This window comes from Anomaloglossus baeobatrachus, chromosome 4 (genome assembly GCF_048569485.1).
Source record: "Anomaloglossus baeobatrachus isolate aAnoBae1 chromosome 4, aAnoBae1.hap1, whole genome shotgun sequence".
NCBI lineage: Eukaryota > Metazoa > Chordata > Amphibia > Anura > Aromobatidae > Anomaloglossus > Anomaloglossus baeobatrachus.
This window is the reverse complement of record NC_134356.1, coordinates 95,706,983-95,773,055: the sequence shown is the minus strand read 5'-3', so window position 1 is coordinate 95,773,055 and position 66,073 is coordinate 95,706,983. Positions and strand designations below refer to the sequence as shown.

The following is a 66,073-nucleotide window of genomic DNA, read 5'->3' as shown; positions in this document are numbered from 1 at the left end:
CCTCCAGCATCAACTTTCCTCCAGTAATGTCAGCATGGTATTCACATGACATTAGCTATCGTGCAAACAGTGCATAAAAAGTGGTGGCTTTTGCTGTGACGCTTTGCTCAGCTTCCTCAGATGAAACTCGGACGTCCAATGGAAGTGGCTTAATAATAACAACAACTAAGCATGAGGCAACAATGCTAGATCGGCCACAGTGAGTATACAGAGAGCGTGTGTGTTTTTGTTTTTGTTTTTTTTTAATTTTACACAGGACTACACTATTTAAGAAAGAATGTCCAAATAGTAGAAAAACTAAACCAGTTATTAAATATGTGGTTATTAAACCTCCAGACAGTATGGTGAAGGGCTCAAATATTTTTCTAGATATCCACATGTTCGAATGACTGCTATTATATAAAGAAAACCTTTATAAACCCTACTGAGTCAGTTCCAGCAGGCAGCCGAGCAGTGCTGCAGTGGGAAGTAGCGCAGCACACCCAATATGCCTTGACTAAATGCCAAGTCAATGTCAGCAGGACAGGCTGTCAGATCTCAGGCCGTTTTTTATTTTCCAAGCCAAAATCGAAAGTGTTTTAAAGAGAGTGAGAGGAAAAAACACTCCAAAACCATATGACACACTTAAATTCCTAGACAATGTTATCTCTAGTTATTGTCATAGTACCCAAAATAACAGTTTCACTTAAGTAAAGGGAAGGGGGGGAACAAAAAACTGAAGGATGTAACTAGTGAACATTGAAATGTGAATATTACTTTCCAGAAAAACTGAAAACCTTTTTTGGAAAAAAAAAATGGCATTACTTTGCAAAGAAAAAAATAAAAATGGACAAAATTACTTGAGCCCAGTTACCACACCAAGGTGTAACTCAACTGGGTCCTAATCTAATTTTATGCCTCTCTGACCAAACTGACCTCTTATATGGGCTAGAAAAGAACCTGCAAAAGAAAAATTAAAACACCTTAAGTAATTGGTAGTGCATGAAGGACATGACTCCATAATACAAAAATAGTAGAATATCTGGCACTTCTACTATTTAGTTATAGTCATAGAGCATATAGGACAGGGAATCCTCAAATCCTAGCTCAGGAGCTATATGTCACTCATGGTACTACGATGTGTAACTCCTGGCTGTCTGCCAGCTTGGTGCATTAGCAACACTATAAAGAACTGGTCTCCACTTGCAAGAAGCCCCACATAAGAGCAGATCCGGGTGCACATTAAGGGCTCATACGCACGTTGCGTAATAGCATGCATTGTGCTGTTCCTAATTGTTTTAGTTAAAACTGTTATGTAATGTTTTTCATGCTTGTCTCTGCTGCCATATACTGGTCAGACCTTTCGGCTCCTCCGTTTCTTTTGTCCAGCCCATGGGAGTGTCTGCTGACCCTCTTGCCTCACTTCCTGGCATAGTCAGTTCCAGCCAGAGTTTTTGTGAGAATCACATCCCTTATTAGAGCTGCTAGAAGCAAAGTCTTCTGAGCTTAGTGACTCCAGAAACAAGCATCACAAGAGAACCACAATGCCAGGTACTTGGACTACTGTACTCTGCATGTCCTAACCTTTGGAGAAAATAAACCACCATTGTTTCATCTCAGCATGTGCATGTTTAACTCTGGAGGGCTCTGGTCCTGTCTGCCTCACCTATAGGAAAAACGAAGGTAAGATTCTCACAACATCTCACAACTACACGCCTTCAAATCGCCTTTAAGTGGGGACAGAACTGTCAGAAGACTGCTTAACAGCCCAAATCAAAACTTCCTTGAGAACTCAATCAGTGAGAAGACTGCTTAACAGCTCAATACCCCGGCTACAGATCCCTAAGAACCCTGTAACTTCCCTTGTAATCTGCCTAGCAACAAGCCTTGTGCACTAGTCTGCCTGCAACAGTGCATGCCTGGACAAGCCGAAGGGGAAGTTCTCCCATGTGCCACGTCCTGTGTCACCTCTGCTTGCATTGTAAAAGGGACAATTTATGCACCTGCTGTTTCCCTCTTGCTATACCCCTTCTATAGACTTGCAGTACATTATACCTGATCACTGCACATTGCTGGACTGCGAACCCCAAGTTTTGCCTAAAGACACCTTGGGAATTTCATCAGGGAGTCCTTGCAGAGCTGCACAACAATTTTCAGACCCATATTCAAAAGTCAAGTTTCTTAAAGAGACATTACACCTTAACTCAAAATGGCCGAAAAAGATCTCGAACAGTTCCCCACTGCTGAAACAGAGCAAATACAATCTGACACTGTCCATTATGAAGCCCAGGAGGCAGATCCCGCGCTTTCAGCAGACCAAGTTGTCCGACCGAAGCGCTCTTCCAAACCCACGATAAAGGCCACTGAAAACTATCACACTATGAAAGATGAGCTATGTGAACACCTGGAAGAACAGTGGGAACGAGTCACCTATTACATGTCAAGACTTGAATACTCATCAGGTGATGCCACATGCTTACAAGCCGCTCTGGAACGGCTGAACACAGTTCATGAAAGATACAAGAGACTGTCAACAAGGTACATTACCTTTCTAAAAGACTCTAAAATTGATGAAGCTCTTTCAGACCGGAGCAATGCAGAATCAGTGGACAGGAAAAGAGACGCCGAGGTGCAAGTCGCCATAGACAAGGCCGAACACCGTATCTCTCACCAGCAAGAAACCAGATCACACCGATCAACCTCATCTAGACGTTCCTCTCGGTCATCCGGGTCATCATCCTCAAGAAGCTCAGCCCTGAGCGACAGGATACTAGAGGCCCGCATAAGAGCAGAGGAATCCAAGGTGAGACGTTCCTTCACACAAAGAGAAGTAGAAGCAGAAGCCCTTGCAAGAGCAGAAGTCGCTAAAGCAGAAGCCAAAAAGGTAGAAGCAGAAGCCCTTGCAAGAGCAGAAGCCGCTAAAGCAGAAGCCCTTGCAAAAGCAGAAGCCGCTGAAGCAAAAGCCAAAAGGGCAGAAGCGGAGGTTCGAATAAAGATTCTTCGGTCACAGATGGAAGAGGAAGTTGCACTAGCTAAAGTGAGACTACTTGAGCAAGCATTGATCCAAGGTCCTGATCCAGCTCACTCGCCACCACTGGAAGCAGACAATCCAGTTGATCGCACAAGAGACTATGTACTGAATCAGTTACCTGTAGCAACCCTGGTTTGCAGTACCGTCTAAGCAGACAACACCGAAACCTCCAACTTACCTCTACCTCTTAGTGCCAGTACCACCTAAAGTACCCGAGCAAATAAATAACAGTCACCAAGAGGTGCCTTCTCAAACAGTCACCACAGCAAGATGGCAACCAAGTGTTTCCTGACCTACTTCCACAGCTCAACAGGGCTGTGGAGTCGGAGTCGGAGTCGTGGAGTCGGAGTCGGAGTCGGAGCTCATTTTGGTGGAGTCGGAGTCGGAGTCGGTATAAAATGCACCGACTCCGACTCCTAAAATATATAATAAATTGGGGACAGGAGTGCAATGCAGAATGTGCTGAATATTTTACTAAATAATATTTAGTATAATGCTTATATTTAAGTGAAAAATTTATTGTAGTACAATGTGAACATCAGACATTTACGGTAATTGTTTTTATGATACAATAATCAAGATAATTGGATAGAACATAAATATATTTATTGGAATACAACTTTAGAACACAAAAAACTAATACATTGTAAATATGTAATATATATATATATATATATATATATATATATATATATATATATATAGTATATAGTATCTATAGTATAGTTTATATACACACACAAGATATATATGTAATCTACTGTATATTACATAGTGTATTACATATTTACAATTTATTACAGTTTGTGTTCTAAAGTTGTATTCCAATAAATATATTTTATGTTCTATCCAAATATCTTGATTATTGTATCATAAAAATTATTAAATGTCTGATGTTCACATACACATATTCATGTACTACAATAAATTTTTCACCTAACTATAAGCAATATATGTAGGAGTCGGAGTCGGAGCCGGAGTCGGAGTCGGAGCCGGAGTCGGAGTCGGTGCAAGAGAATTTGAGGAGTCGGAGTCGGAGTCGGAGGTTTGGCTTACCGACTCCACAGCCCTGCAGCTCAAGCAGCGGTCATCAGAATCTATAGAGGCTAAGCCACAGCTCAACCCTGCAGCAACTTCATTCTACCCGGGAACATCTCATCCATTCACGCTAGGCAGCCCATACGCCCCAGGGGCATCACGAGTCATCGTGGCAACAAGTGGTGAAAAATCAGATATGTCTGAGTTTGCCAGGTTCATGTTGAGCAGAGAGCTAATCAACACTAGTCTCACGAAATTCGACGATCGTGCAGAGAGCTACAGGGCCTGGAAAGCAACTTTCAAGGCAGCCATCACCAATTTCAACTTAACTGCAGAACAGGAGCTCGACCTCCTGATCAAGTGGTTGCGCCCAGGCTCTACAAACCGTATCAAGAGCCTCAGAACCGTCTATGTGGGACAAGCAGAAGGAGGTCTCGCTGCTGCATGGCAAAGACTGGAACGCACCTTTGGCAGCGCATAAGCAATAGAGAAAGCCCTATTCAAGAGACTGCAGGACATCCCAAAGATCAACCTTAAAGAAGTCCAGAAGCTTCAAGACCTAAGTGATCTGCTCATGGAGCTGGAGCTCGCCAAAAGAGATCCTCGTCTGTCTGGGCTGTGCTACCTGGATACAGCCCATGGAGTGAACCCAATCGTGGTGAAGCTGCCATACAGTCTGCAGGAGAAATGGGCAACGTCAGTCTCAAGGTACAAAAGAGTGCATGATGTCACCTTTCCCCCATTTATTCACTTCTGCAAGTTCATCGACGAGCAGGCCCAGATGAGGAACGACCCCAGCCTCGACTTCCTAGAGTTCAACACTTCGGCAGCTGCAACAACATCATCATCAAGGTATGAAGGTGCCATACACAAACGCAGAGACATTAAGAACACTGTGAGTGTAAAGGTCCAGTCACACTAAACAACTTACCAGCGATCCCAACAACGATAGGGATCGCTGGTAAGTTGCTAGGAGGTTGCTGGTGAGATGTCACACTGCGACGCTCCAGCGATCCCACCAGCAACCTGACCTGGCAGGGATCGCTGGAGCGTCGCTACACGAGTTGCTGGTGAGCTCACCAGCAACCAGTGACCAGCCCCCAGAGCCGCGTGGAAGATGCTGCGCTTGGTAACTAAGGTAAATATCGGGTAACCAACCCGATATTTACCTTGGTTACCAGCTCACGCAGCTACACGTGCAGAGAGCAGGGAGCAGCGCACACTGAGCGCTGGCTCCCTGCTCTCCTAGTACAGCACACATCGGGTTAATTACCCGATGTGTGCTGCAGCTACACGTGCACAGAGCAGGGAGCAGCGCACACTGAGCGCTGGCTCCTTGCTCTCCTAGTTACAGCACACATCGGGTTAATTAACTTAGCGCTGGCTCCTTGCTCTCCTAGCTACAGCACACATGGGGTTAATTACCCGATGTGTGCTGCAGCTAAATGTGCACAGAGCAGGGAGCAGCGCACACTGAGCGCTGGCTCCTTGCTCTCCTAGTTACAGCACACATCGGGTTAATTAACCCGATGTGTCCTGCAGCTACATGTGCACAGAGCAGGAGCCGGCACTGACAGTGAGAGCGGCGGAGGCTGGTATCAAAGGTAAATATCGGGTAACCAGGGAAAGTTCTTCCCTTGGTTACCCGATGTTTACATTGGTTACCAGCCTCCGCAGAAGCCGGCTCCTGCTGCCTGCACATTTAGTTGTTGCTGTCTCGCTGTCACACACAGCGATCTGTGCTTCACAGCGGGACAGCAACAACTAAAAAATGGCCCAGGACATTCAGCAACAACCAACGACCTCACAGCAGGGGCCAGGTTGTTGCTGGATGTCACACACAGCAACATCGCTAGCAACGTCACAAAAGTTGTTCGTTAGCAGCGATGTTGCTAGCGATGTTGCTTAGTGTGACGGGGCCTTTAGGAAGACTGAGCTACCATCACCTGCAGCACCCACAGATAAACAATACATCTCATCACGAGATAAGTCTTTCAATCAAGAATGTCCCATCCATAAAAAACGCATTCACTGAACAAGTAAGTGCAGAGGGTTTAGATCCAACACCCTACAGGAGCGCAAGAAAGTCCTCAAAGAGCTTGGGATCTGTTTCAAATGCTGCGCATCACTTGAGCACATGGCAAAGGACTGTAAATCCATCGTCAAGTGTCTGGAGTGTCATAGTGAAAAACACGTTTCAGCCATGCACCCAACCCAGCTAGCTAGAGACACGCTGCAGTCACCACCACTCCCACTCCAAGTCATGGCGGGGAGTCCAAGAATCAGACTGACACCACCACAGCCGTCTCCTGCTCATGCTCAGAGGTATGTGGAGAGGGCCAAACGCAGAAATGTTGTGCCCGAATATGCCTCATCAAGGTTTATCCCGGGGGACATCCAGAAAAGGCAATGAAGGTGTATGCCATCATAGACGACCAAAGCAACCGGTCCCTGGCAGGAACCAAATTCTTTGAAGCCTTTGGAATTAATGGACCATCAGAACCCTACACCTTGAACACCTGCTCGGGTCGTATAGAGACTAGCGGCAGAAGAGCCCAGAGATTCATTGCTTCTATCAATGGGAAGACTGAAATACCTCTACCAACGCTCGTTGAATCAGGGCTGTGGAGTCGGTAAGCCAAACCTTCGACTCCGACTCCGACTCCTCAAATTCTCTTGCACCGACTCCGACTCCGGCTCCGACTCCGACTCCGGCTCCGACTCCGACTCCTACATATATTGCTTATAGTTAGGTGAAAAATTTATTGTAGTACATGAATATGTGTATGTGAACATCAGACATTTAATAATTTTTATGATACAATAATCAAGATATTTGGATAGAACATAAAATATATTTATTGGAATACAACTTTAGAACACAAAAAACTGTAATAAATTGTAAATATGTAATACACTATGTAATATACAGTAGATTACATATATATCTTGTGTGTGTATATACACTGTGTATATATATATATATATATATATATATATATATATATATATATTTTACATATTTACAATTTATTAGTTTTTTGTGTTCTAAAGTTGTATTCCAATAAATATTTTATGTTCTATCCAAATATCTTGATTATTGTATCATAAAAACAATTAAATGTCTGATGTTCACATTGTACTACAATAAATTTTTCACTTAAATATAAGCATTATACTAAATGTTATTATTTAGTAAAATATTCAGCACATTCTGCATTGCACTCCTGTCCCCAATTTATTATATATTTTAGGAGTCGGAGTCGGTGCATTTTATACCGACTCCGACTCCACCAAAATGAGCTCCGACTCCGACTCCACGACTCCGACTCCACAGCCCTGCGTTGAATGTGACCAAATACCCAGCCACAGGAATGAAATTCCTACCCCAGAAGCTGCATTTCATCAACCACACCTAAGACACCTCACTAGTGTTATCCCACCTCTGGACAATAACGCAGAGATTCTACTCCTGCTCGGCAGAGACAATCTAAGGGTACACAAGGTGCGACAGCAGTGTAATGGGCCTGACTATGCACCATACGCCCAGAGACTGGACTTGGGATGGGTAGTCATAGGAAATGTGTGCGTTGATCGATCAGAAATTGATTCCTTCAAGACTTACGTGCATGGAGATGGGTGCACAACCTGCCTAAAGCCATGTCCTTATCACTATGGAGTGAAAGAGAAGTCTCCAGACACAATACAGCTACCTGACATCGCTTCTTCTCTGCATATCGACAACTTGGGAAGATCAGTCTTTCTCACAACCAAGGACGCCGATAAAGTAGCCTTGTCAGTAGAGGACAGAGAATTCATCGGAATAATGGACTGAGTTTTCTAAAGACAAAACCAACCATTGGGTCTCTCCATTACCCTTCCGATCTACCAGGGTAAGACTCCCAAACACCCGAGCTCAAGCTCACACCAGATTTAACTCTCTTCAGCGTTCTATGAACAGCAAACCTGAAATGAGAGAACATATTGTTGCCTTTATGGACAAAATATTCCACAACAACCACGCGGAACCTGCTCCATTCTTGAAGAACAAAGAGTGTTGGTATGTGCCTTCATTCGGTGTATACCACCCACGAAAACCAAATCAAATCAGGGTTGTCTTCGACTCCAGCGCCAAACATGAAGGCGTATCCCTTAACGATGTTCTCCTCACAGGTCCTAACCTAACAAACAACTTGGTAGGAGTATTGCTGAGGTTCAGAAAAGAGCTTGTCGCCATCACTGCCGATATTGAACAGATGTTCCACTGTTTACTAGTCAGAGAGGACCACCGGAACTTCCTCAGATTTCTGTGGTACAAGGACAATGACACCAATAAAGAGATGGTGGAATATCGTATGAGGGTCCACGTATTTGGAAACAGCCCTTCACCCGCAGTTGCAACCTATGGGTTCCGGAGAACCGCATTAGAGGGAGAGTCTGAGTATGGAACAGACGCCAGAGACTTTGTTGAGAAAGACTTTTATGTAGATGATGGGCTGAAATCACTACCCACCGAGGAAGAAGCCATTGATTTGCTCAAAAGGACTCAAGGCATGCTGTCCCAGGCAAAACTCAGGTTACACAAAATTGCTTCAAATAGCCTGACCGTAATGAGAACCTTTGAGTCGGGCGATCACGCCCCTTGGGGCTAGACAGTCCACCCTTGCAGAGGAGCCTGGGCATCAGATGGGATCTTGCAGCCGACTCCTTCGGATTTCAAGTAAGTTGCTCAGACAAGCCATTCACAAAACGTGGTGTCCTCTCTATAGTGAACAGCTTATTCGACCCGCTGGGATTTGTGGCGCCTATCACTATACAAGGCAAATCCTTGCTGAGACAGTTCTCTGAAACCGTCAAGGACTGGGATACCCCACTCCTTTGCGACAAACTGCAAAAATGGGAAGCTTGGAAACAGTCGTTGTGTGGGTTGAACAACATTCACATCCCAAGATGTTATATCAAAATCTCCCTCACCTCTAGCATAAAGAAGGAACTCCACATCTTCTCAGACGCCTCCACAGAAGCTATAGCAGCAGCTGCATACCTGAAAGTGACAGACCCCAATGGACAAAACTACGTTGGATTTGTATTCGGTAAGGTGAAGCTAGCCCCGAAGCCCGACCATACCATTCCCAGACTGGAACTCTGTAGCACCATTTTGGCAGTGGAAATTGCCGACTACATACGACAAGAACTGTGTGTTGAAATAGATGAGGTCCAATACTACACTGACAGTAAGGTCGTTTTAGGTTACATCTACAAATCAATCAAGACGATTTTATGTGTACGTCAGTAACTGCATTGAAAGGATCAGAAGATCCTCCAAACCAAAACAATGGCGTTATGTACAATCTGAACTGAATCCAGCAGATAACGCAAGTAGACCCATGTCTATAAGTCCTTCGCTAACTCTTCTTGGCTTACGGTTCCAGAGTTCCTGCTGAGACAGTCAGAAGAAGGTGTCCAGGAAGCCTTCAGCATCCTAGATCCAGACAACGATCCAGATGTCCGAGCTGAAGTCAATACCCTGGCCACCAGTCCAGAAAAAAACTTCCAACCTCGGTTGCCAACGTTTTGAACGTTTCTCTAGCTGGATGAGGCTCATCAGGACTGTCGCTAGGTTAGTGCACATCACCAGATGCTATCATATGGACCTTAAAAACAAAGACTCATCGCTGGCATGTCTGCCACAAACCCCTTTCTGCTGAGGACACCTCCCATAGCGAGTCCCTCATAATACACCACCTCTAATAGAGTGAATTCACCATAGAATGGAAGTGTTTACACAACAAACAGCAGATTCCATTAAGAAGCCCTCTCACCAATTTAAACCCAGTTATCGACAGTTTCGGCTGAGGGTATGTGCGCACGTTGCTTTTTACCTGCTTTTTTGCTGCTTTTTCTTCTGCGCTGTTTAATGCCAAAATGGATGTGTTCTTCTATTCAAGCAAAGTCTATGTGAATTTGGGTTTCTTGTTCATACTATGTTGTTCAAAATGCTGCCTTTTTGTGGCAGAACTTTGGTCAAAAACTCAGCTTTGCAGTGCAAAATCCAAATGGCAAAAACAATTGACATGTTGCTTCTTTGAAAAGCTGAGTTTTTGACCAAAGTTCTGCCACAAAAAGGCAGCATTTTGAACAACATAGTGTGAACAAGAAACCCAAATTCCCATAGACTTTGCTTGAATAGAAGAACACATCCATTTTGGCATTAAACAGCGCAGAAGAAAAAGCAGCAAAAAAGCAGGTAAAAAGCAAAGTGCGCACATACCCTTACTGAGAGTTGGTGGTCGTTTGAACCAGGGTCATCTTGGAGTTGCAGAACAAAATCCTCTCATCATTTCCAACAAGCACCATGTTACAGTCTTGCTGATGCGACACTACCATGAAAAGACTGAACACCAAGGCAGGCAAATTACAGTGGGCGCTTTACGGTCTGCAGGCCTCTGGATTATTGGGATGAAGAGACGTGTAGCACAAGTACTACACGATTGTGTGCACTGTCGTAAAGCGAGAGGAAAACAACAGTACCAACAAATGGCTGACTTGCCTACAGACTTTCTACAGAGCCACCTTTCACCTACGTGGGCCTAGACGTTTTCGGACCATGGATGGTGTCCACACGCAGAACTCGCGGCGGCCAAGCAAACAGTAAGCGGTGGGCTGTGTTATTCACCTGCATGAGTGTTCGAGCCGTTCACATTGAGGTGTTAGAGTCCATGGATACCTCCTGCCTAATCAACGCCTTGAGAAGGTTCCTTGCCATCAGAGGACCAGTGAAACAGCTGAGGTCTGACCGTGGAAGCAACTTCATCGGTGCATGTAGAGAACTGAACATCGACACCAAGCCTATCCAAGATCAGCTGGCAGAGAAAGGTTGCACCTGGATCTTCAATCCCCCTCACAGTTCTCACATGGGAGGCTCCTGGGAGAGGGTGATCGGGATTTCACGCAACATCTTGAACTCCATGCTAATGGACGTCAATTCCTCAAGACTCACACATGTGACTCTAGTCACTCTTATCTGAAGTCTCAGCCATTATCAATTCAAGACCCCTTGTGCCGATGACCATGGATCCAGAAACACCACCCATATTAACTCCTACTATTCTTATTACCCAAAAAACTGACAACGCGGTAATGCCCAGCAGAGAGTTCACCCACGCGAACACTTATCAAAAACACTGGAAACAGGTTGAATACTTGGCTGGCTACTTCTGGAACCGATGGAGGAAGGAATACCTCACCATTCTTCAAGGAAGAAAGAAGTGGCGACACCCCAAGCCAAACCTCAAAGAAGGAGACCTTATCTTAATGAAAGACCAGACCACAGAAAGAACTGACTGGCCTATGGGACTGATTACTAGGATACTGCCTAGCCAGGACGGCAATGTTCGGAAGGTGGAGCTAAAGGTCATCAGGAAAGGTGAGACGAAGACCTTTGCAAGGCCAATCTACGAACTTGTTCTGCTGTTGCCCATAGAGAGCGACCCAACGGGGAGAACGCTACCGGACCTGAACTTTGAGCCATCCTTTTTGTTTTGGACTCAATTGAGTTTGTTTTGCATTTAACGTTCCTTTCAGGTTGTATTATGGACTCAATAGTGAAATCCCCAAAGTGAATTTCAGACGGGAAGTGTGCTGTTCCTAATTGTTTTAGTTAAAACTGTTATTTAATGTTTTTCATGCTTGTCTCTGCTGCCAGCTACTGGTCAGACCTTTCGGCTCCTCTGTTTCTTTTGTCCAGCCCATGGGAGTGTTTGCTGACCCTCTTGCCTCACTTCCTGACATATTCAGTTCCAGCCAGAGTTTTTGTGAGAATCACATCCCTTATTAGAGCTGCTAGAAGCAAAGTCTTCTGAGCTTAGTGACTCCAGAAACAAGCATCACAGGTACTTGGACTACTGTACTCTGCATGTCCTAACCTTTGGAGAAAATAAACAACCATTGTTTCATCTCAGCATGTGCATGTTTAACTCTGGAGCGCTCTGGTCCTGTCTGCCTCACCTGTAGGAAAAACGAAGGTAAGATTCTCACAACTACGCACCTCCAAATCGCCTTTAAGTGGGGACAGAACATGCATTTACACTGCGTTTAGCACTGCAGCGTAAATGCATACGTCCCAGGCACAATGTAGATTGTGCATACAATTTATTTTTTGAACGCAGCAATTTGGATGTTAAAATTTTGACCCAAATCCATTCAAAAATGCAGCATGTCAATTTATTTGTGCGCTTTCGATGCAGCTCCCCCTGTCTATGAGAGAGACAGTATCCATAGCGCATGAAATTGGCATGTAATCTCCTGAAACACTGCATCCATTACGCAGTGTTTCTGCAGTGATTTGAAGCGCACATGTGCTGACAAATCGCTGCAGAAATTTCAGCATTTACATGCAAACAAGCCTTTACTGGTCTAAGGGTTACAGAGGTAAATTAAGTGTGCTAAACTGGAGAAAGGAGAAGAGCCAACTCCAGTAGATGCTTCAGACTGGATGTGAGTGTGGTGGAAGGAGCTGAGAATACTGAAGGAGGTAATGTGGGAACTTCTGGATGCAAATATACTGCCTTGCTGTGATTTCTTTGGGCCAAATGTAACTAATTACCGTATTTTTTGGATTATAAGACACACTTTTCCACCCAAAAGTTTGGGAGGATAATGAGGTGTGCGTCTTAAAATCCAAATGTAGCTTACCAGGTGGTGATTGAGAGGGGTCACAGGAGGCAGGGATTATGTGCAGGGGGGCAGCACAGCTACTGTGGTCGGCGGCAGCCAGTGGGGTACAAGCCACTAACAATGTCAGTGTTAAGGACTTCACATAATGGCGCCCACCGTCCACAGATTGAGCTCTTGGCACAAGAGTTCCATCTACGCATGCGCTGCCTCTGGGCACCATTTGTTTGAAACATATCTTAATAAACCGTGCCAGCCAGAGCACAGTGGTAAGACACCAGATGTTTTTTTTTTTTTATAAAGACCATTTTTTTTTTCTTCTGAATTTGTGGCAAGTCTTATAATCCGGTGCATCTTATAAAACAAAATACGGTGGACCAGTAATAGGAGCTTTAGGTGTCACTACTGTTGAGGGAAGAGGCAGGAGCTGGATGTCACTATTCAGTGAGCCCTGGATGTGGCTTGTGATCCTCACTCAAAAGAGATAAGATTGGGGGTAGTTGAGTTGTTTTAGCAAGAATAAATTAAATAAAGAAATAGAAAAAAAAAAATGGAGGCAGTAAAACCAGAGTTTAAAGTAAGACATTGACACCATCCTTTATATCTGATTTATTAGGAAAGTTTAAACCTGCTCTTTAATACAGATTAGAAAGTATAATGAACACTGAACACAACACAACATATGCATATATAGAAGCTAGAGGGGGGAAGGTTGCACAGATCTGTTAGGATGAGGTGTGAAGCTTTATCAGCATCTAATATTTTCAGCTCAAAACAGGGGTAAATTAAAAGGAGGTACTCTAAGAAATCTAATAAAAATAACGTACATTTAAATATTACAAATTTTACTAAAAAAATACCTTTGTTGAGCAAAAAAAGTCATCTTTAGTTAGTGGACTATGTCAGCATCCAGCAGTCTCCCAGCAGTCCTACGTCTTAGGATGGGCTGCGTAAAGAGGTCTAGTGGAGACTGACTTGGGTGGGGGCAGCTTCCCTTCAGGCATCGTGAACACACATTCCTCTGTTCACCGAGCCCAACAGAACCGGCGGAAGACAGTTTGTATAGTTTATTCCAATAGTGCCACGCCGTCCTGCCCTCCGTTAGCTACAAAGGATATATGCTGCACTCTGCTCACCAAACAGACTATGAGGGAGTAGAAGAGTGCGTGGGAGCGGCCATGTTTCAAATCCAGATAGCAAAAAGGTAATTTTTAGTTTGTGCGCTAAATAAAAGAGGTATTTAGCAAAGTTTGTAATATTTAAACATACATTATCACCACATTTCTCAGAGTACCCCTTTAAGTAACTGAATACATCACTTAAGCCTTTCTAGCCAAGCTCTCTGGTTAGAGGTTTCACAATCTTCCAACACAGTGCAGAAATATTTTGTCCTGAAATTGCAGTCTATGGGAAACACTAGGATATACCAGCATAGGAGAACCTGTGATTAAAGGGTATTCCCATGTCTTGTCACCAATATCATTAAAGGCCTGACATCTGGTATCCTCACTGATCCAGAGAATGAAGAGGCATCTAGTGCTGCACTCCCAAACATTTTCCTCCATAGTGGCACCCCATCAACCTGAATCTGCTAGAACAGGTCATGATTTGACTGGATCTGTGCTGCGGAGCTCTGAACAGCCAGGTGTGCTGCGGAGCTCTGAACAGCCAGGTGTGCTGCGGAGCTCTGAACAGCCAGGTGTGCTGCGGAGCTCTGAACAGCCAGGTGTGCTGCGGAGCTCTGAACAGCCAGGTGTGCTGCGGAGCCACAGCACTGCACCCTCAACATGAGAATACCCCTTTTCCAGGGTTAGTTTCCACTCTGTAAAGTCAGTCCAAACTGTTATTCTTCCAAAAGCACCAGCAAAAAGTTAAATAAATAAACTGACAATTGATGTGAATGCCAATGTGTATTCTAAGCAGATTTACTAATATATAAAAAAAAAAAAAAAAAAAAAAAAAAAAAAAAAGGAAAACAGCAGCACTTGCAAACTCCATATACATCTGGTGATATGTGATCTACTGAAGATCCACGGTTGTGTGTTTCCTGCTGTGTGTCGTCATGCAGCTTTGATCTGCTCTAACGCTTACTCCATGGACAGTTATAGCGGCATAGTCCGCAATCACATGGCGAGGAGATGACTTGGCCGGAAAGCAATAGGAACGGCATCTTCTGCCTTCACAGCACACAGATCAGATATTCATTATAGTTTATAGGAAGTCACAATGAATACAATGGTAAAAACACAGTTTGAGGAGAGGAATTGAAACTCAAATAAAAAAAAAAAAAAAAAAAAAAAAAATTTTTTTGATATATTTATATAGGACACAACATGCAGCAAAACGCCCTGCTGCTAAGATGAGAAGCTGCTGAATTGTCTATTATAAACAGAGCAGTGCAACTATTTGGAACGATTCTTACAGTGTTATAGTGAGGAGAGGCGCAGCAGATCATTTCTCTTCACACCACTGGTTCTCTTTGCGTACCTGCAACATAGAAGAGAGAATGGCATTCAATGTTCACTGGAGGCAGTTACAGAGGCTAGCATTTACTCTAAGGGACCCTCTTCCAATCACAATAATTTACCATGGTACTAAGGAAGCTGCAGTACCATTTACAGCCACTACACAACGCATGGCACCGTGCTCGATTCTGCATACCATGCCCCTTACTTGTGATTGATGGAGGTGCTGGGACTCTTTCCTAAAACTAATGTCCAAATGAAGCCTTTTATCAGCAATACATCAGTATATGCCATAGTCCTTAGACAAAAGGAGCCCCAGCACCAGTATTTGATGCTCCTATGGCCAGCTTTCACTTGCGTGTTCTATCCTTGTTTTCCACAGGTACAACACAACTGTTATGGTGCATGGAGCTATTTGCATGAGCACTACAGCCTTCACGTCTGTCTAAGTCAGAAGAACAGTGTTTGTTCCACTTTTACATCACTGTAATGCTGCAGCCAATCAGCAACTTGATCAACTGCAGTGGTCACATGACATGTCACAGGACTGCCAGGGGACACAAGACTGAAAGAAGAGTGGTGCTGGGCAGGGAAGTATATATTTTTACTCTGTGTAGAAGCAGGTGGACATTAGTAAAGGGATAGGACAACTCTTAGTACAATGGATATGGAAAGTATTCAGACCTTTACATTTGTCACTGTTTCATTGCTGCCATTTGGTAAAAATCAAGATTTTTTTATTTTTATTTACACTGCACCCCATCTTGACAAAATTTTGCACATTTATTAACCCCTTCACGACCAGTCAAATTTTTCGCTTTCCGGGGGGGGGGGGGTTTCGCCATTCTTCCGAGACACGCAACTTATTTTTTTCAGTAAAAAAAAAAAAATTCGAAATGCGTAAAAAAATTGCGTAAAAATTGCAAAAAAAGTGCAACAGCACTATGGTTGAGATATTTTATTTACCGTGTTCACTATATGGTAAAACTGATGTGGGGGTGTGATGCCTCAGGTCGGTGCGAGTTCGTAGACACAAAACATGTATAAGTTTACTTTCATCTAAGGGGTTAAAAAAAAAAATCTGAAGTTAGTCCAAAAAAAAGTGGCGCACGTTTTACGCCATATTTGTGACCCGTAGCGTTCTCATTTTTCGGGATCTATGGCTCAGTTACTTATTTTTTGCGTCCAGAGCTGACGTTTGTTAACGAAACAATTTTTTGCGCAGATGCTACGTTTTGATCACCTGTTACTGCATTTAGCACAAAATTTGTGGCGACCAAAAAACAGTTTTGGTATTTGGATTTTCTCATAGTCTGGGAGTCCTTCAAGTCAATGTGTGGTGTGTGTTTTTTTTTTGCAAATTCTATGCGGGCTCTCATGTGTCTTGCACTGAGGAGAGGCTTTTGTCAGGCCACTCTGCACATAAAGGCCCGACTGGTGGAGGGCTGCAGTGATAGTTGACTTTGTGGACCTTTCTGTCATCACCCTACTGCATCTCTGGAGCTCAGCCACAGTGATCTTGGGGTTCTTCTTTACCTCTCACAAGGCTCTTCTCCCATGATTGCTCAGTTTGCCTGGACTGCCAGGTCTAGGAAGAGTTCTGGTGGTCCCAAATTAGGGGATTATGGAGGCCACTGTGCTCTTGGGAACCTTGAGTACTGCAGAAATTCTTTTATCACCTTGGCCAGATCTGTCTTGCCACCATTCTGTCTGAGCTCCTTGGGCAGTTCCTTTGACTGCATGATTCTCATTTGGTCTGACATGCACTGTGAGGTCTTATATAGAGAGGAGTGTGCCTTTCCAAATCAAGTCCTATCTTTTTAATTAAACACAGCTGGACTCCAATTAAGGAGTAGAACCATCTCAAGGAGGATCACAAGGAAATGGACAGCATGTGGCTTAAATATGAGTGTCTGTGCAAACGGTCGGAATACTTATGACTGCGATATTTCAGTTTTTCTTGTTTAATCCCTTAACGACCATGGGCAATAATCTTGCATCCTAGCGGTCAGTGTTAACTGCCCGTGGTCTGCTGCCGGCAGCTTGCAGTGATCGGCGCACATCTCAGCTGATTTATACAGCCTAGATGTGTGCCTGCCAAGCATGGGCAGAATCGTTATCTGCCCGTGCCGTTGTGACAGCGCCATTATGGCATCGGCGGTAAAAATTTACTCACTGGCCGATACTGGAAATCACGTGATGTGATCACGTGACTTCCGGTGGTTGTCATGGTAGCACAGGGTCATGTGATGAATCCTGTGGCACACAACTCATTCTTTTTCACCTGGCCCAGAGCTGGGTTAGACGGTAAATCAGTAGCGATTCAGATTACTGATCCATATAGCCCCATAGGGGACATGGTAAAATAAAAAAAATTAAAAAAAAATATATATTTATTTTATTTAATTTATTTTTATGATATTTCCGCGTTCAGGAATGTCCGATCTATCAAAATATAAAATCAATCTGATTGGTAAACGCCGTAGCGGCAAAAAAATAAGATTCTCTGGTCTGATGAGACAGATAGAATTATCACCAAAAAGTTCTAAGTGGTATATGTAGAGAAAACCAGGCACTACTCATCACCTGCCCAATACAATCCAGACAAACAGTGAAACATGGTGGTGGCATCATGCTATGGGGGATTTTTCAGCTGCAGTAATTGGATGAGTGGTTGCAATTGAAAAGAAAAGAAAAAAAAAATGAATGCTGCCAAGTGCAGAGATAACCTCTTCCAGAGTGCTCTGGACCTCAGACTTGGCCAATGGTTCACCTTCCAACAAGACAATGACCCTAAGCACACAGCTAAAATGACAAAAAGGAGTGACTTCGGAACAATTCTGTGACCATTCTTGACTGGCCCAGCCCAAGCCCTGACCTAAACCCAATTGAGCATCTCTGGAGAGACATAAAAATAGCTTTCCACCATCCAACCTGACGGAATTGGAGAGGATCTACGAGGAAGAATGGCAGAGGATGCCCAAATCCAGGTGTGAAAAACTTGTTGCATCATTTCCAAGACGACTCATGGCTGTACTAGCTCAAAAGGGTGCTTCTACTCAATACTGAGCAAAGGGTCTGAATACTTATGACAATGTGATATTTCAGCTTTTCTTGTAGAAATTTTTGCAAATTTATGAAACAATTCTAGTTTTTTTTTCTGTCAAGATGGGGTGCAGAGTGTACATTAATGAGAAAATAAAATACCTTTTGAATTTACCAAATGGCTGCAATAAAACAGTGAAAGATTTAGGGGTCTGAATACTTTCAGTATCCACTGTATGTAGAAGAACAGAAGTTATTTTTTTTTTATTTCTTAGGAGAAAAACTAAGACAAAAACAGATGAAGTGGACCAAAACATGAACGAAAAACTGAATTACATGTCTGGGGTACAGGACACCATAACAGATTATAAACTAGCGCATCTATGGCGTGCACCCAGTGCCCATTTTGGCAGAAATTGGACACAAGTGGAAGAAACTGGTGTGGAAATGTGTAAAGTTGCTAAAATTTGCCAGAATGCCGAAAAGTTTAAGCCTTTTAAAAGCTTTTACACCAGAAATTTGGCATGAAAGCTTTGCGTAATCAGCCCCTAAGTATTTACATGTTAGTTTTTCTGGTTCTGTGAAAAAAGGCTGAATCAGATCTTTAGTCACCGGCATCAGATTTCTAGCCATCATCTCTCAGCATTTTTTAAATAAGTTACCTGTGCCTCTTCCTCTTCAGTAAAGTCGTTTTTAATATTAAATGTCTTCCGAATTTCTTCTGGCGTTTTGCCTTTAATCATGTTTGCCACGGTTTTGCAGGTTACATCAAGAAGTCCTTTAATATCCAAATAGTTGGCAGCCTGGATAAAAATATAACTCAGAATAAGTTACATGGCAAAATAATTACAAAATTTCTCTACACGACACCTACAAAGGACAAGTTTAGAGAACCCATTTTAATCTACCTAATCTTGGAATTTGAGTAAATACGGGAATTTTCAGTTCTTGCCCAAGAAGATTCTCATTCTGGAGAAACAATCTTCTAAAATTTGCTTAAATTACCTATGGTAAGTGGGTTTCAACAGGGAACACTTATCAACGTGGGACTCTAACAAGCAGAAGTCAGGCAAAGATTGCTCACCAGGATAAGTTCAAATAGAGTTCCTTGGTCTACTTTAAGAAATTCCTGGTCCCATACGGGAATATCATCTGTCCTCTTCTCCTTATTCTCATCATCCTCTGGTGGGGGAGGGTCATCTTTGTGGTGGGTGCACCACTGGATCACCTAGAAAAACAGTAGAAAATGAAGAGGAAGCATAAATTGCTGTGCTGACCAAGAAACCACCCAGCTCCCTCTTACAAAAGAGAAGACAGTTTCCTACAGACATTGAACATCATCAAAAACTAGTGAAGTGCTATGTAGATAAATGGGTCATCGGTGGTGGAGCAGGGTCACACGAGGCAGGGGAGGTGGTGGAGCAGGTCAATGCTATGACCGGCGTCCCAGATGCTGTGAGGTTGGCAACTTTCAAAAAGTGTTGGGAGGTCTGGGCATCAAAGAAATGGCACCCGGAGTCAGCGCATGCACAGATTGAGCTATCAGCTCAATGACAAGCCGAGATCTCATCTGCGCACGCGCCACCTATGAGCGCTATTATCCTCAAGTCCGCTGCTGCTGGGAGAACAATTGGCCGGAGGCAGTGGAAGGGCCGATTAGTTCTTGCACCGAGGGCTCCACCTGCGCATGTGCCGCATCCAAGCGCCATTATTTGAAGCCCGCACTGCTGACATTTTCAGGATGGACCTGCCTCACCGTTCATAGCAGAGCAGCCCACCCTGAAGGCTCCAACACAGCACCTGCCTCCTACGACCCCTCTCCACCACCTTCCAGTTAGGTGCATTCGCATTATAAGACGCACGCCTCATTTTCCTCCCAAGTCTTCGGGAGGAAAATTGCGTCTTATAAATCTGAAAAATACGATATACATATATTTGGCATCATATTGATCTGGAGAATCATACTGCTAGGTCAGTTATATGGTAAAATGAATGAAAAAGGAAAAAAAAAATAAAAAAACGCAAAAACACAATTGTAGAATTTCACTTTTTTTGCTATTCTGTAACATTTGGAATTTTTTTCCCCCGACTTTCCACTCTACATCATATGATGTTATTCAAACAAGCAACTGATCCTGCAAAAACAAGCACTAATACGGATGTATCAATGGAAAAATAAAATAAAGTTATAGAAAGACGACACATTTACCTTCTTGAGAATTGCTGCATTAACATTAGGAAGTGGCACAGGATCATCATCCCCTTCATCATCCATGCCCAGATCTGAAGAAACAGTGGAAAGATCAAGATAAGAGAATGCAGATCACTGACAGCACTAATCACATGAATACAGTTTGAGTTTCTCTTCTGCAATATTTTGGGAAAATTTTTTATACCAGTATAGTATTTTATAAACCAATAGATAGATTATTTTTTACTACTAGTACAGACTTATGTGGTAATAGAAAACATCAGATGCTTTATAGTGTACAGTGCTACAGGCATCAGCGTTTTCTCCCATGCAGTCACTGATATCCATATGAAATGGTTGCAGATACACCAGGTGAAAACCAGTAATGGTATGACGGGCGATGAGCTCACCTTCCAGCATGGTCTTGATGGTAACGGATTGCTTTGCAATTTCTACATCTACTTCGAAGATCTCGCCATCGGAGCTCTGCAATTTTATAGAAGGCATCTGTGGAAGAAGAGGCACAAGTTATGGATTCCTGCACATCAAAGCAATTACTACTCACTGCTTCCGGAATGGATCCATTATTTGCTAAGGCTTTAATCAGCTTTTTAGACGCTCTAGTACATGTCAAACTCAAAGCCCTCATTTTAAAAACATTAAAAATGTAATAAACTGTATATTAATCAAGAACTGTAGATGAATTACACAATAACTATACACAAGTGTACTAGCAACTTGTTTTCTGTTCTTAGTTATTTTCATGATCAATGGATACGGATAGTTGGAGACTTGGCGTTTCAGGTTATTTACCAATATGTTAAAGGGGACATGTCAGCACTTTTTCTACCACAGACAAGTGGAGTCTAAGAAAAAAAAAATAATCACTGTAAAGATTATTAAATTCATACCAAAAGTGATTTTTATTTATTGATTTTTTTTTTTTAAAGAAATCCCTTGAAGAATTTTTATCAGCTGCTGAAAAACCGTATTTGGACGCAGCTCAAAAACGCTACAAGTAGAGTTTTTGAAAACAGTTAAAAAACTGCAAGTCGCTTGATCCTCACTATAACGCACGCATACGCATGTTGACGCGAGTGCAGTGAAAATGTATTGAAATGAAAACGCATTTGCACTGGATTAGTTTTTGCATTAAAAACGTTCATGACGCATGTTAAAAAAAAAACGTAGTGTGAAAGCAGCCTTACTATTACGGAAATCAAAGTGACACCACAGTCCTAAGTGGCACAATGTGGACGACTAAGAGTAAATGACCACGATCAAGACCCGCTGCGTTCTGGACGCAGCGGGTCATCACCTGCGGGTCAGTGAGTCTCTTCCACAGGAGACCACAGCTGCCCGGGCCCACGATCAGGGTTCAGGGCGCTGTGGTCTCTCTACGGAGGACGTCTGCGACTCCGCAGCAAAGAATTAGCATGCTTGTGGCTTGGAAAGCCTCACTACAGCTCAGTTTTCGCTGCGGGCTGTACACGCACAGTCAGCATGGGTTCTCTATAAATCCCATGTACTGTGCTTGCACTGTTCAAAGCAGCGTTTTGGACACCTTAACTTGTTAAGGGAACAGACCCTTTCACGTTTTAGATAAAACCCAATAGGAAAAGTGGTCAAAAAAAAACACAAAAAACTAAACTGTTCAGAGTCAAATCTTTTTACAGAGGGGAACACGATTAAGTGAACGTGTTTTCTGTAAGTGAGGTAAACAAACGGAAAGCCATGCAAAGCTGTAATGAGAGTGATGGGCGGGGCGGGGGTAAAGGTGATTTTAGATCTACACATCAGAAGATGACGTACATTGCCGCCCACACAGGACACCAGGCCGAGAGTCTGGAGCTCAGAGTGGTACACCCAGTGCCCAAATACACCAACATATGGGTAATAAGGTGAGCCCTGCATCAGAAGATGACATGGTGCCCCGCACTGCTAGTCTAGGACTACCAGGTAACTGCTCTATTCAGTGCTGGATCTCTATCTTCGCTGTATTATTGTAATTTTATAATAGAAAAGTTCATGCTTTATTAAACTGGCATCTTTGACCCATTGAAGCTGGAATATTCACTAGGAAAATCTAGGTCAGAATGAAAGATCTTTTTTGGCAGTTTTCCTGTCTAGTAATAAAATGACTTAAGTCTCCAGCGCTAGTCTTCTAAAATGTCAACTTTGATATTAGTCTTAACGCCAGTTATAGAAAGTATACCGGCTTCATCAGGTGTAACCGCCATTTAATATATGTATTTTATACTGCAGAATCAAGTGACCGGAATTAATCTGAATTCTAATAGAGGATTACAAGACATGGCTTGTCTCCAATGATCTGAATGTGTGATCCAGGGTTTCTCCAAGAACGTGACACTACAACTCCCAGCATGTCATGACAGCTGCAGGAACAGGAGACTAGCTTGAAAGGACTTGAGGCTTTTGCATGATGCAAGTCTCAGCGCCCATAAGAAATGTGAACACTCATCCACTCACCTCTGCGCAGCATGGCTGGCACAGATGCCCACACGGTGACACTGACAACATTTAGGGCTTCGTTACTCGTAGAGACGTTCCAGCGATCCCGACAACGATACGACCTGGTCAGGATCGCTGGTACGTTGCTACATGGTCGCTAGTAAGCTATCAAACAGGTAGATCTAATTAGCGACGCAGCAACGATACAGTAATCCTTATCACGACCTCGGCGGTCGTTGGGACCCTGTCACACAGCAGCTATTCTGACTCAGACCTCGATAGAGGCATAATTTTTCCACCCAGGCGTGCCAACAAGGTCGCTCGTTGTCGCTATGGCGTCAAACACAGCGATACATGCTGCCCAGCCGCACACCAACGATCAAAAAATTAACCAGGACATTCAGGTACGATCAGTGATATCGCAGCGGGGGCCGGTCACTGTGTCACACGTAGCGAGGTCGCTGTTGCGTCACAAAACCTGACGTTTCAGCGATCTCACTAATGACATCTCTATGTATGACAGAGCCTTTAGACTCTAAATTCTTAACAAGAAGCTTATTTTCTAGCCTATCCCTGCAAAACATTCATTAACCCCTGGAAGCACCCTAACGTAACATGACAGGTGCACAAGTAGGAAGGCTGCAGGGCCAGGCCCGCCTCTAACAAGAGGAAAGCCAGCGCCACCTGATGCTGTGTAACCATTTAGATGCAGATGTCAATCACTGACTGTGGCAGTCAATGGGCTGATTGGCCACACACGCAGTAACCAGCGCCCCTCCCCCTTCACTGAAGAAAGTCAATCACTACAAACTGGTATTCTATAGTGTTTGTGGTATAGTATACAAGTAGTCAGATGACAGCAGGATCAAGCCCCCTGAAATAACTAAAAATGAACCATAAATATATAAAAAAAAAAGTAACCATCCTCCTCCCATTAAGAATTAAAGCAAATTAAAAAGCGAAGATAAAAATTACTCACATCCCTATAGGTCAGATAAAAACCACCGCACAACACAGATGCGCTTGTACTGCCCCATTAACGGGGGGGGGGGGGGGGGGGGGAATGGGCACTCCATAAAAATTATTTTTTTATTTGTAACACATTCTGTATATTGTTTGTGTCACTAACCACACGGTAAACAAACATGAGAACAAACACACACCCCCAAAAAAAAAAAAAATGGGACTTAGAGTGGAAAAAAAAACCAAAAAAAAAAACTTATATACACAATATATTATACACATTATATACACACTAATATATATGTATGTATATAAGGTGTATGTGTAGAATATATTTAGTGTGTATGAGATTATATGTATATTAATCTCATATGCACTGACATACACACTAATATATATGTGTGTGTCTATATAAGGTGTATGTAGAATATATTAGTGTGTGATTATATTATATAAAAAAAACTCACACTAATGCATATTATACACGTACACCTTACATACACACACATACATATATATTAGTGTGTATATAAGGTGTATGTGTATAATGTTAGTGTGCATATAAGATTATTAATATACATATAATCTCACACTAAATTTTTTATACACATACACCTTATATACACACACACTAATATATATATATATATATATATATATATATATATATTAGTGTGTGTGTATATAAGTTGTATGTATAATATACATACACACTTTATATACGCATGCATACATACGCATACATACACACACACACACACACACACACACACACACACACACACACACACACACAGATCCAATGGACGGCGTCACTGCAGACTCCTCGCCCAGACTGAGGCCTCACCCAGCTGTGTGGACAGGAGAGGCATACAGGGGGAGAAGGCGCCAGGCTCAGGGCTGTCATGTAAGCGGCCATCCCCCGGGCTGGTAGGCTAGGCCTCTGGCTCCGTATAGGAGCACCGCACGCCCATGGAGCAGCTCCGTGCCCGCTCCTGAGGGGAGACAAGCCGCCGCCCGCGTACATAGGCCCCGACCCCTCCACACACGACGTCCCCGGCCATGAACTCACCGCGCTAAGCTCGTCCTCAGACACAAGGCCTCACCGCTGCCTGCCGGCCACACTACTCCACCTCCCAGGGAGCTGCGTCACCCAAGCCAAGGGGCGGGACTCTTGTAACGTACTCTGCAACGTCCTGGAAGCTAGAACTTCACCACGGCTATATAATGTGTCTCCAGGAACGAGGCAGATGCTCGGAACAGGCAGCACTATCGGTCTCCAAGAAAATGGCGGAGAAACCGGAACTAGGAACTAAATCTGGGGCACTTTCCTTGGGCATCTACCTCATGCGCCAAAGGGGCGGGTACTGCCGAAACTACAACCAATAAGGGAGAGGACAACTATTACGTAAAGGAAGTCCAGCCAATCAGGACGAGGCGCCGCCCAGTATCCAGGGAAGCAGCTGGGCTCTCGCCTGGTAACTGTGGTGAGAGCGGGGACAGTAGGGGCGGGGGGCCTTGTTAACCCTTTCCCCAGAAGCTGCCGTTTTCCCCTCCGTTTCTGGCTGTCCTGTGCTCCCTGAGGTGGCCGCACGAGGCTCCGTTCCCCACAGACTGTTACGTTTAGCGCAGCCATAGAGAACAGCGAGAGATATTTACTGACTCGAATATTAGAAGAAAGGCTGTGTAGACTTTCTTTCTGATTGATTGCTCTCAGTGTATGAATATGAAACCTCATGAAACAGGCTGGACAGAAATGATGGTTCCCCTTAAAATAATGTGATAAAAGGACATGTTAAATCAAGGTGTGTCCACTAATTAGCATTAAAGGCGTCTATAATCTTGTAATCAGTCAGTGGGCCAGTATATAGGGCTACAGATACTCACTGTGCTGTTTGGTGACATGATGTGTACCACACCCAACATGGACCAGAGCAAGCGAAGAAAAGAGTTGTCTCAGGAGATTAGAAAGAAAATTATAGACCAACATGTTAAAGGTACACAGGAGAATGTCCTATGAACAGATGACACAAGATGGAACTTTTTGGCAAGGCACATCAGCTCTATGTTCACAGATAGAAAAAGAAAGCATATCAATAAAAGAACACTGTCCCTACTGTGAAACATGGAGGAGGCTCTGTTATGTTCTGGGGCTGCTTTGCTGCATCTGGCACAGGGTGTCTTGAATCTGTACAGAGTACCATGAAATCTTAAGACTATCAAGGGATTCTAGAGAGAATGTGCTGCCCTGTGTCAAAAAGCTTGGTCTCAATCGTAGGTCATGGGTCTTTCAACAGGATAATGACACAAAACACAGCTATAAACACCCAAGAATGGCTAAGAGGGAAACATTGGACTATTCTGAAGTGACCTTCTAGTGACCAGCTGGGTTAGTGAGTATGAACAGTTGGGTTAGTGAGCTTGGTGATGTTTTCTCCCTTCCACTACAATCATGCTTACCCCTGCCCCCATGTGATAGGGGCCTGTTGAATGATGTCATGAAGTATGAAGCCCATACACTCTAAAGGGTGCTTTACAAGCTGCGATATCGCTAACGATATATCGTCGGGGTCACGTCGTTAGTGACGCACATCCGGCAGCGTTAGCGACATCGCAGCCTGTGACACCAAGGAGCGACGATCAACGGTCGCAAAAAACGTCAACAATCGTCGATCGTTGACACGTCGCTCCTTTTCATAATATCGTTGCTGCTGCAGGTACGATGTTGTTCGTCGTTCCTGCGGCATCACACATCGCTACATGTGACACCGCAGGAACGAGGAACATCTCCTTACCTGCGTCCACCAGCAATGAGGAAGGAAGGAGGTGGGCGGAATGTTCCGGCCGCACATCTCCTCCCCTCCTCTTCTATTGGGCGGCCGCTTAGTGACGCCGCAGTGACGTTGCTATGACGCCAAACGCACCTCCCCCTTGAAGGAGGGATTGTCCGGCGGTCACAGCGACGTCGCTAAAAAGGTATGTGCGTGTGACGCTGCCGTAGCGATAATGTTCGCTACGACAGCGATCACCACATATTGCACCAATGACGGGGGCGGGTGCTATCATGCACAACATTGCTAGCTATCGCTAGCGATGTCGCAGCGTGTAAAGCACCCTTAACGTCTACCAGAGACTGGTAAGTATAGCGCGCTTGCTTTACTTTTTTTTTTTTCTGTCTACCTTTTTTTTTTTTTACTATCCAAGTGCCAGATCCAGGTCAATCCTGACCCAGCACTCAAGTAGCCTTGAACCCTTGCTAATCTTGACATCTCAGAAAAAATGCTTTAAAAATGCCACAAAACTGCACCAAAATGGCAGGAGACATCCTGCCACAAGATCAGGTTTTGGTCAGGAAAAAAACGCTGCAAAAAACGTCCAGTGTGAATATAACCTAAGAAAGGATGGTGGGTAAGAGCACTTATCAACACCACTAACGCTAAGGGAGACAAAAAGACACAATACAGGTAAACACAAATGCTACCACCTGAGCCCAGGTAAATAGCAAAAGTCAAACACTTATCTTAGGAGCAGCTACCATAGTAGTCTCTGGAACAACAAGAGGAGACGACCGCTGCAGACCACAGCCAAGAACAATTAAAAAACTGCACCCAAACCACGTCAGGGTGAGGTTTATAAAGGAAGTCAGAGGCTGGCAACGGAGAGGAAAAATTGACAGTTTCCTAGGGTCATATAGTCCTAAACTCAGCCAACCAAGGGACAAGAATGACGGCTGCATCTAGCCAATATGCGGCTGTCACCTCCAGGTTTCCTATATGAGGATCTTTGTTGAATTGGGCACCAACAATACTTATGAGATAGTGGAGCCAGAGTCTGACAAGGGATTTAGACTAACTGTCTCTACTTCTCTCATTTACATTGAACATGCTGAACAGATTATCATCAGGTGTGTGCAACAAGAAGAATATCACCATGAGTGTGACAGTATCTCACATGCTACCAATCTGAACAGCACACTCTTTGAATTAAACCCAGAGGTCAATCATCGTAAGTTACTAAGAGTCAGTGGCCGTATAAACAAATCTGATCTATGCAGTAAGGATCAAAATTCTATCAACATCCCAAATGTATTATCACTACTCTATTGGTCCGACACTATCATCAATGAGTGCAGCACCAAGGCAGACAGCTTACGGAAGGCGCCATTAGGTCTTCTAGCTTGTGGATTGTAGGAATGAAGAGGTGTATCTCCTTAGTGCTCCACAGATGCATTAATTGTTAAAGATTAAAATGAAAACACCCACATCTACAGATGGTGAATCTTCCAGCAGGTCGGCTAAGTACAGACGTTTTTGGCACATGGTTGATTGAGAAAACAGAAGTATTGAGAAAGCTGCAACATTAATAATCAACAGTTTATATAAAAACCTTCCCTGTAATTGTGGATGCGAATTTTGTGGGAAACCAGCAACATTAAGGAATTGGAGAAAAAGGAATTGATGGCACAAGCAATAAAATATCAAAACTTTGCTTTTTCTTCTTTTTTTATTAGAAATCCATTAGAATTATCCATAATAAGACTATGATTAAGGACAATGTGCTGTGTGCTCCAGAAATGTGTAAGTCTGTAACTAAAAGTGATTACAATTTCTATACCCTTTGAATGGATATATGATAATGAATAAGCAAAGTTTTTCTATTTTCACTGGTTGTACCATCAGTTCCTTTTTCTACAATTGTTTTTGGCTGATGGTCGATTGTTACATGAAGAGCTTGAAATGGAGTCACAAACTGTAAATTGTGGGCTGTGCTGTTTACTTGTCTCAGTACATATTGAAGTGATTGAATCCATGGTTTCCTCTTCATCAATGCCTTCAGAAGATTATTTTCCATCTGGGGACCCATCAAACAACTTATTTCTAACTGCGGCACAAACTTTGTAGGAGCCTGTAAGAAACTGTAGCTAGGCAATTTATTGACGCCATTGGATGCATCTGGGTGTTCAACTCTCTATATTCATCTAATATTGGAGGATCCTAGGAATGATTGGAATCCTTGATTTGATGTTGCTGGTCTACAAGCTGCCTTTCACTCAGACCCTGACATTCCAACAATTTTTACACTGGCCACACTTCTTACACAAAAGATTGGAGCTGCTGCTATACCTCCAGGAAATTTTGATAACAGTAAAGGCTGCTTTACACGGTACGACCGATTGTGCAATTTCACAATCGATCGTACCCGCCCCCGTCCTTTTTGCATCACGGGCAAATCGCTGCCCGTGTCGCACAAAGTCAGTAACCCCCGTCACACGTACTTACCTCTCGTGCGACCTCGCTGTGGGCGGCGAACGTCCACTTCCTGGAGTGTGAGGGATGTTCGGCGTCACAGCGACGTCACACGGCCGCCGGCCAATGGAAGCGGAGGGGCGGAGATGAGCGGGACGTAAACATCCCGCCCACCTCCTTCCTTCACATAGCCGGCGGCGGCCGCATGACGCAGGTGAGCTGCTGTTCATCGTTCCCGGGGTGTCACACGGAGCGACGTGTGCTACCCCGGAAACGATGAACAACTAAATTAAACGATATTATGGAACCTAGCGAGCAGTACACGACTCATGATTTGTAAGCGATACTGCGTCGCTAGGAGGTGTCACACAGGCCGGCATCGCCAGCGATGCCGGATGTGCGTCACAAAAACCGTGACCCCGAGGATCTATCTTACGATAGTTTGTCTGGTGTAAAGCAGCCTTTACAGTTACAGACATCAATAAAGGCAAGTAGAACACCTGCCTCATGTGTTCTGGCACTGTTGGAAGACTGAATACCTGCATTTACTTCAAAGCCATCACAAATGGCAAATGTCGAAGCCTAACCTCCAAAAAGGCGACTTTGTCCTTAACCCCTTAAGGACGAAGCTAGTTTTGTACTTAATGCCCAGGCCATTTTTTGTAATTTTGACCAGTGTCACTTTATAAGGTTATAACTCTGGAACGCTTCAATGGATCCCGGTGATTCTGAATTGTTTTTTTTTCGTGACATATTGGACTTCATGTTAGAGGGAAATTTAGGATGATATTTTTTTTTTTTATTTGTGAAAAAATCTGAAATTTGAGAAAAAAATTTAAAATTTTGCAATTTTCAAACTTTTAATTTTTATGCCCATAAACCAGAGAGTTATGTCACACAAAATAGTTAATGAATAACATTTCCCACTTGTCTACTTTACATCAGCGCAATTTTTGAAACAACATTTTTCGGGGTTAGGAAGTTAGAAGGGTTCAAAGTTCATCAGCAATTTCCCATTTTTTCAACAAAATTTACAAAACCATTTTTTTAGGGACCACATCCCATTTGAAGTGACTTTGAGAGACCTAGGTGACAGAAAATACCCCAAAGTGACACCATTCTAAAAACTGCACCCCTCAAGGTACTCAAAAGCACATCCAAGAAGTTTATTAACCCTTCAGGTGCTTCACAGGAACTAAAGTAATGTGGAATGAAAAAAAATAAAAATTAACATTTTACCTAAAAATGTTACTTTAGCACTAATTTTCTTACTTTTTCAAGAGTTAACACCAAAAATTGGACCTCACACTTTGTTACCCACTTTCTTATGAGCGCGCCAATACCCCACATGGGGTCAGAAACCTTTGTTTGGGTAAATGGGAGGGCTTGGAACGAAAGGAGCAATATTTGAATTTTGGAAAACAAAGTTGGCTGAAACAGATTGCGGGCACCATGTTGCATTTACAGATCTGCTAAGGTACCTAAACAGCAGGAACCCCCCTCAAGTGACCCCATTTTGGAAACTAGACCCCTTAAGGCTTCTATCGAGGGGTATAGTGAGCATTTTGGACCCACAGGTACTTCACAGATTTTGATAACGTTACGTTGTCATATTGAAAATTGTCATTTTTTTCAAAAATGTTGCTTTAGCATCAATTTTCTCACTTTTTCAAGAGGTAATTCCAAAAATTTTACCCACATGTTTGTTACCCACTTTTTTATGAGCGCGGTGATACCTCACATGTGGTCTGAAACCTACGTTTGGACAAATGGGAGGGCTTGGAACGAAAGGAGCAATATTTGAATTTTGGAAAGGAAATTTGGCTGAAAAAGATTGCGGTCACCATGTCGCATTTGGAGGACCCCTAAGGTACGTAAACAGCAAAAAACTACCACAAGTGACCCCATATTGGAAACTAGGCCTCTCAAGGAATTTATCTAGATGTTTGGTGAGTACCCTGAACCCCCAGGTGCTTCACAGAAGTTTATAACGTTGAGCCATGAAAATAAAAAAATAAAGTTTTACCACAAAATTGTTACTTCAACCAGGTAGCCTTTTTTTCACAAGGGTAACAGGAAAAAAATCCCCATGAAATTTATTGTGCAATTTCTCCTGAGTTTGGTGATATCTTATATGTGGTGGAAATCAACTGTTTGGGCACACGGCAGGGCTCGGAAGGGAAGGAGTGCAATTTGACTGCAAAATTGGCTGGAATCAATAGCGGACACCATGTTGCATTAGGAGAGCCCCTGAGGTGCCTAAACAGTGGAGGTCCCGCACAAGTGACCCCATTCTGGAAAATAGACCCCTCAAGGAATTTATCTAGATGTTTGGTGAGTACCCTGAACCCCCAGGTGCTTCACAGAAGTTTATAATGTTGAGCTGTGAAAATAAAAAAAATACATTTTTACCACAAAATTGTTACTTCAACCAGATAGCTTTTTTTTTAACAAGAGAAAAAGGAAAAAAATCATCATAAAATTTATTGTGCAATTTCTCCTGAGTATGCTGATACCTTATGTGTGGTGGAAATCAACTGTTTGGGTGCACAGCAGGGCTCGGAAGGGAAAAAGTGCCATTTGACTGAACATTTGGCTGGAATAATTAGTGGACGCTATGTCGCATTTGGAAAGCCCCTAAGGTGCCTAAACAGTGGAGGTCCCCCACAAGTGACCCCATTCTGGAAACAAGACACCTCAAGGCTTTTATCTAGGTGTATATTGAGCATTTTGAATCCACGAATACTTCACAGAATTTGATAAGCTTAGGTTGCCATATTGAAAATTTTCATTTTTTTCACAAAAATGTTTCTTTAGCATCACATTTCTCACTTTTTCAAGAGGCAACAACAAAACGTGGACCCCACAGGTTGTTATCCAATTTCTTGTGAGCGCAGGGATACCCCATATGTGGCCAAAAACCTCTGTTTGGATAAATGGGAGGGCTTGGAATGGAAGGAGCACCATTTGAATTTTGGAAAGGTTGAAATCAATTGCGCGCACCATGTAACATTAGCAGGGTACCTATACATCAGAAACCCCCCACAAGTGACCCCATTTTGGAAACTGGACCCCTCAAGGATTTTATTCAGGAGTATAGTAAGCATTTTTAATCCACAAGTACTTCACAAAAATGTTGCTGTAGCAACAATATTCTCACTGTTAGGCTATGTGGCCATGATCCAGCGACATGGCGTCTAGAGCCTTCCTGCAGAGATGTGAGTGTTGTCCACGGGAGAACGCAGCTGCCCATGCCCACGATTTGGGTTCAGGCTGCTGTGGACTTTAGTTCTATTCTACCTGCAGAGAACACTCATCTCCGCAGCATAAATTGACATGCTGAGGCTCGGGAAGCTGCGCCACAGGTCGGTTTATGCTGCGGAGAAAAGAAGCACAGTGGGCATGAGATTTCTAAAAATCCTTCCACTGTGCTTCTACTGCACAACACAGCGTTATGGATGCAGGGAAAACACTCTGCGCCCAAAACGCTGCAAACCCTGATTGTGGGCACATAGTCTAAAATGCTACAATGCATGAATGGATAGATGTCAAACATATATAACGTCCCACCCCCCTGCATATTCTCAGCTGGCGCCCTTTAGTGCCTTTCATGTGGCACTAAAGGATGCCTAGCCTTGTATTTAGCCCAAAAAGAAAAAAAATAATTAAAGTAAATTACGTGGGATGCCTCCTATGTTTGATAGCCAGCTAGGGTAAAGCAGACAGCTGTAGCCTGCAAACCACAGCTGACAGCTTCATCTTGTCTGGTGATCAATTTGGAGGGCTCCCCAAGCTGTTTTGTTTTTTTTTTAATTATTTATAAATAAATAATTAAAAAAACAAACGTGGGGTCCCCCCAAATTAGATCACCAGCCAAGGTGAAGCTGACAGCTGGGGTCTGGTATTCTCAGGGTGGGAAGAGCCATGGTTATTGGACTCTTCCTAGCCTAAAAATAGCAGGCCGCAGCCGCCCCAGAAGTGGCGCATCCATTAGATGTGCCAATCCTGGCGCTTCGCCCCAACTCATCCCGTTGCCCTGGTGCGGTGGCAAACGGGGTAATAAATGGGGTTGATACCAGATGTGTAATGTCACCTGGCATCAAGCCCAGCAATTAGTGATGTCACGGCGTCTATCTGATACCAGACATAACTAATTGACAGTAATAAAAAAAAAATTGACAACCAAAAAAAAATTTATTTGAAAAAACACTCCCCAAAATATTCCCTCTTTCACCAATTTATTGAAAAGAAAAAAAAATCGGGTCCCTGTTATCCATTGTGAAAGTCCCGCGATGATTCTGGACCTTCTAGAATATGGGGGGCACGTTCAGGGAACGTATCCCCCATTTTCTAGGAGTGCAGACCCTCCATTTGAGGAGAGTGGGTGCAAAGAATTTGCACCCACCCTCCCCGGGTCACAGCTGCAGTGTGCCGAACAGCAGCAGCCAGCGTCTCTGAACTATTTTCCCTCCCTGTAGATCTTACACTTTATGAGGGACCACAAGTTCTCTACGGGGTTCAGATCAGGTGAACATCGGGGCGATGTCATTATTTTTTCATCTTTTAGATCTTTACTGGCCAGCCAGGCTGTGGAGTAGTTGAATGCATGTGATGGAGCATTGTCCTGCATGAAAATCATGTTTTTCTTGAACGATACCGACTTCTTCCTGTACTACTGCTTGAAGAAGTTGTCTTCCAGAAACTGGCAGTAGGTCTGGGAGTTGAGCTTCACTCCATCCTCAACCCGAAAAGGTCCCACAAGTTCATCTTTGATGATACCAGCCCATACCAGTACCCCACCTCCACCTTGCTGGTGTCTGAGCTGGAGTGGAGCTCTCTGCCCTTTACTGATCCAGCCTCTGGCCCATCAAGAGTCACTCTCATTTCATCAGGCCATAAAACCTTTGAAAAATCAGTCTTAAGATATTTCTTGGCCCAGTCTTGACGTTTTATCTTATGTTTCTTGTTCAAAGGTGGTCGTTTTTCAGCCTTCCTTACCTTGGCCATGTCCCTGAGTATGGCACACCTTGTGCTTTTTGATACTCCAGTAATGTTGCAACTCTGAAATATGGCCATACTGGTGGTAAATGGCATCTTTGCAGCTTCACTCTTGATTTTCCTCAATTCATGGGCAGTTATTTTGTGCCTTTTTTGCCCAACACGCTTCTTGCGACCCTGGTGGTTATTTGCCATGAAACGCTTGATTGTTCTGTGATCACGCTTCAAAAGTTTGGCAATTTCAAGACTGCTGCATCCCTCTGCAAGATTTCTCACAATTTTGAACTTTTCAGAGCCCGTCAAATCTCTCTTCTGACCCATTTTGCCAAAGGGAAGGAAGTTGCCTAATAATTATGCACACCTTATATAGGGTGTTGATGTCATTACACCACACCCCTCCTCATTACAGAGATGCACATCACCTGATTTACTTAATTGGTAGTGGGCTCTCAAGCCTATACAGCTTGGAATAGGACAATATGCATAAAAAGTATCATGTGATCAAAATACTCATTTGCCTAATAGTTCTGCACACAGTATATACTATTGTCGACTACAGACCACTAACCCCAAACGTAGACTATACAAATATTTGCAGTTATGTTGTTGCAAGTTTTGGCATGTTTCTTTTTGTATTTCAGGATCCAAGAGCCAGTGGTGGACATCATTCAAGGATGTTGCTCAAAATTGTTTTATGAGAAATTTAAAGATTTCAGAAGGTGAATGTCATGTTCCGCCTCTTGAGAATGATACAGTATTGTATTATGACTGTATCATTGCTGTTATACTGCTCTGCAATCAGGTTTGCTTTTTGAAGTTTGTCCTGTCTAGCTGTGTAAACCCCACCCTTCTTCCTGTATTTAGTTGGTGTTGAGTCAGCTATCATTGTTTCATGTTTATCCTCTGTACATCCCTGCATACGAATAATTTTTTCACCAGCTGTTACTGTTGGGCATAATACAATAATTTTAACCTGAGAATAAAACTCTCCTTGAATCTTCAATACAGACATTTATAGAAAATGTAGCACCAGCTTCCCTAGTGCGTGGCGCTCCGCGATGTCCTAGCACCATGTCCCTGTTCCCTTCTCTTTTCTGCATGGCCATCCTCATGCCACATGATCCTCTGCTTACCGGCATAATTGCCCACGTGTTGCGTGGTCCTCTGCGCTCCTGCACGGCCATCGTCATGTTTTGTGGTCCTTGGCTCGTCCCCCCCCCATGGCCACCCACATGTCGCATGATCCTCCCTGTCCCTTCATTGCCATCCACGTGCAGTGCATTCCCCGGCTCGCCTCTCCCAAGGATGGCCACGTGTGCGTGGCCTTTAGCTCCTGCCTAGGCCCTAGGTATGCTGCGCGGGGTTTCCTGCCTCCAGCCTAGGGAGCGGGCACACGCATGCTTCCTATCCTTTTTGGGAGGAAGCATGCATACCTTGCTATGGTATCCCTAGCCTATCATTGGGAGGCACCATTCACTTAAGGCTCCTCCCCCTGATGGGAGGGGCTAGAGCAATGCATTAGGATTCTGATCCTACCCTGTGTGTTGGTCTTGTCTGTCTGCTCTGGTCTCCTAGCCTCCAGCAACAGTGCTGCTTGCAACCAGTTCTGCTCTGCTGTGTCTGTCTTGTCTCTGTTCCTGGACCTGTCCTGTCTGTTCCCTGATACTAGCCCTCAATCCTGTACCTGTGTCCGTACCTGCCTGAATCCTGTACCTGAGTCCATACCAGCCTGTATCCTGCACCTGTGTTTGTACCCGCCTGCACCTGTCATCCTCTCTGCTTCAGCTGCCCCAGTTGTGCGTGTGTCTAATAATCTGTGCCTGATGTCACATGCCTGGTGATCCGTACCTGATGACCTGGACCCAGATGACTGGAGTTCCGTCCGATGTCCCGTCCTGGCTGCACCTATCCCCGATGTCCTGTGCCTGATGTCCCTTGCCTGGTGACCTGTGCCTGATGACCCGTGCCTGCCTGCTGCCCATCCAGACTGTGTTCCTGTTCTTCCCTGCCTGTCCTGCCAGCCTCGTTTGTCCTGCCTGTGCCCATCCTGACAGTCTGTTCTGTATGTTACTTGACCCTAGTCCGGCTGTCTCCCTGCAACGCTCAGCTACCATTGTCCCGTTACTGCCCTGGGAGTGGCACCTGGCATCCTGCCTCGTGGCAGGCGCTTAGTTAAGCCCCATGAAAGGGTAAGCCTGGGTTTCCCCTGTGGTCCAGTGGGTTCACTCCCATTCGTCGCTATCCCCGGTGGTGAGTGTTACAGAAGTGCTGTCTAAAAATCCTCAAATATGTTTTTGTTGCCCATATCAACAGTGCAGCCCTGCTAAGAATTATAGTCATATAACATCTACTGTTAGGCTGTGTCCGCACTTTGCTTTTTACCTGCTTTTTTGCTGCTTTTTCAACTGCAGCGTTTTAATGCCAAAATGGATGTGTTCTGATGAGTTTTTGCCCAAATTTCTGCCACAAAAAGGCAGCATTTTGAACAGCATAGTGCGCACAAGAAACCCAAATTCCCATAGACCAGTCATGGCGAACCTTTTACAGGCCGAGTGCCCAAACTGTAGCCCTAAACCCATTTTTTTTTCCGAAGTGCCAACCAATCCTATCATGTAAATAATTGATTTTAACCTTACCTTTACAGTCTTCTCTTCTCTTCAGCAGGGGGCATGACGCTCGTGCATGCTTACCACACACTGAAGCTGAGCCCCTGCCCTTTCCAGACACAGCAGTTGGATTGATCTTTCTGGAAAACATTGCAGCATATTAGACAGATTTTAGCTTGGAATGCAATCAGATATCACCCTGTAATCCACATCTACATTTCAAAGTCTGAACATCTTGAAATCCCATAAAGACGTAAGAGTTGCTCCCCTCCCCTTTCATTGTGTAGTTATGTCCCCCTTCCTGGGCCACTTCTTGGTAAACATGTCCCCCATCCTGATATATATTTCCTACATTCTGGTATATTTGTCCCCATCATGGCCCCATCCTGGTAAATATACCTCATTCTGGTAAATGTCCTCCATCCTGGTAAATGTACCTTATTCTGGCATGTTCCCCCATGCTGGCAAATGTACCCCATCCTGACATATTGCCCATCCTTGTAAATGTTCCCCCATCCCGGCATGTACCCCATTCCTGGTAAATGTCCTCCATCCTGGTAAATGTTCCCAATCCTGTTTAATTTACCTCCTTCCTGGTAAATGTTCCCCCATCCAGGTAAATGTCCCCCTTCCTAGCATGTACCCCTTCCTGGCAAATGTTCCCCTTTCTGGTAAATGTACCCTATCGTGGCATGTTTCCTCCATCCTGGCATGTATGTTTCCTCCATCCTGGCATGCATGTTTCCTCCATCCTGGCATGTATGCTTCCTCCACCCTGCCATGCATGCTTCCTCCATCCTGGCATGCATGTTTCCTCCATCCTGGCATGTATGCTTCCTCCACTCTGCCATGCATGTTTCCTCCACCCTGGCATGTATGCTTCCTCCATGCTGGCATGCATGTTTCCTCCATCTTGGCATGCATGTTTCCTCCATCTTGGCATGCATGTTTCCTCCATCTTGGCATGCATGGTTCCCCCATCATGGCATGCATGTTTCCTCCATCCTGACATGCATGTTTCCTCCATCCTGGCATGCATGTTTCCTCCATCCTGGCATGCATGTTTCCTCCATCCTGGCATGCATGCTTCCTCCACCCTGGCATGCATGCTTCCTCCACCATGTCATGCATGCTTCCTCCATCCTGGCATGCATGTTTCCTCCATCCTGGCATGCATGTTTCCTCCATCCTGGCATGTACGCTTCCTCCACCCTGCCATGCATGTTTCCTCCACCTTGGCATGCATGTTTCCTCCAGCCTGGCATGCATGTTTCCTCCATCCTGGCATGCATGTTTCCTCCATCTTGGCATGCATGTTTCCTCCATCTTGGCATGCATGTTTCCCCCATCCTGGCATGCATGTTTCCCCCATCCTGACATGCATGTTTCCTCCATCCGGGCATGCATGTTTCCTCCATCCTGGCATGCATGTTTCCTCCATCCTGGCATGCATGTTTCCCATCCTGGCATGCATGTCCCCCCCCATGCTGGCATGTGTGTTCCCCCTCCCCCACCCCATGCTGGCATGTGTGTTCCCCCTCCCCCACCCTACGCTGGCATATGCGTTCCCCCACCCCCATGCTGGCATGTGCGTTCCCCCACCCCATGCTGGCGCTGGCCCCGTCCATCCCCACCTTGACACAGCCGCACACGAGTTATAAAAAAAAAAAAAGCAACACACACCTCACCTTCCTGCACCTGCTTCCCTGCTGCGCGCCCTGGGTCCTCAGTTCCCACGCGGCCAAAAGACGTCATTACGCTGGCGCCGCTCTCTGACGCTCCTCCGTTTCCTAGGCAACACACCTGCAGCCTGGGAGAGGAGGAGTGTCAGAGCGAGGAGAAATGTCTCCTCTGCTCCAACACAGATTTGATCTGCCGGCACGACTGCACCAGCAGATCAAACCGGCAGGATCAGGCGATAGCACGCGTGCCAGCAGAATGGGCTCTGCATGCCCCTGGTGGCACGCGTGCCATAGGTTCGCCATCACTGCCATAGACTATGCTTGAAAAGCAGAACACATCCATTTTGGCATTAAAACGCTGCAGTTGAAAAAGCAGCAAAAAAGCAGGTAAAAAGCAAAGTGCGGACACAGCCTTATAGCGCTGTATGTCATGGAAGTGATGAGTTACTGAGCAGGGGCTCCTAAACTGGCCCTCAGACTGTGGACCCTGCACTATCCTTTATCCTAGTGTCAGATGGTGGCGAGGTCTGGACCGCCAGCATGACCCTGGTATAACACCCCCTATCCCCCAACTCTCAAGAAGGGCCGGGACCAAAGTAACAAACCCCACAGATAATGCATACAGGGGAGAACCAAACAGGGGAGAACCAAAACACAAACACACTGCAAACAGACACAGGGGAGAGACAACATGTCCATAGGAAGAAATTAAATACAGGGAGGAAATAAACTGACAAAAGGGATATTTCCACGCCATACAAGATATCATACAACTGGTCACCAATACCTGGATTATACACTAAAGACTCGAATCGCTGAAGCAACGCTGGAGTTATAATTGGCAATGAGGAACCTGATCCAGCACTTTAGGCAGGTGGAGGCAGCTGTGAGTGGTCAATAGCAATCTGAGCTCCTAGAAATAGTTCACAAGCCAGGAGGAATCAACTCCTGCTGGACTGATGAGCAGTGAACAAGAAACAGCCAACGTCCGGTTCTGGCTGAACACCAGATTGCCTGTCAGACTCTGCAGTGTGAACAGAGTCCAATGCCGCCATGACACCTAGCAAGTGCAGAGAAGCACACTGCATGACACTGTATTTGTCTCTGGATAAATAAATACTGAACAAACTGCCTAACAAAGAGTGAAGGTACCAAGTTTGAACATCTGCTTCAAATGATTTTCATGAAAAACACTTAAAATGTTCCAGACAGTTGTTTTGTAGTTTGGGCAGCAGGAATCAGTCACTGTCTCTGTAATTTCAGTCATATATGCTTTATTTTACAGTGTACTAGTAAATATATAATTTTCAAGCTTCTATCTGTATATACTCACCGTCTGTTCCAGTTGGAGTGAAAATTAAAATGTAACTTTTAATTAATTTCACTAAAAGTCTTAAAGTGTAACTGTCGTTTTAATTTTCATCTAATAATAATGTAGAGCAAGAGATTTTAAGGTCTAGTCCCCTGAGGGTCGCTTTGCCCCATGGGCGTTTGCATGTTTTCCGTGGTATCACGCCCCTGTGGGCGTCATACCATGGATTTACATGAGCGATCTCACCGTCAGCTCCGGGAGATCCTGCGGGGGCGCACTTCTCATTCGCGCAGTCTTCTTAGCCGGGTGTTTGCCTGCCAGGTTTAGACGCGCTCTGCGCATGGTCGGAGCCGCAGAAGGCTTCTGATCATGCGCCGTGCGCTTATGAAGTCGGCAAGCAAACACCCAGATAAGAAGGTTGTTTGAATGGCAAGCGCGTACGCGCAGGATCTCCAGGAGCTGACGGTGACGTCGCTCATGTAACTCCATGGTATCATGTCCACAGGAGCGTGATACCACGGAAATCATGCAAACGCCCACGGGGCGAAGCGATGCCCAAGGGACTAGACCCTCTGCTTATTTACATAGGGAACATGTAAGTTATAAAACGTTTTTTTTTATAAATTCATATTACACAATAATACAATACAGGGATGGGTAGGAAGGGGTTTCTAGGCCACACATCACCCTGCTTGTACGTTAGAGTAAATATGGGACCTGAAACCTTCCCTTTAATTGTATGTTTTCTCAGTAATATACACATGACTGAAATGACGAAGCCAGACTCTGTTACCAGCTCTCTGTGGTTCGGGCAGCAAGAATTAGCTGTCAGGTTCCTTAGTTTCCTTGCGATTCTAATATTAGGTCATATAAGAGGATATTAGACAACTTAATATAATGCAGTTCCCTAAAATTTACACTAACAAATTACATTTATTACACAATTGCCTAATTCCTATACGCCTCGATGAATTATGAAATTCTACAGACCTCTAAGTTTATCCTGCAAAAGATAGACATTTATTAGGACAACTACACTTTACAGCTAGAGGAAATTGTATGACATCCCATTCCAAATCCAAAGGCAACTTCAACAGCTTCCAATCCTTTGGGATTCCAATTCTACAAGAGTTCAGAGAGGTTCTGTGGGAGTTTTTGCCATTTGATTCTCAAGAGCATTTGTGAAGTGAAACACTGATGATGGAAGAGAGGACCTGGCTCATAAATTAACCTCTGCTCTTATTCATCCCAAAGAGGTTCAGTGGGGTTGAGGTTAGGACTCAGCTGCTCAAGTTTAACTACACCAAACATGCCCATGCACATGGGTGGTCATTGCTTTGTACACTGGCCAGTCTTGATGGAACAGAAATGGGTTTACCTCAAACTGTTCCCACAAAACTGGAAGCTACAATTGTCCAAAATCTCTTGATATACTGAAGCTGTAAGATTTCCCTTCTCGGAAACTAAAGGGTACTTTACACGCCGTGATATCGGTACAGATATCGCTAGCGAGTGTACCCGCCCGCATCGGTTGTGCATCACGGGCAAATCGCTGCCCGTGGCGCACAACCTCGTTTACCCCCGTCACATGGACTTACCTGCCCTGCGACGTCACTCTGGCCGGCGAACCGCCTCCTTTCTAAGGGGGCGGTTCGTGCGGCGTCACAGCGACGTCACACGGCAGACATCCAATAGAAGCGGAGGGGCGGAGATGAGCGGGACGTAACATCCAGCCCACTTCCTTCCTTCCGCATTGCCGGTGGACGCAGGTAAGGAGATGTGTGTCGTTCCTGTGGTGTCACACACAGCGATGCGTGATGCCGCAGGAGCGACAAAAAACATCGTACCACAGCAGCAACGATATTAAGGAAAAGAGCGACGTGTCAACAATCACCGTTTTTGAACGATTTTTCGATCGTTGATCGTCGCTCCTTGGAGTCACACGCTGCGATGTCGCTACCGGCGCCGGATGTGCGTCACTAACGACGTGACCCCGATGATATACCGGTAGCGATGTCGCAGCGTGTAAAGCACCCTTAAGACTTTAAGACCAACTGTGAAACACGAGTTCATGGCATTATTTTTCGTCCACCAAACTGTACAGCTGCAGTCAAGCAGATAATGTTCTCCTGCCATTAACCAGGAGAATCGCTACTCAGACTACCAGATAGCATAATTCCTTATGACTATTGCTTCAGAATCCAATGGTGGTGTGGTTTACATTGCTCCATCCAATGCTTGGCATTATCCTTGGTGATGTAAAGCTTACATGAAGCTTCTTGGCCATTGAAACTCATGTCTTGAAGCTCTCTCCACAGTTTTGTGCTGCTGCTTATCCTAGGGAAGGTAGGGAACACAAAAGTTATTAAGATAGCAGAGCATTAAAAACTGTTATACACTCTGCGAGTCAGTACTCTTCGACCCCATTCTGTACCTTTACATGGTCTACCATTTTATGGCTGCGTTGATAGTGGAATATTTAGAAGTTAAGAACTTTCCCAAACTGATTTGTCACAATGGTGACATCCTATTACAGGACCACACTCATATTCAGTAAGTTTTTTAGAATGAGCCATTCTTTAATAAAATGTCAGTAAAGGTAGCCTGTGTGGGTGGGTGTTTGATTCTATACATCTGTGGCAATGGGCCTGAAAGAAAACCCATGGGTAGTTCACTGGTGGATGTTCTGACATGTTCATGGCTGTAGCCCTTACTATTTTGTCAGGGCAGATTTCCACTCTGATGGAATATTGATGAGCCATCAATGATTGGCTGCAGTGGTCACGTAACACAACAATGTCACCCAAACAAACACAAACACCCTCTGAGAACACTAGTGTTGGCTGGTCTGCGGGAGGTGAGTAATCTTTTTATTTTCAGTGATGCAACTGAGTGGATTAACCATGTGTAGACCGGGCCATTTACCCCGTTCCTGACTAGGCCTATATTCCCTTTATTTTGTACCTTTGGCTTAAAGAGCTGTAACATTTTTTCTCGTTCAGATATTCAAGTATTGTTTGTGTTTTAGTGATAGATATGGAGCTTCATTTTTATGTTTGTTTTTTCTGATATCAGGCAATATCTGGAAAAATAGGGGAAATAATTGTTTTTTTTTAATTTATAACCACAGACAATTACTAAAATGTATATCATAATTTGTTCCCCATTCCCCATGTTACAAATTACGATTATAAATAGTTTTATATATTGGACACTTTTTTTTCACGAGAACAGTGCTAGTAACAGCAATTTTGATTGAAAGTGGAATCTTTAATATTTTCAATAGGACATTGCAATTTTTCAGACCATGCTATCATAGACACATTTTAACTCTACTAAATTTCATAAAGAATTAGTCCTATTTTAATAAAAAAAAAAAATTATATCACCAAGTGAAAACACCCTTATCCTACAATAGTGAAAAAAAGGAAAACTTATACTGATAACGTAAAAATAAAATTCACGTTAGGATGCCATTACTCCTGCCGGCATAGTGCTGTTCCAAACATCTCAGATTTAAGCCCGCTTTACACGCGGCGATTTATTGTCTGATCGCATGTGCGATCGCACCCGCTCATATCGTTTGTGCAACACGGGCAATTTGTTGCCCGTGTTGCGCAAAGTCGGTAACCCCCCATCACACGTACTTACCTCCCAAACGACGTTGCTGTGGGCGGCGAACATCCACTTCCTGAAGGGGGAGAGACGTTTGGCGTCACAGCGACGTCACTCAGCGGCCGCCCAATAGAAGCGGAGGGGTAGAGATGAGCAGGACGTAACATCCCGCCCACCTCCTTCCTTCCGCATTGCCGGCGGAAGAAGGTAAGCTGCAGTTCATTGTTCCCGGGGTGTCACACGGAGCGAAGTGTGCTGCCTCGGGAACAATGAACAACCGGCGTGCAGAAGGACGTTCGATTTTTTTGAAAATGAGCGACGTGTCAGCGAGCAACGATAGGGTGAGTATTTTTGCTCGATCACAGTCGCTCGTAGCTATCACACGCTACGATATGTCAAACGATGCCGGATGTGCGTCACTAACGACGTGACCCCGACAACATATCGTTTGATATATCGTAGCGTGTAACGGGCCCTTTAGTCTGATGATTCTGTAAAATCTAATTTCAATCTGAAATCATACTTTGTAGTTATGGTTGAATGTCCTGGCGATGAAGAAATCATCATAGCCATGTAGGAGGTTAAGCATTACACATTCTTCCTGGAGCTGAAAAATGAGGCCAAACAGGTCTAAACAAAAACCTGTTTATTCAGGTGATAAAATGCCTTTTATTGTCGTGCTTTTTCAGCTTTGCCTACACATAGCCAGAGGCCCCGATCCGTCATTTGCGATTTATTGAAGTTACTTTTCTTTTTTTCTCTTGTATTTGCTGACAATAGTAGTGCCGAATTCTAAAAAATGGTGCATGTGTGGCGCCCCTGACCTGGTCAGGTATCACTGAGTACTGCACCCATGCTGGGTCAGTACAAACAGGTAATCCCAAAGGCTGAGTAGGGTGTGTACACACAGGCACCCTTTGACCAGGACACACACACACACACACACACACACACATTAGAGGGGACCCCTGAGCGGACCCAGGAGGGGGCGGAGCCTCCACATATCAGTTAGTGTGGTGCTGTAGTGAAGCTGGAAGAGAGTTGTGCAGTGACAGTTAGAGGAGAAGGAGTGGAGCAGCCGTGTCTGAAGTGTAGGGCTGAAGAGCAGAACATTGTCAGACCCTGCACGTGCAGTGGCTGCTGGCAGGGGAGAACATTACCACCAAGTCAGACTGAAAGCCACCCGAAGAAAGAGAGCAGTAAGTAGTTGAGTACGAGGACTCCTGGTAATGAATGCACACATGGGGTACAGATCCCTAGAGCCAGACATCCATTTAGTGGTCTGCTAAATCCTGCAGGCGGTGGGACTAGAGATTCCATGCCAACCAACACAGAACCCGAGCATCAACAGCAACGAGGGGGCCCATAAGGAGGATCGAGCCTGGAGCCATCTTATCCTCGGTCCACGCTGTCAGCAAACGGGTCAGAAAGGGGAGAAAAGGCAGCAGCAACTTCCCTGGATTCATCCCACGGTACTTTAAGTCTGGGGTGGTCCGAAACAAAGGTACTAGGAAGGCGAGTCAGCAGTCACCCCTATATCAGCCTGAAGAATACCTGGTTACACCTGGTTCATCATAGCATCGCCCGGGTTGCCTCACTCTACCAGCAAAAAGTGAGTAAACAGCTTGAAAGACACTTTAGACTGAGACTGCTTATTCCTGCGACCTGTGGTTCTACACGCACATACACCTGAGCCCCTGAGGCCAGCCTCACTCTCGGGAGGCCATACCACCAGACTGCAAATACCATCAGCCTCAGACGCTCGCTAAACTGCAGTGGCGGTCACCCCTCATCCTGACCGCAAAACTGAGAGTGGCGTCACGACTCCTATGAAAGTCAACCTGACATACCTGTGGCCAGAAGGGTCCCCACAGAGAAGTCCCCGCAGTGTCCCACAGGCGACGGCTGCAGCGCTGTGGTGGGTGACTTACATGTGGTTCATGTATTTGAAGCAGAATAAAAAAATGCTTTTTTATTTTTGTCTTTGACCAGTTTTTACGACTTTTCATCACTAAAGTCTGAAATCTTTATAAAATCACAAAAACGCCTCCAGAAATCTGGACAGAACTGGAGTCAGATGAGCCAAAAAATTGTGACTTCTGGTAAAAATTGTGACGCGCCCCCGCAGTCGGGGATTACTCGTCACTGCACTGAGCCGCGGTGTTTCTCCTGGGATTCCGCGGTGGCCTTGCCTGGTTCCGTTACCCTGGGTGTCAATAAAAGTCTGGGGATTGGGATGATGGGGGTAGTTGTTCTTGACGCCACCTGTGGTGTGCGGCCAGTATTAGCCGCCGCTGCGGGGGTTTTCTGCTGGGGCGGATGACAACGCAGCACGGATGGTTCAACTCTCCACAGGCAGAGCTATGGCCCCAGGGAGGATGGTGGTGGTAGTAGTGGCTGATGGCGCCTGGGCAATGATGAGACGACACAGGTGCTGTTTTGCCCGCCTGACCTGGGTTTCTGGCGTCATTTATAGGTTACAGTTCAGACACTGTGCATTTCACTCATTATATGATGGGCTCCCAGTGCAAGCCTTATTAGTGTGCATGTCTTATGCTAAGCAGCCACCCCTCCCCCCTAGTGTGGAGGTTGAGTGGCTGTGACATCAGCATCTTGCACCTCGGCTGCAGCCATCTTTATGAGGAAGGCTCACCACATTCTGTGTGTGCACATATCATTTATCTTGGCTCTTTTTTTGTGGTGTTTTTTTGATATAGTTCTTTGTGGTTTTTCTAACTAATTCAGTGTAGGGACTCGCAAGTGTGAGAATCCTTGACGAACGGATTGCGAGCTTACATAATTTGGGCCAAAATATAAACTAATATCTCACTATTTGAGGTATGGCACATTTTATCCATTTTTGCAGGATGTGTGTGGACCTTTTGAATTCAGGTGGTTAAATGGTGAGCCTGTCATGTGTTATGTACTCATAGTGCTAACTAACCCGCCTGGACCTGGTGTTGTGCGTCATTTATAGGCCTTAATTCAGACACTGTGCGTCTCGTGTATCCGTGCGAGATGCACCTATATAGTGCTGTTTTGCCCGCCTGACCTGGGTTTCTGGCGTCATTTATAGGTTACAGTTCAGACACTGTGCATTTCACTCATTATATGATGGGCTCCCAGTGCAAGCCTTATTAGTGTGCATGTCTTATGCTAAGCAGCCACCCCTCCCCCCTAGTGTGGAGGTTGAGTGGCTGTGACATCAGCATCTTGCACCTCGGCTGCAGCCATCTTTATGAGGAAGGCTCACCACATTCTGTGTGTGCACATATCATTTATCTTGGCTCTTTTTTTGTGGTGTTTTTTTGATATAGTTCTTTGTGGTTTTTCTAATTCATCCCACGGTACTTTAAGTCTGGGGTGGTCCGAAACAAAGGTACTAGGAAGGCGAGTCAGCAGTCACCCCTATATCAGCCTGAAGAATACCTGGTTACACCTGGTTCATCATAGCATCGCCCGGGTTGCCTCACTCTACCAGCAAAAAGTGAGTAAACAGCTTGAAAGACACTTTAGACTGAGACTGCTTATTCCTGCGACCTGTGGTTCTACACGCACATACACCTGAGCCCCTGAGGCCAGCCTCACTCTCGGGAGGCCATACCACCAGACTGCAAATACCATCAGCCTCAGACGCTCGCTAAACTGCAGTGGCGGTCACCCCTCATCCTGACCGCAAAACTGAGAGTGGCGTCACGACTCCTATGAAAGTCAACCTGACATACCTGTGGCCAGAAGGGTCCCCACAGAGAAGTCCCCGCAGTGTCCCACAGGCGACGGCTGCAGCGCTGTGGTGGGTGACTTACATGTGGTTCATGTATTTGAAGCAGAATAAAAAAATGCTTTTTTATTTTTGTCTTTGACCAGTTTTTACGACTTTTCATCACTAAAGTCTGAAATCTTTATAAAATCACAAAAACGCCTCCAGAAATCTGGACAGAACTGGAGTCAGATGAGCCAAAAAATTGTGACTTCTGGTAAAAATTGTGACGCGCCCCCGCAGTCGGGGATTACTCGTCACTGGGCCGCGGTGTTTCTCCTGGGATTCCGCGGTGGCCTTGCCTGGTTCCGTTACCCTGGGTGTCAATAAAAGTCTGGGGATTGGGATGATGGGGGTAGTTGTTCTTGACGCCACCTGTGGTGTGCGGCCAGTATTAGCCGCCGCTGCGGGGGTTTTCTGCTGGGGCGGATGACAACGCAGCACGGATGGTTCAACTCTCCACAGGCAGAGCTATGGCCCCAGGGAGGATGGTGGTGGTAGTAGTGGCTGATGGCGCCTGGGCAATGATGAGACGACACAGGGGCTGAAGTCAAAGTTCATTTTAGTCACTGAGACCTTCCTCCTTGCGCTATGTGGGGAATACCTGTGACATAAAGCTCTACAGGGACTCCTGGTCTGTGTTTAAGTCTTGTCCTGTCAAGCAGGAAACGCAAGTCCCTTGTTGAGTCGGACTGTGGTCCCAGCTTGGCTCTTTCTGCTACTGTGGCCCGGGCACTTGTGTGAGCTTGGAGACGTGCAATCCCCTCACCTGGCGGATTCTGTTGATGAAACGTGAAGTATTCACCCCCGTAGGGCTCCGCACCCTGTCTGCGCTGGTCCTGAGGGAGCAATCAAGCTCTCCCCTCAGTGACCTTGTTACTTCTGCGTCTCTCTATGTTCCTGTCTGTGAATCGTCTCCTCTTTCCCTGAGGGAGCTCTGAAACACTCCCATCAGCGCTGGTCCTGAGTGAGCTCTCAAGCACTTCCCTCAGTGACCACAGTTCTTCTCTCTTAGTCTGTTCTCTTCTCTGGTGAATCTCAGTGTGTCGCCTTACTTCCCCAGTGCTGCCCCTTCTCCTAAGTTGTCGTCCTAGCAACCGGAAAGTCCCAGTAGGAAAGCACCCAAACTGTGTGTGTTGTGTAAATGTGCTAAACACCAGTGAATAGCCTCCTCCTTACCCGGGATGAGCACTACACCTTAAGTGAGGTAGAGTATCCTGTGGCGACTGAAGCCTCAGGGGCGCCACAATTGCATTTCACAAATCTTAAACATCTGGATAAAGCAAAGCTGTCAAGGAAAAATAAAAGACAACATAAAAGGCTTCGCAAAATATAAAGGGTCCAATTTATTAAAGGGAACCTGTCACCAGGTTTTTCCCTTATGAGCTATGGCCACCACCAGTGAGCTCTTATATACCGTATTCAGGAATACTGTATATAAGAGTCTAGGCTGCTCTGTAGAATGTAAAAAAGACCTTTATAATATTCACCTGGGGGCGGTCCAGTCCAAAGGGTGTCACTGCTCTCGGTCCATGGGAGACTAGGTCTGGCTCACTGGGTTAATAAAGTTGGTGCTTAGAAGTAAAAAATAATTACGTACTGTAGTAGATAATATAGATGCCGATTTCATGCGTTCTGGATGATGCCTCTCCTATAGACAGAGTGGGAGCAGCATCCAAAGCGCACGACATAAGTGACATGTTGCTTTTTTGAGCGCAGCGATTTGGATCAAAATTTCAGCATGCAAATCGCTGCGCTCTCAAATGCAACGTGCAGATGGATTATGTAACAATCTTCATAGATTGTGCTGGGGACGGACGCAGGCGTTTACGTTGCAGTGCAATTACGCAACGTGCGCACATAGCCTACTGGGTGATAATCCTACTCAGGTACAGAAATCTACCTTATATGCACTTACTATTATTTTGGGCAATAGTCCCTTATTATCATCTGCATAGAGGTTGTATGAATGCATAGAGGTTGTATGAATACATTGTACACTGCTGTATATGTGCACATACTAATTGTTTGGTAACATCGGTTGGATGTGCTTCTGGCTGTATATGTGCACTTACTATTATTTTGGGCAATAATCCCTTATTATCATCTGCACAGAGGTTGTATGAATACATTGTACACTGCTGTATATGTGCACATACTATTGGTTTGGGTAACAGTCCCTTATTACTATCTATATGGGGATGAATACAATCTGGTGGCAGTTTTACCTTATGTTTACAATGTTTCCATGTGATACTTTTCCATCATCATAGGATCCACGCCTGCCCTTTTGTGTGTCTATTGCCTTCTCTGTTCCATTGCTGATTCAATGTCCACTTTATTATTATTTTAACCAGAATATCAATAAACAATTATATTGTTTTAGTCTATATGTTCTCATGCACAATTTCTTTATATGATTTCTTGTGTGGAGTGGTATAGCAAGGAGCCTTCTATCTCCCTGTGCTTCATGGGCTTGGGTCACACAAATGTATTTTTGGCCTGTAGCGATGCAACAAAACATTGGCTCTCACTCAGACCAATGTTTTTCTCCGGGGCTGTGCACATGTCTGATTTGTTGCTTTGACTGAGTCAATTCAAGGAAAAAAAATTGCAGCGTGCACGACTTGCATTTGTACTTTGGATTGCAGTTGGCCATACAAGTCTATGGGGCCCTTTGCATACTACGACATTGCAAGCCGATGCTGCGATGCCGAGCGCGATAGTCCCCTCCCCCGTCACAGCTGCGATATCATGGTGATAGCTGCCGTAGGGAACATTATCGCTACGGCAGCTTCACATGCACTCACCTGCCCTGCGACATCACTCTGGCCGGCGAACCGCCTCCTTCCTAAGGGGGCAGGTTGTGCGGCGTCATAGCGACGTCACACGGCAGGCGACCAATAGAAGCGGAGGGGCAGAGATGAGCGGGACGTAAACATCCCGCCCACCTCCTTCCTTCCGCATTGCCGGCCGGGATGCAGGTTGGAGATATTCCTCGCTCCTGCGGCTTCACACACAGCGATGTGTGCTGCCGCAGGAACGAGGAACAACATCGTAACATCGGTCTTTCCAAATTCATGGAAATGACCGACGCTACACCGATGATACGATTACGACGCTTTTGAGCTCGTTAATCGTATCAAAAATGCTTTACACACTACGATGTTGAGAGCGACGCCGGAAAAGTGTCACTTTCGATTTGACCCCACCAACATCGCACCTGCGATGTCATAGTGTGCAAAGGGCCCCTATGAGTCTCTGGAAAACATCGGACCACACTTGGATGACAACTGAATGCTCTCCATTTTTCATGGACTGCAAAATAGAGAAAATGGAGATAAAAAATTGTGTCCATCTTCTCCACACCTAAGAAAATCAGATCACACTCTGATTAACACTAGAAGTCGCAGAAATTTCGAGCTCCCCCCTGAAGTCCCGAAAGAGGGTCAAATGACTCTTAGTCAGTTATATTATCAAATACAATAAACTGAATAGAACTAACTAGAAACTAAATGGCTAAACTCAATGGAAAACAACAACCTCCTGTGGTGCGACAGTAGTGGCCTTAATTACAGAACAAAAGACAGTGATTATAGAATGTTGGCTAAAATCCTTTAGGTCATTCGACCCGTCTCTGGGTTCCACAGGTAGAAATGTTAAATGACCCCTCTCTGGGACTTCTAGTGTTAAACTCTGATCAGAGTGTGATTAGCATATTTGGACCAATTTGCTTGAATGGAAGAAAATACGGTGGTGTGACCCTCGCCTCACTGTGAGCCTGAAACAATCCGGGGGAGGAGAACAGGATTGCCAACTGTCCAGAAATTGCAGGACAGTGCTTGCAGCATTCTGTTAAGAGGTGAAAGTGAGAGTGCGAGATGCTGGGCTGTGATATTTGATGAAGCTCCGCCCACAGCCCAGGCACTCATGGAGACAGGGTCCCGCCTCGGTGATGTCGGGTCAACTTCCAATTCCGGAAGTTGACGTGACATCATCAGACATATGACGGCACAGCAGCCCGGGTACGTGATGTGGATGAGCGGACAGTGATAGCGCCACTCACAGGCAACATTGGAAAAAGAAGGTATTTAGGAAAAAGTCTTCTTTCCCTTCTTTAAATCGATGTTTCCACTATGCTTTGTAGTGGATCCCTCTTTAAGGTAATGTAATATACAGGGAATCAGAGAAAAAGCCAAGGTCGCTTACTTAATCAATTGTCTATTCTGAGGGAGTCATGAAACGTAGGCCGATATTTATCTGTTACCAGAGTTTAAAGTAATCTACACTGTAAAAATAACTCATTAATGAAATAGAGGCCAATTAAAGTTATGTCTGAACTAGATAGGGTGAGGTTAGGATCAGTACAATGGTATATTTGGTTCAGATTACGAGTTTTGTCCCTGAGCTCACACTGTGGCTGCGCACGTTAAAGGCTGATAACAGATAGTGATAGCATGTGGCATGATATGTGTAGTTCAGTGTTACAGATGCAGCGGGAGTTCCGGGATGCAAGTCATGGATAGAAATATGAGACACAGATATCACTAGGCGGCACCACAATTACATTACAGTAAAGATGATGAAGACAATACAACTCACACAATAGCTTCGGTGCATCTGTATCAGTGAACTTCATATGCACACTGACAGCGTGTCCAACTGCATGAGACACTATATCATTATCTGTTATCAGCCCATACCGAATGCAGTCACAGAGTGAGCTCAGGGACAACACTCGTAATCTGTACTCAATATACGAATGAGGGAGTGTGGGGGGAGTCTTAATTCAAATAAACTATTTTTTTCCTGTGGGTGTGTGTTTTTTAAACCTACACTTGCTGGGTTAGTAATGAGGATGTCTGATAGACGCCTATCCATTTTTAAACCCTGGGTTTGATGAGAGAATTCAATTCACAGCTAACATCAACCTCAAAAGTATTACCCCAACTGCCACCGCTAGAGGGTAATCGGGAAAAGCCAAGCAAAGCGCCAGAATTGGGGCATGTAATGGATGTCCCACTTTTGAGGCAGCTGTTGGCTGGTTTTTTTAGACTAGGAGGGGCCAAATAACCATACGCCTTTCCACCTTGATAACACCAGGGGTTCTGTCCACCACTATGATTGGACCTTGTCCTCAATACTCCAGGGTCTACGCCTCCTTCCCCCTAATACTGCACAGTTTCCACTGCTTCTGGGTCCCAGCGGCTTCTCTAGTTGGATGACTGTCTAAGCCCATCGGGGTGAGTTGTAGGCTCTGACCTCCAGAGGTTACTTCAGGGTTCCCTGATTGGCCCTAGCACCGAGGCCACATCCTCTCACTTTGAACCCAATTTTCGACTGACTTCCTCTGGAGCTCCCTCTCCTAACCATACTCCCTGCCATCTGTCACTCCTCCCTTTTACTACTTTAGCCCTGTCTTATCTAACATCTCTTCTAAAAGTCGCTCTACCACCGGCTAACCCGAACACTAGGTGGCAGCATTTGGTAACCTGATAGACAGATCTAACGTACATCTTCTCTAAAAACACTTAAATATCAACACATGTATTTATAATATTCAACAGTAAATACATAAGACACAGCACAGAGACACCATGGGGCTCTGCCACCTATTACACTTCATTGACTCTCGCTTCTGCTGAATAGATCGTTGTTTCATCCTGCTGGATCCTTATCACTGCTCTTCTGTGTTGAACATCCCGGGAGCAGGCCTCACTGAATGTCTCTTCTGCAGCAGACTGCAGCTCACTTCTAATGAACAGATCGCTGTTCAATTCTGCCTGATTCATATAAGAAAGAGGAGGGAGAAGTGTGAAAATAATAGTGTATTATATATCCTTGTATTAAGGTCTTGGTCCACCAAAAAAAACAGATATGCAATATACAGGGTATCATAGAGAAAGAACCAACTTAATTGATTGGCTATTCTGAGAGATTCATGAAATGTGAGTAGATATACAGTATATTTAGAGTTTGAACTAAAGTAATCTACACTATAAAATTAACTCTTTAAAGAAATGGTGACCAATTATTGCTATGTCTGTGCAGTGACGCTGATCTAAAATTGTGTCACAGGCCGCTCTGATGAGGATCAGTGGGAGTTATTGCAGAGTTTGACCCTTGATGCAGGTCAGGGTTGTGCTGTCAGTGTGAGGTCATCGGCTCCCGATCAGTATGGGAGGTTCAGACTGACCCAGATACAGCCGCTGCAGGCTTTATCATAGAGAACATACACACGTGGTCAAAATTATTGTACCCCACGTTTAATGAAAGAAAACCCACAATGGTCACAGAAATAACTTGAATCTGACAAAAGTAATAATAAATTAAAAATCTATGAAAATGAACAACTGAAAGTCAGACATTGCTTCTCAACCATGCTTCCACAGAAATTAAAAAAAAATAATTAAATAAATAAATAAAACTCATGAAATCGGCCTGGACAGAAATGATGGTACTCATAACTTAATATTTTGTTGCACAACCTTTTGAGGCAATCACTGCAGTCAAACGATTCTTGTAACTGTCAATGAGACTTCTGCACCTCTAGACAGATATTTTGGCCACTTCTCAAGAGCAAACTGCGCCAGTTGTCTCGTGTTTGAAGGTTGCCTTATCCAAACGGAATGTTTCAGCTCTTTCCACAGATGCTCAATAGGATTTAGGTCGGGGCTCATAGAAGGACACTTCAGAATAGTACAATGTTTTCCTCTTTCCTCCTTTCCTCTTGGGTGTTTTTAGCTGTGTGTTTTGGGTCATTATCCTGTTGCAAGACCCATGACCTGTGACTGAGACCAAGGTTTCTTACACTGGGCAGGACATTTCTCTCTAGAATCTCTTGATAGTCTTGAGATTTCATGTACCCTTCACAGATTCAAGACATTCTGTGCCTGATGCAGCAAAGCAGCCCCAGAACATAATAGAGCCTCCTCCATGTTTCACAGTAGGGACTGTGTTCTTTTCTTCATATGCTTAATTTTTCCATCTGTGAATATAGAGCTGATGTGCCTTGCCAAAAAGTTCAATTTTTGTCTCATCTGTCTATAGGACGTTCTCCCAGAAGCTTTGTGGCTTGTCAACATGTAGTTTGGCAAATTCCAGTGTGGCTTTTTTATGATTTTTTTTTTTTTCAACAAAGGTGTCATGCTTGGTTGTCTCTCCTGAAGTCCACTTTGGCTCAAACAACGACGGATGGTGTGATCTAACACCGATGTTCCATGAGCTTGACGCTCACCTTTAATCTCTTTAGAAGTTTTTCTGGGCTCTTTTGTTACCATTCATACTATCCGTATCTTTAATTTGTCATCAATTTTCCCCCTGCGGCCCTGTCCAGGGAGGTTGGCTACAGTCCCATGATCTTACATTTCTGAATAATATGTGCAACTGTAGACACAGGGTCTTATAACCTTTACCTTTAACATGCTTGTCTAGAGTTTTCTTTCTAATCTCCTGAGACAACTCTTTCCTTCGCTTCCTCTGGTCCATGTTGAGTATGGTCCACACCATGTCCCCAAACAGCACATTCAGTATCTGTAGCCCTATATACAGGTCAACTGACTGATTACAAGATTGTAGACACCTGTAATGCTAATTAGTGAACACACCTTGATTTAATATGTCCCTTTTGTTACATTATTTTCAGGGGTACCATCATTTCTGTCCAGGCCTATTTCAGGAGTTTTATTTAAAAAAAATTTCTGTGGACGCATGGTTGAAAAGCAATGTCTGACTTTCATTTGTTCATTTTCATAGATTTTTTATTATTACTCAGATTCGAGATATTTTTGTGACCATTATGAGTTTTTCTTTCATAAAACGTGGGGTACCAACAATTTTGACCATGTATGTATTCCTGCACTGCTGTCTGTCTCTTCATTCTGCCTCCCAAAAATCGGAATAAGGCTCGACTGATATTTATCCTGCGCTCTCTGCTGAGTGTTACATCAGGGTTTCTATGTAAATCCCAAACACACACGATTCAGACAAAACCCGTTTGGAACGATTTACTCTAATGAGGCAGATGGAGACACTTTGGACTCTGTCTGCTCTCTGTTCTGGCCCGCCAATGTCCAATCATATTAGGTATGTTTGTAGAGCAAAAATGTGGACGACCACAGCTCTATGCATGCCTACAAAGATGGACACCAGAGAAACAGATGTCAAATGGAGTCCATAGTGTCTCCATCTGCCTCATCAGAGTAAGTGGTAACGTCGGGGGTTTCATCTGAGTCACATTTTTGGGGGATTTACATGGAAAACCCGACGTAAGTGCTCAGCGCAGAGCACAGAATGTGATCCATGCCTTATAAGTAAAGCGAAAAAAAAAGTTCTGTACCCCAAAATGTTACCAATAAAACCCCTAACTTACCCACACAAAACCAGCCCCCACTTTGGTCTGTCATCTGTCAGTGGAAATATGCAGGGGTCCAAAGTTACTGGTAGAAGAAACTCTGGAAAAGTGATATGGCCCCCACCCCTAAAATAAAATCCAGTGAAATATGCGCTCACGAATCCAAATGCCCTCGTCCTTCTTACCTCCCTGTGCCTAAACCACAGTAAGCGGCCCCGTGTGTGGCATTATTGTAGTGGGGAGTGTGCACTTAAGTTACGGGGTGTGTCCAGAAGCATAAGCTCAGGAACGATGTATGGGGACGCTACAGCAGTTTTTGCTATCTCATCTGAGAGCAGCACAATGTAGACAAAGAGATCCTGAACACAACGATGCATCCCTTAGATTACTGGCTGCAGCCATTCTAACAAAAGGAAACATTTTAGTGTTAGGTTAACAAGTTACCCCCGCCCACACCAGGCTTTCAGTGTACAATTCCATAGACAGAAGCTGCTAATCACAGATGGGGTGGGGTCGGACTTCTGCTCCTCAGTCCATCAATAATAAAGCTACTGAAGCTTAAATTAACATTACAGGTAAACAAAAGCACTTTGAGATAAGAGACTCCTGTCAGTAATCTATAGAATAACCATTACAGCACGTTGTCTTCAGACTACATAGCAAAAACCTGCTGGTAGATGAGAATTGCTACTTAAAGGGAATCTATCAGGGGTTTGGGAAATCTTGACATCGCTCATTCATCTGAACTGCTTATCCCAGATATGTATACAAAAGTCAGGTAAACCGCTAACCACTAATTTAAGCCATGTTCACATTATGTAAATTTGCTTAATTTTTTACAGTGATTTTCCAAAATCAAGGAAAAAAAAATTGTGATTTTATCATGTGGAAACAAAACAATCCAAATTTGACTTCTGAACTGAAGCAGAAAACTAAGAAAATAAAGCACATCAAGGATTGGAAAAAACAGACATTGTAACTGAAAACTATAAGATGTATTACTCTACTTTGGTTCTGTCTCCAAAAACATCCACTAAACACATTATGCATCACTCTATGCCACTTCTGCAAGGAAGTTGTCACATGGGGTTTTGCACAAACTTCAGTGACTCACGGCGGCAGCCTATGTTCAGATTGCAGACTGACACTCCACCCAATGGTTTTTCTGATGTCTGGGATCAACACAGGCAGACTCAGGTGTCAACCTGCTGTATGCTGATTCATAGGCAGTCTGGCAAGAGTTAATCTCTTGTCTGCTTGCTCCTTTGATCACATGTTGTGGGGAGGCCTATCACATCTGCTCCCCTCCTAATTATGTAGGTTGAATCCTTCCACCCATGGCAGCTATAGTTTGTTCTAAAAGATCTAAAGCAAAAGAAATAGTCCTGCACCACTCAGTCAGACCACAATCAGTTGCAGAGCAAGGTAAGGAGGGGGTATAGTAAACAGCTGCTATATAGGTGGTGCACAATCTTATTAGACCAGTATATCGACACTCCACCCCCCTCATGTCTGCTGATCAAATCAGCAGGAGATGACCACGCACTCGCGACAGACATGGCAAAGGACATACTGGTGCATCCCCGGTTGTGAAGGGGTTAAGCAAGTTAAAGATGAAATGATCTCCTAAAGGCAAACTTAATGATGACACAATTCCTTTGTATTTTAGGCAAAAAATTTTTTTTCAACTTTTCCATTTTACAAATTACAAAAAGGAATATGGGCCAATGCAAAAGTTTGGCCATCCTTGCAGATGTCTGCGCTCAGATAACTTAAGTTTTAGGCTATGTGCGCACGTTGCGTACTAGCCCTGCAGATATTTCTGCAGCGATCTGAAGAGCACATGTGCGCTTTAGATCGCTGCAGAAATGTCCGTAGTGAGAGCCGATTCCATGCGCTCTGCCTGCAGCTCCTGCCATAGACAGAGCAGGAGCTGCCGGCAAAGCGCAGGAAAGAAGTGACATGTCACTTCTTTTTGCGCAGCGCTTCGGCAGTAGCCGTAGCGCTGCGCTCTTAGACGCCACGTGCGCACGGCCCCTGCACAATCTCCATAGACTGTGCAGGGGACGCAGGACGCATGCAGTTACGCTGCGCTACAAAGCGCAGCGTAACTGCATGTTTTTATGCAACGTGCGCACATAGCCTTAGACGTAACTGTTAGGACAGACCAGGTGATACAAACTCCCCAGCTTCACATGGGCTCCAAAGGGTAAGCATGCACCTTGTGGACTGACACACCCAGTCTGGCATGCCAGTATGAGGAGACTTAAAAGCCTTGCATGCTCTTCTGTAAAGTTAAAGAGGTGGCCCACTACAAAGCACAGTGGCCACATAGATGTAAAGCTGGGTGAGGCTATGTGCGCACTTTGCGTCGTCCTACTTGCAGTTCAAAACGCACATTTTGGCAGTAATTGATTTTGCCAAAGTTGCTTTTGTCCATAAAATAGCGCTAGAAACGCATGCATATTTGCTGCGTTTTTAGCGCTTTTTACATTGCGTTTTGACAGATGTATTTTGAACATAAAGACACTGATCAATAAAGTTTAAACAGTCAAACACAATGAAAAAAGGGAAAAAAAAAAAGCAACACAATTATTGAAACAATAAAGAAAATAGTTATATTTCATATAATTATAGCGGTTTTATAAGTTTTTGCGGTAATATAACAATAAATTAATATTTTTCATTATTTTAATTGTCAGACTATGTGTGTGTGTGTGTGTGTGTGTGTGTGTGTGTAAAGGGACATATTATTCCATTATTTTAAGGTCACAAAAGCATGCGTTTTTTTTTAGTCCAAAACGCACTCTCTCTGTAGCTAAAAAGCATGTAAAACGCTGGAATTTTGATGTTTCTGGCTTTTTGCCATTTTTCATTGACTTCAATTTTAGCAAAACGCAGCCAAAATGGCAAAAACAATTGACATGCTGCTTCTTTAAACGCAGAGTTTTTGCCCAAAATTATGCAAATTAAACGCTGCGTTTAGAAACGCAAAGTGCGGACAGGAAATCCACAATTTCCATTGACTTTGCTGGAAAATCAAAACGCATGCATTTTGGCATGAAAACGCTGCAGTTCAAAACGGACCTAAAAAGCACCAGAAACGCAGGTGAAAACGGAAAGTGTGCACATAGCCTTAAGGTGGTGTCACACATAGCGACGCAGCAGCGTTCACGACCAGCGATCTGACCTTATCAGGATCGCTGCTGCGTCGTTACATGGTCGCTGGTGAGCTGTCAAACAGGCAGATGTCACCAGTGACCAGCCCCCAGCCAGCATTGACGCGTGGAAGCGTAACTAAGGTAAATATCGGGTAACCAAGGAAAGCACTTTTCTTGGTTACCCGATATTTACCTTAATTACTAGCGTCCGCCGCTCTCACGCTGCCTGTGCTGCCGGCTACCTGCTCCATGCACTCCTAGCCAGAGTACACATCGGGTTAATTACCTGATGTGTACTCCAGCTACGTATGCAGGGAGCCGGCAGCACAGGCAGCGTGAGAGCGGCGGACGCTAGTAACTAATGTAAATATCGGGTAACCAAGGAAAGGGCTTCTTGGTTACCCGATGTTTACCGTGGTTACAGCTTACCGCAGGCTGCCAGACGCCGGCTCCCTGCTCGCTTCAGTTCGTCGCTCTCTCGCTGTCACACACAGCGAAGTGTGCTTCACAGCGGGGGAGCAATGTCCAAAAAATTAAGCAGGATATTCAGCAACGACCGGCGACCTCACAGCAGGGGCCAGCTCGTTCCTGGATGTCACACACAGCGACAGCGACGTTGCTGCTACGTCACAGAAAATGGTGACTTAGCAGCGATGTCGTTGTCGCTATGTGTGACACCTTTAGGCTTTTTCTAAATACCTTTTGTTGTGAATTCTGTCTGTGAGCAATGCTATAGTATGCTCTCCACTCATACTGATCATGTGACTCCCGGCTCAGCGACCTATGTTGTCCGATGAGATACCGTCAATTTCCAGTTGACCCGACATCACCGAGGCGGGACTCAGTCTCTGAATGACTGGGCTGTGGGCGGGGTTTCATTATACATCACAGCCCAGCAGAGCTGCAGAGCACTACAAGCAAGCGAGATGGTGGGCTGTGCAGTGAAACTCCACCCACAGCCCAGTCATTCAGAGACTGAGTCCCGCCTCGGTGATGTTGGGTCAACTAGAACTTGACGTGACATCGCCGGACATCAAAAAGTCGCTGCAGCCTGGGTCACGTGATCGGGATGAGGGGACAGCGATAGCACCGCTCACAAAGTTCACAACAAAAAGATATTTATAAAAGCCTTCTTACCCAGCTTTACATCAATGTGGCCACTATGCTTTGTAGTGGATCACCTCTTAATATGCAAATTGCCTCTTCAGAGAGGAAGAAGATGATAAGGCTATGTCCACACGCTGCGTTCTGGTTTGACAACAAAAATGCACCCTCTGGCAGACTCTTGACAAATGTAAACACTGCGTTTTCTATATATATATAAAAAAAGACTATATTACTTACCGGTAATGGGATTTTCCTGAGTCCACGACAGCACCCACGAGAGAGGGATCCGCCCCCTTCAGGACAGGAAACCTACAGATAAAAAAGGGGCAGTCCCCCTCCCTCATCAGTTGGTTGCAGAGAACCGGGAGAGGAACCGCCAATGAAGGAATATACAAAACAGACAAATCCCAGGACACCAAATGGTGAAAAAACAAACAAGAAAGGGAGGGGTGTAAAGGGTGCTGTCGTGGACTCAGGAAAATCCCATTACCGGTAAGTAATATAGTCTTTTCCTTTCGTCACGACAGCACCCACGAGAGACTTAGAGAGATTACACTCGGAGGGTGGGAAAAAACTGCGCGAAGGGCCAAGCCTCCAACGGAAGACAGGTGAAGAACAAAGGCCAGCCGGCAGAGCCCGGAAAGGCGGACGGAGAGGACCAGGGTGCAGCCGTACAATACCATCGATGGAGACACTGGTCACATCCACCCAAGGGGGAGGCTACCGCCCAGGAGAAGGATCCGACACCGAGGAGGCCAGAGGAACTCGCTTCACCACAGACGATAGGGAAACAGCATCCCACAGCCATCGGGACAAGGGACGGCACGCCATGCGAGGACCACAGCCGGAATCCTGAAAGACAAGAAACAAGAAACAAAGACCAAACCCCCCCGCCAAGGGGCCGACCTAGCGACATAGGCGAGGACAGAGCCCCCCCGAAACGAAGGAACGGAGAAAACACCCCGCGCGGGAAAGAACCCAAAGACACCCTGCGCTGCAGAACAAACTGAACCGGAACACCCCAAGGAGGGAAGGACCAACGGACAGGGCCGGACAGGCGCGAACACGCCCAGGAGATGCAAGGGCGACCAAGAGACAGAGGAACAGGTACAGCATCGTACCGGACGAGGAGGAGAAGAGACTCAGAGGAGAAGCAGGAAGCCCGAGGCGCCAGGCCAGGCGGAAGGCCAGGGAGGCGCAAGGCGGCAGAGGCGCAAGGCAGGAGCGCCGCAAGGCGCAAGCACAAAAGCGCAAGTCCCAGAGACGCAGGATGAGAACACAGGCCCACACGACCAGGAGGACCTGAGGCACAGAGGCCAAGAGGCATAGAGGCACAGGGCCCAGGATGCACAGAGTCCAAGAGGCACAGAGCCCAAGAAGCACAGATCCCAAGAGGCACAGAGCCCAAGAGGCACAGAGCCCAAGAGGCACAGAGCCCAAGAGGCACAGAGCCCAAGAGGCACAGAGCCCAAGAGGCACAAAGCCCAAGAGGCACAGAGGCCCAGAGTCCAAGAGGCCCAGAGTCCAAGAGGCACAGAGTCCAAGAGGCACAGAGTCTAAGAGGCACAGAGTCTAAGAGGCACAGAGACCAAGAGGCACAGAGACCAAGAGTCACAGAGACCAAGAGGCACAGAGGCCAAGAGGCCCCGAGGCCAAGAGTCCCAGAGGCCAAGAGTCCCAGAGGCCAAAAGTCCCAGAGGCCAAGAGGCACAGAGGCCAAGAGGCACAGAGGCACAGAGGGCAAGAGGCCAAGAGGCACAGAGGTACGGAGGACAAGAGGCCCAGAGGCCCAGAGGCCAAGAGGCAGAGAAGCGAAGAGACATAGAGGCGAAGAGGCACAGAGGCACGGAGGCCAAGAGGCAAGAGACATCGAGACACAAGGGCCAAGAGGCCCAGAGGCCAAGAGGCACAGAGGCCCAGAGGCACAGACGCACAAGGGTCAAGACGACAAAGGCCAAGAGGCACAGAGGCCAAGAGGCACAGAGGCCAAGAGGCACAGAGGCATAGAGGCCGGAGCCAGGAGGCAAAGGCCCAGGAGGCCCAAGCCAGGAGGCACAGAGGCCAGGAAAGCACAGAGGCCAAGAAGGCACAGAGGCCAAGAAGGCACAGAGGCCAAGAAGGCACAGAGGCCAAGAAGGCACAGAGGCCAGGAAAGCACAGAGGCCAGGAAGGCACAGAGGCCAGGAAGGCACAGCAGGCCAAGAGGCACAGCAGGCCAAGAGGCACAGAGGCCAAGAGGCCGGAGCCAGGAGGCACAGAGGCACGGAGCCAGGAGGCCCAGAGGGCAAGAAGGCACAGGGGCCCAGAGGGCAAGAAGGCACAGGGGCCCAGAAGGCACAGAGACCAAGAAGCCAAGAGGCACAAAGGCCAAGAGGCACAGAGGCCGGAGCCAAGAGGCACAGAGGCCCAGAGGCTAAGAGGCACAGAGGCCGGAGCCAGGAGGCACAGAGGCCGGAGCCAGGAGGCACAGAGGCCGGAGCCAGGAGGCACAGAGGCACGGGGCCAGGAGGCCCCGAAGCTACACAGAGGCCCGGAAGGCCCACAGAGGCCCGGAAGCCACGCAGAGGTCCGGAACCACACAGAGGCCCGGAAGGCACACAGAGGCCCGGAAACCACACAGAGGCCCGGAAGCCACACAGAGGCCCGGAAGGCACACAGAGTCCCGGAAGGCACACAGAGTCCCGGAAGGCACACGGAGTCCCGGAAGGCACACGGAGTCCCGGAAGGCACACGGAGTCCCGGAAGGCACACGGAGGCCAGGAAGCCACACGGAGGCCAGGAAGCCACACGGAGGCCAGGAAGCCACACAGAGGCCAGGAAGCCACACAGAGGCAGGAAGCCACACAGAGGCAGGAAGCCACACAGAGGCCAGGAAGCCACACAGAGGCCAGGAAGCCACACACAGGCCAGGAAGCCACACACAGGCCAGGAAGCCACACACAGGCCAGGAAGCCACACACAGGCCAGGAAGCCACACACAGGCCAGGAAGCCACACACAGGCCAGGAAGCCACACACAGGCCAGGAAGCCACACACAGGCCAGGAAGCCACACACAGGCCAGGAAGCCACACACAGGCCAGGAAGCCACACACAGGCCCGGAAGCCACAGAGACCAGGAAGCCAAGAGGCCAGAGGCACCGAGGCAGGAGGCACGAGGCCAGGAGGCAACCAAGGCGCGCGGCCAGGAAGCCCAAGGCACAGAGACAGTACACATAGAGGCCCGAAGGCAGGAGGCACCGAGGCCAGGAGGCACAAAGGCCCGAGGCCAAGAAGTACAAAGACCCGAGGACAAGAAGGCACAGAGGCCTGAGGCCAGAAGGGGACAGAGGCCTGAGGCCAGAAGGCACAGAGGCCCGAGGCCAGAAGGCACAGGGGCCCGAGGCCAGAAGGCACAGAGGCCCGAGGCCCGAAGGTACAGCGGCCAAAGGCCAGGAGGGACAGCGGCCAAAGGCCAGGAGGGACAGCGGCCCCAGGTCAGGAGGGACAGCGGCCCCAGGTCAGGAGACACAGCGGCCCCAGGCCAGTAGGCCCAGCGGCCCAAGGGCAGGCAACACACAGAGGACCAAGGCCAAGAGGCACAGAGGACCAAGGGCAGGCAGCACAGAGGAACCGAGGCACAAGCCATGAAGCACGAGGCCCGGAGCATGAGGTCCAGAGACACAGAGGCCCGAGGTCAGGAGGTCCGGAGGGCCGGAGGTACAGGGACCAGGAGGTCCAGAGATCCAACCCCCAGGAAGCGCAAAGGCTAGGAGGCTCAGAGACCGGGAAGGCCAGAGGCCAGAGGCCAGGAGGGCGCGAGACCTGAGGACAGAGGACACAGAGGCCACAGACACCAGGAGGTCCCGAGGCCAGGAGGACCAGAGGCCACATAAGGCCAGGAGGCCCAGAGGCCACCGAGGCCAGGAGGCCCAGAGGCCACAGAGGCACAGATGCCCAGAGGCCGGGAGGACATACACAGGCCTCATGGGCCAGAAAAACACACAGGTCACAAGGGCCAGGAGACACAGAGTCACAGGGGCCCGGAGCCTATAGGGACCAGGAGGCCCCAGAGGCCACAGGGGTCAGGACCCACAGAGGCCCAGGTGCCAGGAGCCCACAGGGGGCCAGGAGCCGACAGGGCCCACGAGGCCACAAAGCCCACAGGAGCCAGGAGCCTACAGGGGCCACAGGGGCCAGGAGTCCACAGAGGCCCCAGGGGCCAGGAGTCTACAGAGGCCACAGGAGCCAGGAGTCCACAGAGGCCACAGGAGCCAGGAGTCCACAGAGGCCACAGGGGCCCGGAGTCCACAGAGGCCACAGGGGCCCGGAGTCCACAGAGGCACAGGGGCCAGGAAAACACAGAGGCTACAGGGGCCCCAGGCTATGCGGCAGAATCCAGCTCCAAAGCCCGATCAGGAAGCCACACAGCCCGGCCCGAAGCCACGCACCGACCCCGGACTAGCGCAGGCAGGGACTCCGGAACGATCCCCCGTGCACTGCCGGGACACCGCCGAGGAGACAGCGCGTGGACGCGGCCCCGGACACAATGCATCCACCGTGCAGCCGGAAGGCGCAGCCCGCGCCACAGGGAGAGGTGCCTGCCTCCCAGCACAGAATTTTCGCCGTGTGGCGGTGAAGACGCAGGCACGCGTCAGGGAGAGGCTCCGGCCCGACCGCAATAGACTCACCAGCATCGCAGCGTCCGGCCAGGATGGAGGGGACCACGGGCTTCACTAGGAACCTTCCCGGCCGCTCCCCCGGAAGTGCTCCTGTATACTTCCGGGTCACTGCAGCAGGGAAACGTGCACCTTCGACGCGGCAGGGCCCCCCCCCCCCCCCGCCGCGCACACGTCTGGGAGAAGCACACCCTGCTGCAGGCGTCATATCTCCCGGAGGCAAAGCCGGACCAGGAGAAAGAGGACGAGGTGCACCGGAGGACGGAGTCCACGAGGGGAGCTCCACCGACCGTGCTTCCGGATCCAGAGCTCCGCCGTTCCCTTGAAGACCGCACGGACTCAACCGGACCCAGGTACTGTAGGTTCCTCTCCATGCAGGACAGGAAACCAACTGATGAGGGAGGGGGACTGCCCCTTTTTTATCTGTAGGTTTCCTGTCCTGAAGGGGGCGGATCCCTCTCTCGTGGGTGCTGTCGTGACGAAAGGAAAAAAAAGCTGTAAAAATGCATGCGTTTTCAATGCGTTTTGGACAGTGCGTTTTTAAAGGAAAAATAAAATGACAAGATTTTTAGACAGCCTAGAATACATAGATATTGATAAAAGGAATAGATAGCATGACTGCCCGCTGACAGAGCCATGCACCGAGAATGCACTCGGGTGAGGTCAGTAGCCACGACACAGGCAGTAGTGCGGTGCCCGCAGCTGTGATGTCAGAGCTTCACCCGAGTTCATACTCATCGCGCAGCTGTGTTGCGGCCTGATTTGCGGTCACAGGTGAAAGATTCACCTGTGACTGCAAATCACCTGAGTGATGTCCTGCTCATTGCTCGGCTCACTTCAGTCACTCGGGCTCCTTGCTGTCGCAGGTGGAGTAACCTGAGTGACTTCACCGCTGATAGCGCCACTCACTTCAGTTGCTTTGTGGAACTCACAGCGAGTGGTTGTGCTCTATGGTCGCTCACTGTGAGCTTCCGATGTAGCAGAGCTGGAAGCATCCCGGGACCTTGTGTGCATTACATTACACCTGGAGGGTTAATAAAGTGGTAAAAGATGGTGTTTCTTTTGTCTTTCTTCCAAATAAAGGATTTCTTGGGTATATGTGTTTATTTACAGATTAATCATGGGGGGGGTCTCAGACTCGTGCCATGTCAATTGTTTTTGCCATTTGGGTTTTGCACTGCAAAGCGGAGTTTTTGACCAAAGTTCTGCAACAAAAAGGCTGCAGTGTGAACTGCCTAGTGCGGACAAGAAACCCAAATTCCCATAGACTTTGCTTGAAAAGCAGAACACAACCATCTTGGAATTAAACGCTGCAGTTGAAAATGCAGCAAAAAAGCAAGTAAAAAGCAGGTAAAAAGCAACGTGCGGACATAGCCTAAGCCAGGTAAGGTCCCGGAACTGTCGCATCTAATGGATGCGGCAATTCCAGGCGGTTAGTGGCTGAGATTTTTAGGCTGGGAGCAGCCTTAAAACGATAGGGCCTCCCAGTCTGAGAATACCAGCCCTCAGCTGTATAGCTTTATCTTAGCTGGGTATCAAAATTTCGTTTGTATAATTATGCTAATTCTAACAGAGGGAGGGGTTAACTGAATAAAATTTTCTGCTCCAGTGCAATTGTCACTCAACAAGCAGCTCATTTTATAAAGTTTACTTTTTTGGATTTCAAAACCTAAAACATCAGATCTGCCCACTATAGGTATGTAGAGAATCAGCCTGATAA

The 66,073-nt window shown here is 46.0% G+C and overlaps 1 protein-coding gene across 1 annotated transcript; it reads right to left on the bottom strand.

Annotated features, from left to right (window-relative positions):
- Nucleotides 1-13,315: 13,315 nt before the first annotated feature.
- On the bottom strand, nt 13,316-25,036 carry SKP1 (S-phase kinase associated protein 1). The gene is made up of 6 exons (XM_075344476.1): nt 24,930-25,036; nt 20,833-20,929; nt 20,441-20,514; nt 19,316-19,459; nt 18,894-19,034; nt 13,316-15,208 (listed from the first exon to the last, which is right to left on the bottom strand). Exons 2-6 carry the CDS (start codon nt 20,927-20,929, stop codon nt 15,173-15,175), a joined length of 492 nt encoding a protein of 163 aa, XP_075200591.1. The 5' UTR covers nt 24,930-25,036; the 3' UTR covers nt 13,316-15,172.
- Between the last annotated feature and the right edge of the window lie 41,037 nt (nt 25,037-66,073).

What these genes read in the sequence shown, in the direction of transcription:
- SKP1 (XM_075344476.1), bottom strand. Translation starts at nt 20,929, where the DNA reads ATGCCTTCTATAAAATTGCAGAGCTCCGATGGCGAGATCTTCGAAGTA. An exon ending in ATGCAGCAATTCTCAAGAAG is followed by an intron (nt 19,460 to 20,440) that starts GTAAATGTGTCG and finishes CTGTTTTTCTAG; the next exon opens with GTGATCCAGTGGTGCACCCA. An exon ending in CTGAAGAGGAAGAGGCACAG is followed by an intron (nt 15,209 to 18,893) that starts GTAACTTATTTA and finishes TCTATGTTGCAG; the next exon opens with GTACGCAAAGAGAACCAGTG.